The sequence below is a fragment of the Mus pahari genome, chromosome 15, assembly GCF_900095145.1.
Source record: "Mus pahari chromosome 15, PAHARI_EIJ_v1.1, whole genome shotgun sequence".
Classification (NCBI taxonomy): domain Eukaryota; kingdom Metazoa; phylum Chordata; class Mammalia; order Rodentia; family Muridae; genus Mus; species Mus pahari.
This window is the reverse complement of record NC_034604.1, coordinates 32,383,779-32,455,386: the sequence shown is the minus strand read 5'-3', so window position 1 is coordinate 32,455,386 and position 71,608 is coordinate 32,383,779. Positions and strand designations below refer to the sequence as shown.

Genomic DNA, 71,608 nt, shown 5'->3' with positions numbered 1-71,608 from the left:
CTACCTAGAAAGATATATGCATAGCCTCAACACGATACAATTTGAAGGGGGTAGATTTCAAAATATAGTTATAAAAGCAAAGAAATTATTCCTAAGAACAGTGTTTCAGATGACCATAGAAATACAAAAAAGTTCCTTATTCCCCTCTCGAATTAGTATAAGAAAATGATAAATTAAGATTGAATTGATAAAGCCGGGCCTGGTGGCGCAGGCCTTTAATCCCAGCACTCGGGAGGCAGAGGCAGGCGGATTTCTGAGTTCGAGGCCAGCCTGGTCTACCAAGTGAGTTCCAGGATAGCCAGGGCTATACAGAGAAACCCTGTCTCATAAAACCAAAAAAAAAAAAAAAGATTGAATTGATAAAATAAGAAGCTAAAATCAACAGAGAAATATATTGTCTCAAGGAACGATTATTGAATGCAAAAGGAAAAATATAAACCAAGACTCTCATTCTGATTCCATTATAGAACTGTAGGTCTTCCTGACACTGCGGTTCAGCTAGGAGTCCTGAAGGAGACTAGTAGGAATAATAGGGTTCATGAACTTGAAATCTGAGGTCCCAGAGTCATCAGTCAGACAGAACTCATAATGGTAACTCTGGGATAGGGTCCCCGCACCACTGACATCCACCAGATGGCTAGGAAAGTGTCCCTCGGGAATAGAGCAGTCACCCAGAGAAGAGTCCCTGGCCTTCTTGCACAACCTCACTCCCACAAACAACAGCACAGACAAGAGGAAAAGTGAAGACACAGAAGCTAATGCAATAACCAGATAGAGAGTGAGCATGTCTTCTTCCTGTGTGGGATTGAGCGCCACCTCTGGCAGAGGCAGGTAGGGCTGAGAGAAGCCATCCACCAGTAGCACCTGCAGCATGACACTAGCGGAGCGCGGAGGCTCTCCATTGTCCTTGACCACCAGCAGCAGCCTGTGCTTGGGTGCATCACGCTCATTCAGCATCCTGGTGGTGCGCACCTCGCCATTGTGCGCCCACACGCTGAACAGCCCGGGCTCCGTGGCCTTGAGCAGCTGGAATGACAGCCAGGCATTCTGGCCAGAGTCGCGGTCCACCGCCACCACCTTGGTAACCAGGTAGCCAGGTTCTGCCGCCCTGGGCAGCAGCTCTGTGCAGGGTGCAGAAGCATTCTGCAGTGGGTAGAGCACAAAAGGCGCATTGTCATTGTCATCCAGCACCACCACGCGCACCAGAGTCTGGCTGCTGAGCGCCGGCGAGCCTCCATCTGTGGCGCCTACATGGAACTCAAAGGCCTTCAGGGTCTCATAGTCCATCGCCCTGAGCGCGAACAGCTGCCCATTGTCTGAGTTGATGGAGATGAGCGAGGTGAGGGCCAGCTGCGGGTTGTGGGGCGGTAGCAGCGAGTAGATAATAAGGCCATTGGAGCCGGAGTCTGAGTCTGTGGCACTGATGGTGCCTATGTGCAGTGCGGGGCTGTTGTTCTCGTGAACAAACAAGGTGTAAGAGGTTTGAGTGAAGGCAGGAGCATTATCATTGATGTCGGACACCTGCACTGTTATGGTGTGCTGGGTTGTGAGCCTGGGTGTGCCCAGATCGGAGACTATGATGGTGATGTTGTACTCTGCTTTGCTTTCTCTATCCAGGGATCTCTCCGTCACTAAGGTGTAAAAGTTCTTGAATGTGGGTTTTAAAAGAAATGGAAGTTCATTCTGAATAGAACACACTATCCTTCCATTATCCCCAGAATCTGGGTCAGAGACACTGAAAACAGCAACTACAGCCTCAGGAGCATTTTCTGGGATGGAACTAGTGAGCGAAGATATGGTGAGTTTAGGGGCATTGTCGTTCACATCCAACACCTGGATAGCTACACTGCATTTTCCTGAAAGACCTCCACTGTCTGTGGCTATAATTTCCATGTTATAATATGAAGTTGCTTCAAAATCCAATGCCCCTTTAAGACGAATCTCTCCTGTGATCTCATCTATCACAAACGGTTGAGAACCTCCACCGCCTTGAAACAGAGAATAGGCTACATTGCCATGTATCCCGGCATCTAAATCTCTGGCAGAGACTGTGACAACTAAGGCATTGAGGGGGCTGTTCTCAGGGACCTCCACCGCATAGAGTGACTCTAAGAACTGGGGGGCATTATCATTGATGTCCAGGACTTCAATTCGAACTGTGGTGGTCCCAGACTTGGGCGGAGCACCTCCATCCAGAGCAGTGAGGATTAAAGTGAGCTCAGGCTGCTCCTCCCTGTCCAGGGCTCTGTCCAGCACCAGCTCTGGGTATTTCCTGCCATCTGTGCGACTGAGAGTAATGGCATGGAAATGGAGGTTGGGACTGACTGTGTAGTTCTGAACAGCGTTGCTCCCTATGTCAGAGTCCTGAGCTGCCTTCAGAGGAAACACAGTTCCTGTCTGGGCGCTTTCTTGAATTTTTAGGAGCAGTTCTGTGTCAGAGAACTCTGGAGAATGGTCATTTATATCTGTGAGCTGCAAGTCTGTTTGAAAGAACTGCACAGGATTTTCCAGTATGATCTGGAAATGTAGCACACAGGGTTCTATCGCCCCACACAGTGCTTCGCGATCTGGTTTTTCCTTCAGGAGCAAATTCCCTGTCTCTGCATCCAGCTGCAAAAGCTCTTTGTTACCATTGTGATGGATTCGTGCCCCTCTAGTGGCCAGTTCCCCAACCCTGAGCCCCAGATCTTGTCCCAGGTTTGCCACCAAGTAGCCACTCTCCGTTTCTTCTGGCATGGAATAGCTAATTGCCTCAGAACCAGCCTCCCACAAAAGCAACAACATAGCAAGGAAAATGACTTGCCTTTTCTCTGGCGTTTTTGTTAGCGCTGTCTCCATTGTTTAGATGTTATCCAGAGGGCTCTGCTTCTTCTAAATCTTGTCGGTTTCAATCACAAAGATGTTTTGGTGAAATAGTTGCTTTCAGTAGTCCCTTCTCCCTATATCTTAAGTAAATGTCTCCCTTCTGATTCCCAGGAATGGCGTCCTGGGCATCCTGGGAGCCCCTTGTTATACAAATCCTTAGACTGCAGCGCCACCGTGTGTACTACTTTAGCATTGCAATCCACTTTGTTCTCAGTTCCAGCCCTGCAGTGAAGAATCTTCTACATTGTATGTTAAGTTCCTAGCAACTGGAAATTCCAACCTTTGCTGAGCTAATTTTCAGTGAAAGGTAATTTTTTAAATTAACAAAATGGCATATTAGTTTTGAAGAAAGACTTTTTTTTTCTTTTTTATTATTATTTTCTTTATTTACATTTCAAATGCTATCCCGAAAGTTTCCCATACCCCTCCCCCCACCTCTGTTCCCCTACCCACCCACTCCCACTACTTGGCCCAGGCCTTGCCTTGTGCTAAGTCATATAGAGTTTGGAAGACCAAGGAGCCTCTATTCCCACTGATGGCCGATTAGGTCATCTTCTGCTACATATGCAGCCAGAAACACAAACCCCGGGGGTACTGGTTAGTTCCTGTTGTTGTTCCACCTACAGGGTTGCAGCCCCCTTCAGGTACTTGGGTACTTTCTCTAGTTCCTCCATTGGGGACCCTGTGTTCCATCCAATAGCTGGCTGTGAGCATCCATTTCGGTGTTGACCAGGCACTGGCATAGCCTCACAAGAGGCCGCAATATCAGGGTCCCTTCAGCAGTATCTTGCTGGCATGAGCATTAGTATCTAGGTTTGGTGGCTGATGATGGGATGGACTCCCGAATGGGGTACTCTCTGGATAGTCCATCCTTTCATCTTAGCTCTAAATTTTGTCTCTGTACCTATAACCTTTCATGAGAGTTATGTTCCTTATTCTAAGGAGGAATGAAGTATCCACAAATGGTCATCCTTCTTGATTTTCTTCTGTGAAGAAAGGCTTTTGAATACATAAATTCTGTCATAAATATCTACAAAGGCCACCAGTCTTAAGTATACAGTACAAGAGTCACCAAGGTACTATAATTCAGTAAGCAGAATCTAGATGAATAAATAGCATGTACCTAAACAAACATGTTCTCCTTGCTATTCACTAGTTTTTACTCTCTTCCTAGGAACTATGTCGTCTTTTATTAACATACAATAATTTGCCTTTCTTAGAATTTTTATGAAGTAAAAACCAGTAGCATATTTCTCTGTTATAGTATTTTCCTTTGCTATCTTTCTTGGGTAAGTTTCATCTACGGTATCCTGTTTCCATTGTTTTGTATCATTCCTCCATATGCTTGTGTTATCATTTGTTTGCATTTACTCCATATGAGGAACACTGGAGATTTCCAGGTTTGAATTGTTGAGACATGGTCTCGCTTCACAACCCTGGCTGCCCTGAAACTCTCGATATAGACCAGACTGAACTTGAACTTTCAGAGATATGCCTGCTTCTACCTCAGGAGTGCTGGAATGAAAGGTATGTGCCAATACTTTGAATTTGAATGCTACTCCTACGAAAAATCTTTCACACTTCCATATAAATATGAATTGTTCTCTGTGAGCCAAAGTGTGAAAATGCATTTAACCTTGGCAAGCACTGTGAAATAGTTTTTGAATATAGATGTTGTACAGAGCTGCCCCTGGTGGTTCACCCCTGTAATCCCATCTCTGACAATTATGACAAACTCAAGGCCTGAGTGGGATATATAGTGAGTCAATTGTAGATGCTTGCCTAGTACATTCAGTTGTAGGAGTTCCATTCCCAGCAATGTGAAAAAGTAATTCCAATAATGCCTGAGAATTCTTGTTGCTCCATGGTCCAAACCAACATTTGATGCTGTCTTTACAGTTTTAACCACTCTAGGTACTGTGGTGTCTCAGTATACATTTAATTAGCACTTCCCTGGTGATTAATGTAAGCATAAAACTTTCACATGTTTATTGACCATTCAAATTCATTCTCATGAGGATTTCTTTTATACATTTTACTATAAGACATTTGTCAGTAGCTTGTTGGTCTGTAGAAGAATCTATATTCTTAGTATATCACCCTTTGCTTATACATAGTGCAAATAATTTTCTCTATCTATGCCTTCTATTTTAACTTAATTATATTGTCTTTGTTAAACAAAGGTTACTCATTTTAATTTAATCTGTTATTCCATTTGTCTTTGAATATCAAGCAATACTGTATTCTCTTACTTCTCATAACTCTATAATAGGTTTACTGTATTCTCTTACTTCTCATAACTCTATAATAGGTTTTATTATCTTCCAGGTAAGTTTTCTTCTACAAAGATGATTTTTGAGGAACTTTAAATCCACGGGGAAAATGTAAAGGCACAGAAACCCTGCAGGACTGTGCACTACCTTCCTCAGGGCCATACCCTCCACAGCTCCAGAGTGGTACATTTCTTACTGACCTTCAACATGAACACATTTTCCCCTGATCCATCACTTTGAGTTTTTCTCTAGACACTTAAATATATATTTGTAAGTGATGTGCATCCATTTTAGAGTACAGCAAAGTAGTTCCCCTAACCCCAAGTCATGAAAATCTATTTATATTTCTCTCCCTTTCCTGAATCTTTGGAAATCACTGTTTTTACTCTCTGAAAGTTTCGGCCTTTTCAAAATGATATGTGTTTACATTTTCTCAATGCCTTTTCATGAGTTGGTAGCTCATTTTGTTTTGGTATTGAATAATATTCCATTTTTGATTAGATCATACTTTCTCAGTTTCTCACTGCCAGGCTTTTGACAAGTTATGTAATAAGTTGCAATAAACACCCCATTCCAGTTTTGTATGAATTTAATTTTTCAGCTCATTTGATAAATAAGAAAGATGATTGTGAGGTGACACAGTAAGACTTTGCTTGGTTTTGCAAGAAGCTGCCAAACTGTCTGCTAAAATGACCATACCACTTTCATTCCTGCAAACCATGAATGAGGGTTCTTGGTGCCCTATGTCCTTGGCAGCAGTTGGTGGTGTCAGAATACCGGAGTCTGGCCACTGTGCCTTATGGTTGTCTAGTGGTGTCTTATTATGTGAACTTGCTTTTCATCTAACAACAGTGATGTGGAGTCTCTTCCCATTCACTTACTTGCTATCTCTGAGTCTTGTTTGGTAAGTGCTTGGGTCTTTGGCACACTTTTTATATGATATTGTTTTCTTTCAAGACTGTTGAGTCTTGAAAGTTTTTATATATTTTGGGCAGCTGTCTTTTATGAAGCACGTCTGTCACAAGCATTTGCATTTTCTCCTGGTCTGTGACTTGTGTTTTGTTTATAGATAGATAGATAGATAGATAGATAGATAGATAGATAGATAGATAGATAGATATAGATATAGATATAGATATAGATATAGATATAGATATAGATATAGATATAGATATAGATATAGATATATAGATTCATCCCATCAAATTCACAAGGAAGAGTTTGGAGTTTTGTTTCAGATTTTATAATTTCTGCTGATTGTTTGAAAGATAATCAACATCCCAACCATGGAGTCTTTCCAAAGTGACCATTGTGGTGCGACGTTGGTGGTATAGTGGTGAGCATAGCTGCCTTCCAAAATGACCATTGCACATTCTTCAATTTATTTAGCTCTTTATATTTTTCTCAATAATGTTTGAACTTCCTGCTGTACAAGTCTCCTATTACATTTGTTTCTAGGTAGTTATGTATTTGGAAGCAATTTTAAATGCTATTTAAATTTTTCATTTCCCTTCATGTAAGCATGCTGTTGACCTTGTATCTACTGTTGTTCATGACTTCATCCATCACTTCTGATTGCAGAACCTTCATGATTTTTATCTGTGTAATTGCATCATTTAAAATATAGTTTTTATTTCTTCTGCTTTAATGGTCATGACTTTCATTTGAGAATTGTTCTTTCTAATTCTATGAAGAATTGAATTGGAATTTTGATGGGGATTGCATTGAATCTGTAGATTGCTTTTGGTAAGATGGCCATTTTTACTATGTTAATCCTGCCAGTCCTTGAGCATGGGAGATCTTTTCATCTTGTGAAATCTTCTTTGATTTCTTTCTTCGGGGATTTGAAGTTCTTGTCATACAGATCTTTCACTTGCTTGGTTAGAGTCACACGAAGATATTCTATATTATTTGGGATTATTGTGAAGTATATCTTTCCCTAATTTCTTTCTCAGCCCTTTTATCCTTTGAGTAGGGGAAGGCCACTGATTTGTTAGAGTTAAATTCATATCCAGCCACTTTGCTGGATATCAAATTATCAGCTGTAGGAACTCTCTGGTAGAATTTTTGGTGCCGCTTATGTATATTATCATATCATCTGCAAATAGTGATATGTTGACTTCTTCTTTTCCAATTTGTAACCCTTTGACATCCTCTTGTTGTATAATTGCTCTGGCTAGAACTTTGAGTACTATATTTAATAGGTAGAGAGAGAGAGTTTGTGGGCAGCCTCATCTTGTCCCAGATTTTAATGGGATTGCTTTGAGTTACTCTCTATTTAGTTTGATGTTGGCTATTGGTTTGCTGTATATTGATTTTATTATATTTGAGTATGAACCTTGAATTCCTAATCTCTCCAATACTTTTAACATGAATGGGTGTTGTATTTTGTCAAAGGCCTTTTCAGCATCTAATGGGATGTCCATGTATTTTTTTTCTTTGACATTGTTTGTATAGTGAATTACATTGATAGATTTCTGTACATTGAACCATTCCTGTATCCCTGGGATGAATTATACTTGATCGTGATGGATGATCATTTTGATGTGTTCTTGGATTTGGTTTTTGAGAATCTTATTGAGTATTTTTGTATCAATATTCATAAGAGAAGTTGTTCTGGAGTTCTCTTTCTTTATTGGGTCTTTTTGTGGTTTAGGTGTCAGTGTAACTATGGCTTCATAGAAAGAATTAGGTATTGATCCTTCTGTTTTTATAATATGTAATAGTTTGAGAAGTATTGGTATTATATCTTCATTGAAGTTCTAGTAGAATTCTGCACTAAAACCATCTGGTCCTGGGCTTTTTTTTCTTTTTCTTTTTCTTTTCTTTTCTTTTTTCTTTTTTTGGTTAGGAGACTTCTAATGACTGCTTCTACTTCTTTAGGTGTTATGGGGCCATTTAGATGGTTTACTTGATCCTGATTTAACTGATTTAACTGATCCAGATACCAGGTATCTGGTATCTGATTAAAAAAATCTTCTATTTTAACCAGGTTTTCCAGTTTTGTTGAGTATAGACTTTTATAGTAGGATATGAATTTTGAATTTCCTCTGTTTCTGTGGTTATGTCTCCATTTTCATTCCTGATTTTGTTAATTTAGATACTGTCTCTGTGCTCTCTGGTTACTCTGGCTAAGGATTTATCTATCTTGTTGATTTTCTCAAAGAACAAGCTCCTGGTTTGTTGATTCCTTGTATAGTTTTCTTTCTTTCTACTTGGTTGATTTCAGCCCTGAGTTTGATTATTTTCTGCTATCTACTCCTCTTGGGTGTTTTTGCTTCTTTTTGTTCTAGAGCTTTTAGATGTGCTGTTAAGCTACTAGTGTATGCTCTATTCAGGTTCTTTATGGAGGCACTCTGGGCTATGAGTTTTCCTATTACCACTGCTTTTATTGTGTCCCATAAGTTTGGATATATTGTCCTCCTTATTTATAATAGCCAGAAGGTGGAAACAACCCTCAACAGAAGAACGGATACAGAAAATGTTGTATATTTACACAATAGAAAACTTCTCAGCAATTAAAAACAATGACATCATGAAATTCACAGGCAAATGGATGGAACAAGAAAATATCATCCTGAGCGAGGTAACCCAGACACCAAAGAACACACATGGTATATACTCACTGATAAGTGGATATTAGTCCAAAAGATCATAGAACACATGATACAACCTACAGACCATATGGAGCTTAGAAAGAAGGAAGACCAGGGTGTGCATGCTTCAGTCCTGCATTGAGGGGGGAACAGGATGATCATGAGAGATGGAGGGAGAGGGGGACCTGGGAGGTAGAAAGGGGAGGGAGGAAATAAGGGGGACAGTATCAGAAACTGGAGATGTGAGAGAGGTACAGAGGGTCTGGAAACTGAACAAAAATATGTAGCAGGGGGACTGAGGAACTGAGGATAGCCACTGAAGGGTCTTGGACACCAGGGAAACATGAGGCTCCCAAAAACCAATGGAGATGACTTTAGCCTAAATGTGCAGGGATGGGGGAGATAGAACCTGTAGAGACTACCTCCAGTAGATAAGGAAGGCACCTGGTTAAGAGATAGGGCCACCCACCCATCTCAAAATTTTTAACCCAGAAATGTTCCTGTCCAAAGTAATAACAGAGACAAAAAATGGAACAGAGATCAAAGGAATGGCCAACTTGGAACTGCCCCACCTGGGGATCCATCATGTCTGCAGACACCAAACCCAACACTGTTGTCATGGTCAAGAGGTGCCTGCTGACAGGAACCTGGTATGGCAGTGCCTTGGGAGATCTGGCTAGCAACTGACCAGTACAGATGTTGATGCTTGGAGCCAACCATCAGACTAAGCTCAGGGAACCTGGTGGGGGAGCTGGCAGAAGGACTGGAGGAGCAGAGGGGGATTGCAACTCCATTGGAAGAATAACCTAGGCTGGCCTGATTACCCAGTTCTCCCAGAGACTAAACCACTAACCAAGGAGTATACCTGGATGGATACATGACTCCATATGCTGCTTTGCATTAGAGTAGTAATTCATTATATATCACTTACACATATCTGAATTTGATCGCCTTTTAAAAAGAAAGGGCACGTCCATGTATGTCTATAGAAGAGTTTTACCATTTCTTTCCTAAAATGTCCTTTTGAATTTTGGATAATAATCTATTCAGAGTTACTGGCATCCAGATGACTTTCAATATGTTCATTATGCTTACAAGTTTATACATTAATTTTTGTTCTCGTGTGAACATTTGTAGTAATTCAACATGTTAAATGGACTTTTATAGTACCGTTATCTAATCAATGTGATTGGTCATATTTTATATTTTTCATTTTTGAATTTTAAATGCCATTTTACAGCATTTATCAGATGCAACAATATTTTCCTTATAAAATTTTGACATTCTGTTTGTTAAATATTAGCGAGACAAAATAAATACAATGTGTGTGAGAAACATGATAGTCTAATCAAGGAGTCATGATCCACCAGTTCACATGATTCTGTCACTTTCAAATTTTATTTTTTACAATGAATTTATGAAATTCTTGGGCAAATGGATGTATCTGGAGAATATCATCCTTAGTGAGGTAACCCAATCACAAAAGAAGTCACTAGATATGCACTCAATGATAAGAGGATATTAGCCCAGAAACTTAGAATACCAAAGATACATTATGCAAAACAGAAGAAAACCAAGAAGGACGACCATTGTGTGGATACTTCATTCCTCCTTAGAATAAGGAACAAAATACTCATGAAAGGATATAGGTACAGAGACAAAATTTAGAGCTAAGATGAAAGGATGGACTATCCAGAGACTTCCCCATTCTGGAATCCATCCCATCATCAGCCACCAAACCTAGATACTAATGCTCATGCCAGCAAGATTCTGCTGAACCCTGATATTGCGGCCTCTTGTGAGGCTATGCCAGTGCCTGGCAAACACCGAAGTGGATGCTCACAGCCAGCTATTGGATGGAACACAGGGTCCCCAATGGAGGAGCTAGAGAAAGTACCCAAGGACCTGAAGGGGGCTGCAACCCTGTAGGTGGAACAACAATATGAACTAGCCGGTACCCCCGAGCTTGTGTCTCTAGCTGCATATGTAGCAGAAGATGGCCTAATTGGCCATCAGTGGGAATAGAGGCCCTTTGGTCTTGCAAACTTTATATGACCCAGCACAAGGGAAGGCCTGGGCCAAGTAGTGGGAGTGGGTGGGTAAGGGAGCAGGGGCGGGGGGGGGGCTATAGGGAACTTTCGGGATAGCATTTGAAATGTAAATAAAGAAAATAATAATAAAAAACTTTATTTTTTACCAAATATGCTGCATATACGCAACACACAAACAAATGTAACATACTTCTTGACTCTACATTTTTAGTACAAGTAAGCTAGAAATAGAGGAATGAGAAAAGAAGAAAGAACAAGAGCGAGAGTAAAGAAGGAAGACAGGAAAAGGTAGTCAAAGCAGACATTGTATATGAAAAATTCATTGGAAATAAATGATTTCCTCCTAAATTTTCTCTCTTTGCCCCAAGACTTACCAGCAAAGTGGAGGAGAGAACAGCCAAGGTTAGCAACAGTAATCCCACAACACTAAACATATGATAAACAGAAAGCAGATATAATATATGATAGTGTGACTCATCCGATAAAAGTTTGTCTGTGTTCATTTTAAAGATGTGTATGTTTGTGTGACTTCTCTATCATGAACATGTGGTAATTTCAGCGCTTTATATTTAAAAGAACCAAGGAAGAATGGAGACATAGAAACTCAATCCCATAGCAAATATAAAAATAGTGTGAGATCTTTATTTGTTAAAAGCAATAAAGCTAGAAATAAATTATCATCGAAACAAGATTTATAAACATAATTCTTAGTACTTGTACAGATTTTTGGTTAAAAGACCCGAGGTAACTTGAGATGTCATAGATAGAGATAATCTGCTGGCATAATAAAGAGAAATAAAAGTGTAAATTCACGGGGCATGTAGAATAGAATGGGAATCTCAGAAAATAAAGATTCCAGAAGAAAATAGTAAAGAGATGGAAGAAATCACAATATTCCAAAGAGGAAAGTATTTTTCTAAAAATAGACTTAATATTCACATGGGCATGCCTACTGAAACAGTATATGGAAATAAGTACTACAGTTGTATAAACAAAAAGGTATTTCAAAGAGAGAGAAAATCTTAAAAGGCTCCCACCAGACCACAAATTATCCTAGAAATGTGGCTATGAATTAATGATAGAATAAAGTAGTGATAATATTATTAGATGATTGATTTAGAAAACCATTTTTGAGACAAGGTCTCATTATGTAGCTCCTGCTGGCCATGTAGACACAGTCACTACATAGACCAGACTGGCCTCCGAATCAGTGATCCTCCTGCCTCTGCCTCCTTGGAGTGTGCCGCCAAGTCCTCAGAAGATGGAAAGCTCTTCCATCCTCATGTATTGGCAGGACTAACATAGTCAAAATGGCCATCCTGCCAAAAGCAATCTACAGATTCAATGCAATCCCCACCAAAATTCCAACCCAATTCTTCACAGAGTTAGAAAGGGCGATTTGCAAATTCATCTAGAATAATAAAAAACCTAGGATAGCAAAAACCATTCTCAACAATAAAAGAACCTCTGGTGGAATCACCATGCCTGACCATAAGCTGTACTACAGAGCAATTGTGATAAAAACCGCATGGTACTGGTACAGCGACAGACAAGTAGATCAATGGAATAGAATTGAAGATCCAGAAATGAATCCACACACCTATGGTCACTTGATTTTTGACAAGGGAGCTAAAACCATCCAGTGGAAAAAAGACAGCATTTTCAACAAATGGTGCTGGCACAACTGGTGGCTATCATGTAGAAGAATGAGAATTGATCCATTCTTATCTCCTTGTACAAAGCTCAAGTCTAAGTGGATCAAAGACCTCCACATAAAACCAGAGACACTGAAATTGATAGAGGAGAAAGTGGGGAAAAGCCTCGAAGATAAGGGCACAGGGAAAACATTTCTCAACAGAACACCAATGGCTTGTGCTGTAAAATCAAGAATTGACAAATGGGTCCTTTCATTTTTAAAAGGTTCCACACTTTCTCTCCATGTTCTATTCCTTCATTCTCTATTGCTATGCCTTTGCATCGTTGTGTTTCTTGAGCTTTAAGAAGCCACCATTCTCACTTTGCACAGTCAACTCCTGGTCATTATTTGCTTGTAATCTTTACCGTTATTTTGTACTTCTTGGTTTTCTCTTCTCTTCTTTTCTCTTCTTCTTTTCTTTTCTTTTCTTTTCTTTTCTTTTCTTTTCTTTTCTTTTCTTTTCTTTTCTTTCTTTCTTTCTTTCTTTCTTTCTTTTCTTTTTTTCTTTTTCTTTTTCTTTCTTTTTTTATTTTTGTTTTTTCGAGACAGGGTTTCTCTGTATAGCCCTGGCTGTCCTGGAACTCACTCTGTAGACCGGGCTGGCCTCAAACTCAGAAATCTGCCTGCCTCTGCCTCCCGAGTGCTGGGATTAAAGACGTGCGTCACCACCACCTGGCTTACTTTGTACTTCTTGACACAAGTCTGCAAACGCTTTTGGGATTGTTTTCCTTCTGTCTGAAACTCTTCTAAAAGTGTTTTCTCTTGGTGCCTATGTTCATTCCCTTTGCAGGCTATACTCTGGAATACTTGGGGGGGGGGTAGATTTAAAGACATTGTCTTTGATTCCAATGATTGCAGTTTAAATCAGCTCTTAGTTTTACAGATGCTCCTTTAAAAGAAATACATCATTTCATGGAGTTGCTCTAATGTTCTTTCTCCCCTGTACCTTGTGGTGAGAAATGTTCCTATGATATGTCTAAGTGTGATTTGTTTCTTACAAACCCTGATTAGGTTTCTCTGAATATTCCAAATATTCAAAGATTTGCCAGTGGCATCAAGTGTCAGTCATTATCTCTCCAGATATTTGTTAGCCCGCCCTACACCCCCAAATCTCTGCTCTCTCATTCCTTCCCTCTCCTGCCTAAGCCCCTCTTCTGACAGGTCTCCTTCCCACTTTCAGGTCTTCTATGTGTGGTTTACTGATTCTCAGGTTTATTTATTACTTTTCAAAAAACTGAATGATGACTAATCTCTACATTTCAAGACCTTAAACTGCCAGTAATTTGCCTTTTTACTGTTCCTTAGCTTTGGTGAAGGGAGTAATTTGGGTTAAAGTAAAATTATTTCACTTCATGTAGACTAATAGTTAAGATTTAAAAATGAGTGGTAGAATATAAAGAATGAGTTTTAGTTGCTCATTTTCTGACAAAAGTTCAAGAAATTTTGATATAGTATTACCTACATACTTGTAATGAGTTAGAAATCAATCAGTTCACTGGGCTTATTGAACAAAGTAGAATTACAATTACAAATCAATCAATGTGCTACTGCTCCAGTATATTAACACACAATAATATTCATTACTGCTCATTAGTTTATCTCAAATCAACTGAAGGATAGACTGAACAACAAAACAAAATGATGTAACACCAAAAGTAGTTTTTGTTGATTGATATATTCTAACCAAAGACACCAAATAATGCAAGGACAATTTTTTTGAAATATACTAATGAACAGAATTAAACAGAATACCCAAAGTTTGAGAGAATTTACTCATTTGAAAGGCCAGAGAATCACTGGAAAGCACACACACACACACACACACACACACACACACACACACACATACCACCACCACCACCACCACCACCACCACCAAGCTTGAACGTCTTTGTATGAGGAAGAAAAAAGAAAGATGTGATGCCATCAATAATCCTGAAATTTCACTTTAGAAAGATAGGACATAATTCCAATTCAGAGATTAATTATTAAAAGAGATTATGTCAAAGCAGTGATTTAAGGGCTTTATTAAATATACAGGATGACAAACTACACATATTCTTTTTAATTTTTGTCAAATAAAAATCCAAAACTAACCGTAGTACATCCAGAACATGCACAAGCAAGTAAATAGAACTACTACCATGCATGATGCTTACAAACAAAAAGGGCCACAACCTTTGTGTACATTCATGTACACCTTAAAGTTTATGACTTGGATAATCAGGGCGCTTAAACTGGTAGTGAACATGACATAGTGCTGCTTTCTATTCATGCAGAAAGATTCAGGCAACATATGTAATTTTAAACACTCTACCTTTGAAAAGAGGAAATTGCATGGAAATGGCCGGTGTCACAAATACATACAAAAATGCAAGTTTTTTTTTTTTAAGATGAGTGAAATGTCTTATGAGATCACTAAGAATTTCATTTAAAGACAGTTTATTTATGCTTATCAGAGTACTAATCACCAAAATTATTCATATGTGGAGAAAAAATATGAACTATGCTTAGGATGACTAAAGGCTAGAACTTTCATACCAATAAAAAAGAAACTGAACACTATTAATATATAATATAATATATAGTCTAGTATAATAGACTAGTGGAGGACTTCACAGAAACGAGATCATTTCATAAAAGAAAAGAATTGTACAACACTTAGGAAATGACATCACTTAGCTCACTGGTTCTCGACCCTATTGCTGGAATGCTTTAAGACAGCTCATAGTGTTGTGGTAATTTCCAATCATGAAATTACTTTCATTGCTACTTCGTAAGTGTACATTTGCTACTGTTATGTGTGTATCCTAAGAATCTGAGCTTTCTGAGGGTCTTAGGTGGCCATGGCTAGAGTCCTTCAACCCCCAAGAGGTTGTAAACCTCAGGTTGAGAACCTCTGACTTAACTAAATAGGAAGCTTTCCCTGCAGTGAAGATTTTCATTAACTTCTCTCCCAGCATCCTGAACCAACAGGTTGGGGATCATGGGTTTGAGGAATTTGAACTCACCAGTCCCAGAGTCCCCGGTCAGACACACCTCATATTGGTAGTTGTGGGACAAGGTCCCTGTGCCACTGACATCCACCATGTGGCCAGGAAAGAGTTCCTCGGGCACAGAGCAGCCACCCAGAGAGGGTTCCCTCGCCCTCCTGCACAGCTTTACCCCCACGAAGAGCACCACAGACAAGAGGAAGAGAGAAGACACAGATGCCAAGGCAATAACCAGGTACACAGTAAGCACATCCTCAACTTCCTGTGTGGTGTCAGGCGCCACCTCAGGCAGAGAGAGGTAGGGCTGGGAAAAGCCATCCACCAGCAGCACATGAAGAGTGACACTGGCAGAGCGCGGGGGATCTCCATTGTCCTTGACCAGCAGCAGCAGCCTGTGTTTGGGTGCATCACGCTCGCTCAGCATCCTGGTGGTGCGAACCTCGCCATTGTGCGCCCACACGCTGAATAGCCCGGGCTCCGTGGCTTTGAGCAGTTGGAATGACAGCCAGGAATTCTGACCAGAGTCGCGGTCCACTGCCACCACCTTGGTGACCAGGTATCCGGGCTCTGCCGCCCTGGGCAGCAGCTCTGTGCAGGGTGCAGAGGCGTTCTGCATCGGGTAGAGCACGAAGGGCACATTGTCATTGTCGTCCAGCACCACCACGCGCACCAGCGCCTGGCTGCTGAGCACTGGTGAGCCTAGGTCTGTGGCACCCACGTGGAACTCGAAGGCCTGCAGGACCTCGTAGTCCAGCGCCCTGAGCGCGAACAGTTGCCCGTTGTCAGCGTTAATGGAGATGAACGAGGAGAGTGGCAGCTCCGGATCATGGGGCAGCAGTAGCGAGTAGGTTATGTGAGCATTGGAGCCTGAGTCTGAGTCTGTGGCACTGATGGTGCCTATGTGCAGGGCAGGGCTGTTGTTCTCGCGGACAAACATGGTGTAGGAGGTTCGGGTGAAGGCGGGGGCATTGTCGTTGATGTCGGACACCTGCACTGTTATGGTGTGCCATGTCGTGAGCCTGGGTGTGCCCAGGTCGGAGACCATAATGGTGATGTTGTACTCAGCTCGGCTCTCTCTGTCCAGAGGGCTCTCTGTCACCAGAGTGTAGAAATTCTTGAAAGTGGATTTTAGAATGAATGGCAGATTCTCTGGAATAGAACAAACCACTTTGCCATTTTCTCCGGAATCCCTGTCTCCAACTCTGAAGACGCTTATGATCGTCTCAGGAGCGTTTTCTGGGACTGAGCTGGTCAGTGAAGATACGGTCAGCTCTGGGGCATTGTCGTTCACATCCAACACCTCTATTATTACCAAGCCTTTCCCAGAAAGCCCTCCCCCATCCGTGGCCTCAATTTTCACATGGTAAAATTTAATTTTTTCAAAATCCAATTCCTTTTTCAGTCGTATTTCTCCTGTGACTTTGTTTATTGAGAACGTTCTCTGGATTTCATCTGATGCTTGGAAGAAGCCATAGGAAACTCTTCCAAAGTTGCCAGTATCTGCATCCTGTGCTAAGACAGTAAGGACTGGGGAGTCTGGAGGACTGCTCTCTAGGACCTGCACCTCATAGGGGCTGTTCACAAACTCAGGAGCATTGTCATTGATGTCCATGATCAGGATTCGAACCAGGGCTGTTCCTGACCTCGGCGGAGACCCGCCATCCAGAGCTGTGAGGATTAAGTTCAGCTCTGCCTGNTCCTCTCTGTCCAGGGCTCTGTCCTGCACCAACTCTGGGTATTTCTTGCCNTNACTATTATTTCGAGTGAGGACATGAAAATGAGAGTTGGGGCTGACTGTGTATTGTTGAAGCCCATTGCTGCCCACATCCAAGTCCTGGGCTAAATTCAGTGGTAACAGAGTGCCTGGCTGGCTGTTTTCTGGTATATTCAATAGCATTTCCCCTTCTGGAAATTCTGGAGCATGATCATTTATGTCCTGGATCAATAATTCTCCTTGAAAATATTGCACTGGCTTATCAAGAGTCACCTGAAAATGCAGCACACAAGGATCCACAGTGCTACACACCTCCTCCCGGTCTACTTTCTCCCTCAGAAGCAAATCTCCAGTCTCAGGATCCAGCAGCAATCTCTGCTTGTAATCATCAGACACCACCCGTGCAGACCTGGTAGCCAGCTCCCCAGCTCCCAGACCCAGATCCTTGGTCAGATGGGCTACAAAGGAGCCACTTTCTGTTTCCTCTAAGATAGAGTATTGAATTGTTGCCTCACTGCAAACCTGAACCAAAACCATCATAAAAATAAACGTCATTACTTGCCTTTTTGGGTGAGCTTTCTTCAGCTTCTCCATGAGGGGGAAGTGAGGGCTTGCAACCAATCCTTTAGAATTTCCAAAGCTTTGAAATGTTGGACGCCGATTTCTTCTTTGGAGGAATCTTAACATTCTTAATCTTATATTAATCCAGTCTATCCTTGCCCAAATCCTTTCATAGCTCCGTAGTGTCTGCCAAGCTCTTGCCTGCGTCTTTTGTTCAGTATTGCAACAAGCGATTCCGGGTATTTTAGCACTTTTAATCGCAATCTTAGCCTGCAGCGCCACCCTGCGTCCACTTTGATAAATTCATATAGTTCTATTTTCAAGTCAAACAGAGGTATTTACGGCTTGAAAATTTCCAAATTGTCATTTTAAAAGTGTATGCAAATGTTTTTCTCTATTAATGTTGTTATTGCTTGGAATTGCATAGTCAATATAGTTATACAAAACTGTGCACCAGAGGAGTCGTGAAAATGAAGCTGGAAGACAACTAGTCTTTGCATAAATGTAGGATTTGAAAAATCAGTTAAACAAAACAAGGAAGCATTTTGAAGTACTTTTTCCATAGTGATAAACTAGCAATGATACATTGTTAATATCAAGAATTTAAGGAATTTACTATAAATTATTACAGAGGGAATTACCTTTGGAACACGATAATGCAGTTACAGTTGCATAATCTAATTCATCAGCTGACCACCTGATTGAAATAGCTACAAACCAAATGGTTTGTTGGTAAAAATAAACTAAGGTTTAAGATTGACTAACCTTCCAAGCCTAAAATATTTTAAAGTACTTTAACATTGTAAGTTTTTGATGCAATTTAAGACAATGGGTAACAAATCTCTCCTGTGTCTATTCAAATAGAAATTTGTTTCTATGCTTTGGTGCATAAGTCGTTCAAATATTTGGTTTCAAACTCTGAGTACCATATTAAAACCGGGAAATTTCATTTATTCAAATTTCTTCTTCTTTTTTTTTCAGTATTGTTTTAGCTATTCGAGAGTTCTTCCATTTTCACACGAAAAATTCAGAGACATCTTGGTAACTTCTAAGAGAAAAGCAATCTGGCAGTTTGGCGAGGGTTCCATCAAGTCATAAACGAGTCAGAGGGTAATCCTTACAACACAGAGACCTCCAGCACACATACATCCTCCTTACATAGGTCTTCTGTGATTCCCTTCAATGTTGTCTAGTGTTCTGTACGAAGTTCATCTATTTTCCCGTCTGCTTCTTTTCTAAGCATCTTGATCCCTTTGACTCCAAGGGACTTTTCCTTCACTTCAGGTTTGTCCAATGGTAGCATACAGATATAACTAATTTGGGGATAATCTTGCATTCTACACAGCTGCTGAATTTTCTCATTAGTGTTAGCATTCTTGTAGATTACTTATGATTTTGAATATGCAAAGCCACGCCATCTATAAGTATCAATAGTTCTGTGTTTTCCTTTTTCTGAATATCAGATTTTTCTAAAATGCTTTTCTATATTTATTAAGACAGTTCTGTGACTTTCCCATTCATTTTTGCCCATACATCATATTTCAATACTGATTTCTGTGTGTTGAAACAATTTTGTTCCTGCATAACTCCTTTATAGACATGGTGCACAATTTCATCTATTACTGCTGTCAGTCTATTAGTATTTTCTTGAGAATTTTCACATCAACAGTAAAAAAAAATGGCTGTATGATTTTTTCCTTTTATTATATTTGCCTGGTTTTGTCACAGTTTACTGTCACAGAATGATTTGATAAGTAGTTGCTGCTCTGATATGTTATTAGGACAGTAGTGGCAGATATACAGCTTTGTGTGGAGGGAATTATATATTGGGCCATCAAGTCAATTTCCTTCATCTCTAGAGTCTAAAACTAGCAACCACTCATTCATAATGGCAAATTTTGATTGTGTCATACTGTTGCTGAACACCATCAAAATTGTACATTTATTGCCAATATGAAGGCTAACACACTTCCCATGTGTGTGGCTTTCTTGTTGCTTTGAGATAGGGTTTCTCTGTGTAGCTCTGGCTGTTCTGGAACTCACTATGTAAATCAAGCTGACCTCAAATTCACAGAGGTCCTCCTGTTTCTGGTTGCAAAGTGCCAGGATTAAAGTCAAGCATCATCATGCCAGGTTGTCCATGTGAATTTCACTTATCAATTACTTTATAAAAATATTCTCACAGGTCTCATGCCTACCTCCATAACAGACACTGTAACAGCTATGAAGGAGACAACATCTAAGATAATTAACTTCATAAAGCAAATGCAGAATTGTAAGCCACAAGGCTGTTTGAACCCAGCACAGATACAACTTTAGGAGTGGAATAGAACTTCTACCTATGAGTGAGCCTACCCTCTTCATTAAGGCTTGGATCCCCTGAAATCTGAGGACATACTACCATGAGACCTCCAATCTCTCTTGTAAAGACCATTAAAGCCAGGACAGTATGAAGGAACTTCCAAAAGAAGGCAGATAGCTGATGAAACCTCATCACTGAGGACAAGCAAGGCCATGGAAAACAGACTAGACAGATGCAATTCTCGCCCTCTCCCCTGGGACATAGAGATTCATAACTATCTGAAAAGACTGTAAGTGAGGAAAAATCACAAGAAGGAAACGACGATCGTAAAGTAAGTAAACTTGCTACGACAATATGCCAAATGTGGTGACTAAAATAACTGTTTTCTTAAAGAAAACAAATTTATCACTTCTCTGCTTTTAGAGAAGTCAAATGTAGAAGGGAAGGGGTTCTGCAAATAAAAACTGACAAGCTGGCTGGCACCACACTTACAATCAACAGTATTTGTAGTGTGACAGAAGCACAGGGGAAAAGTTCAATGAGTGCAAAGCGAACACCTGTTTGAATGAGGCATTACATGTGCCAATTGCTCAACTAGGAATAAAAACGAAACAGCATTTTTAGATTATGTAGCATTTACTGAGGTTATTTAGTTTTAGTTTTCTCTTCAAATATTTAAATATCAGTAATATCAACTTGCACATTAGTGACCTTACCACTAGAGAATTGATAGACAAAGTCATCTCTTTTACTGACCTCAGATTTGCAGTTTGTAAAATGCTCCAAAGTGCAAGAATAGTTAGTACTGCATATATCCTACCTCCCCCGAGTTCTGTACTTAATAAAATATCCATGTAAAGAGGTCTTGGGAACCAGAAATGGTGGCACAGCCATAATTCCAGACCTCAGGAGCAGACTTGGAGGCCAGCCTGGGCTACACAGAGAGAACTTAATAATAACTTATCTCAGAAATAGATAGATGATTTCTAATTGCAGAGAAATAAAAATGAGGACTGATTGTTCATTGTCTTTAAATTCAGTCTGGCTTAACTCTCTGGCTTGGAAGTTTTCTGCCCATTTTCTCAACAACATATGAATATAAGCCATCTACAAATTAACTTACTAGTAGGATATGGAGCTGGGGATTTACCTTAGTGATAAAATGCATACCTTGTATTCACTGAACCCGAGGTCTTGAATTCTCTCTCTCTCTCTCTCTCTCTCTCTCTCTCTCTCTCTCTCTCTCTCTCTCCCTCTCCCTCTCCCACCCCCCCCCTCTCTCTCCTACTCATAGTCGTCTTAACATTTGTTTAAAAGCTGTAAATGGATCATCAGCATATAGCCCTTCCAGCTTTAATCTGATATCATATGGTATAGTACCTCTCAAAATAATCATCCTATATGAACTGCATAATGTTCATGAAAATCAACATAAGTATGAATAGTTGAAGAACTCAGTTAAAGTTTCTATACAAGGCATTTGGGCTGAACATAAAAATATTCTCTGATTATTCAGAATTTACTCTTGCTCATTTACAGAAGGTTTTGGTGCTAGGGAGCTTCAGGATGGAAGTTGCTTCTCCCACGCCCAAGAGAACTTAAGTGGCTATCGCTATACAATTGAACTTGCTGATGTTTGGAAGCAGGCCAGTCTTAAAGTGTTGTCTTTCCAGAGTTTCCCAAACTATTATAGATTCAGTTATTTTCTTTTGGACAGTAGCATTCAAATATTAGATAGATGCCTCTGGACAACAGAACATGAAAAAAAAACATTTTAAGTAAATGTAACCAAAAAGAATAATTTGCCATGTAAATTTTTAAAACTTTCATTCTGTTGTTTTGGTTGCTCCCACATATCATTTCTTGATGTAGAAGATTCAAACATTCCAAACAATAATTTTTTCCCTATAATATATTATATATTTTCACTCCATTTAATTACAATATTGTAGGTAGAATACTGCTGTAGATTGACAACTTTCATCCCCAAATATTCCTACATCATGACAGACCGAAATGGGAAGGGAGGAACCCTCAATAGAAAGACACAAAATTACTTGCCCTAAGGCACTGTATTTATGGCAAGTGAGTATTGATAATAAAATGACTAAAACACTTAAGAAACACTCACCTGCATATTCTGTTGAAAGTTTAATGTGCCCTCATTTACATCCACAATTTACAATTCAACTTTTCATCCAAACACATGCCTCACTAAATGTCTGCTCATACAAAATGAAAGAACACTACATCACTTACAGTGGCTTAAGTCACGAATGGTCATCTCTGGTATATTTTAGTAGCAATATAGGGTTGTATATAAGCAAATAAAATTTTGAAATACTAATTGTGGTGGTCAGTAAAGATAATAAATTAATTGATCTACTTCGGTTTGTGCACAACACATGTAAAATATGAAAGATACCTGTATCTTATGTTCAGACTTCATCAACTGTAGACAAAGCTGCTTCACCATTATATGTAGTAGATGTTCAGGCAAGGAAAACACACACATGCACAATGGAGTTGTTGATGCACAGGCATCAAGAAAAATGAAACGGGCGTTTTCAGGAATAAATGAAACTTTAGATCATTTAGGCGCAATTATCCCACTCTAATACAAGAAGCACATGAAGGCCAAGTGGGGCTTTTAGGGGATGGATGGGGAGGAAGCAGTGGGATTATAGAAGGTGGTAATTAGGAGAATGTTATCATGGTGTGGTAAGTGCATCTCTGAGAATGTCCCAATGAACATTGTACTTAGCACAGTTAATGCACAGCAGTGAAAGTTAAAAGTAAAACAAATAATACTTAGCAAGTTACATGCATAGCATCAACAAGATACAATTTGAAGTGGATATATTTCCAAATATAGTCATAAATGCAGAGGAAGAAATGATTCCTAAGAACAGTAATTGAAATGGCCATAGAAACAATAAAGTTAAACACAATAAAGTACTTATTTCCCTCTCAAATTAGTGAAGAAAAACATGCATTAAGATTGCATTGATAAAATACAAAGCAAAGAATAAAAAGGAAAAGGAAAAGGAAAAGGAAAGGAAAGGAAAGGAAAGGAAAGGAAAGGAAAGGAAAAAAGTTTTTTAAAAAACCCTACACCATTAGAGATTATGAGTAAAATCGACATAGTTATATATTCCAAGGAAAAATTGTTAAATACAAAGGTAAATATTAATAGTCAAGAAACTCATTCTTATTCAATTACCAAAACCTGGGTGATCCTAACACTGAAATTTAGTTAGATTCCTGAAGGACACTATTGCGAATAATGGTTCAGGAATTGGAAATCTGTTGTCCCAGAGTCTCCGCTCAGACACACCTCATACTGATAGCTCTGGGACAGAGTCCCCATACCGCTGACGTCCACTAAGTGGCCAGGAAAGTGCCCCTCAGGAACAGAGCAGGCACCCAGAGAGGTCTCCCTGGCCCTCCTGCACAGCCTCACCCCCACGAACAACAGCACAGACAGGAGGAAGAGAGAAGACACAGATGCCAAGGCAACAACCAGGTACAGTGTGAGCAAGTCTTCTTCCTGTGAAGAGTCCTGCCGCACCTCTGGCAGAGGCAGGTAGGGCAGAGAGAAGCCATCCACTAGCAGCACATGAAGAGTGACACTGACAGAACGCTGAGGCTCTCCATTATCCTTGACCAGCAACAGCAGCCTGTGCTTGGGTGCATCTCGTTCACTCAGCAGCCTGGTGGTGCGCACCTCGCCATTGTGCGCCCACACACTAAACAGTCCGGGTTCCGTGGCCTTGAGCAACTGGAATGACAACCAAGCATTCTGGCCAGAGTCAAAGTCCACTGCCACCACTTTGGTCACCAGGTAACCAGGCTCTGCCGCCCTGGGCAGCAGCTCAGTGCAGGGCACAGAGGCGTTCTGCATCGGGTAGAGCACAAAGGGTGCATTGTCATTGTCATCCAGCACCACCACACGCACCAGAGCCTGGCTGCTGAGCGCAGGTGAGCCTCCATCTGTAGCACTTACATGAAATTCAAAGGCCTGCAGGGCCTCATAGTCCATTGCCCTGAGAGCGAACAGCTGTCCGTTATCTGCATTGATGGAGACCAGTGAGGCAAGGGCCAGCTGGAGGTCGTGGGGCTGCAGCAGCGAGTAGGTGATGTGGGCATTGGTGCCAGAGTCTGAGTCTGTGGCACTGATGGTGCCTATGTGCAGGGCGGGGCTGTTGTTCTCTTGCACAAACAAGGTGTAGGAGGTTTGGGTGAAGGTAGGGGCATTGTCATTGATGTCCACCACCTGCACTGTTATGGTGTGCTGGGTTGTGAGCCTGGGTGTGCCCAGATCGGAGACTATGATGGTGATGTTGTACTCTTCTCTGTTCTCTCTGTCCAGTGGCCCTTCTGCCACTAAAGTGTAGTAATTTTCGAATGTAGGCTTCAAAAGAAATGGAAGTTCATTCTGAATAGAACACACCATCCTTCCATTATCCCCAGAATCTGGGTCAGAGACACTGAAAACAGCAACTACAGCCTCAGGAGCATTTTCTGGGATGGAACTAGTGAGTGAAGATATGATGAGTTTGGGGGCATTGTCATTCACATCCAACACCTGGATAGCTACAGTGCATTTTCCTGAAAGACCGCCACTGTCTGAGGCTACAATCTCCATGGTATAATATGAAGTTGCTTCAAAATCCAGTGCCCCTTTAAGACGAATCTCTCCTGTGATTTCATCTATTACAAATGGCTGAGGACCTCCCCCGCCTTGAAACAGAGAATAGGCTACATTGCCATGTATGCCAGCATCTAAATCTCTGGCAGAGACTGTGACAACTAAGGCATTGAGGGGGCTGTTCTCAGGGACCTCCACCGCATAGAGTGACTGTAAGAACTGGGGGGCATTATCATTGATGTCCAGGACTTCAATTCGAACTGTGGTGGTCCCAGACTTGGGCGGAGCACCCCCATCCAGAGCAGTGAGGATTAAAGTGAGCTCAGGCTGCTCCTCCCTGTCCAGGGCTCTGTCCAGCACCAGCTCTGGGTATTTCCTGCCATCTGTGCGACTGAGAGTTACGACATGAAAATGGAGGTTGGCACTGACTGTGTAGTTCTGAACAGCGTTGCTTCCTATGTCAGAGTCCTGAGCTGCCTTCAGAAGAAACACAGTTCCTGGCTGGGCAATTTCTTGAATTTTTAGGACCATTTCTGTGTCAGGGAACTCTGGAGAATGGTCGTTTATATCTGTGAGCTGCAAATCTGTTTGAAAGAACTGCACAGGGTTTTCCAGTATGATCTGGAAGTACAGCACACAGGGTTCTGTTGCCCCACACAGTGCTTCGCGATCTGGTTTTTCCTTCAGGAGCAAATTCCCTGTCTCTACATCTAGCTGCAAGAGGTCTTTGTTTCCTCTGTGATGGACTCGAGCCCCTCTAGTGGCCAGTTCCCCTACGCTGAAGCCCAGATCTTTTGCCAAGTGAGCTACCAAGTAACCACTCTCCATTTCTTCTGGCATGGAATATCTAATTGCCTCAGAACCAACCTCCCATAATAGAAACAATATAGCAAGAAAAACCACTTGCCTTTTCTCTGGCGTTTTTGCTAGGGTTGTCTCCATTGTCGAGCTATGATCCAAAGAGCAGTGCTTCTAAATCTTGTCGGTTTCAGTCACACAGATGTTTTGGTGAAATGACCTCGAATAAACCTTACTGAATTGCTTTCAGGAGTCCTTTCCCCTGGAACTTATGTAAATACCCCTCTTTTCCGTGAAACACTCAGCATTCTGATTCCAAGGAATGGCGTCTTGAGCATCCTGGGAGCCCCTTGTTATACAAATCCTTAGACTGCAGCGCCACCGTGTGTGCTATTCTAGTGTTGCACATAGTGCTCTCCACCTTATTCTCAGTTCAGCCCTGTTGTTTAAACATCTTTTAAGATACGGAAGTATCTCTCTATTCATGTTTTGTTCTTCGAAAACCTAAGTTCCAACACATTTGCTGCAGTAATTTTCAGTGAATGTAACTTTTTTTAATGAACAGAATAGCACGCTGATCGTAAAACCTTTTTGAATACATAAATTCAATGCAATGAATATCTACAAAATATTCGAATATTCCCAAGTTCCTTTACAATGAAATGTAGCATATGTATTAAAAAAAAGGACACAGATCTTAAGTGTTCAGAACAACAAAGAGTCACCAAGTTCATGTATTACAATAAGCAGGGTCTGGATGGATAAATATTGTGTGCCTAATCAAAAGTGTCCCCCTGCCCTCCACTGGTTTCTACTCTCTTGACTAAGCACAACACCAGCTCTTTATTAACATAGGATCTTTTGTCTTTCTTAGAACCTTTATAAAGTAGAGTCAATAAGTATTTCTCTGCTATAGTATTTTCCTTCATCAGCATTTTTTGGTAAGCTCATCTATGGTGTGCTGTTTTCCATGTTTTGTATCATTCCTCCGTGTGCTTGTGTTGTTTGTTTGCATATACTCCACAAAAGAAACATTTGGGGTTTCCATGGTTGAGTTTTATTTGTTTGTTTTTGAGACACAAGCTCTCTACATAGCCCTGGATGTTCTGGGAACTCATTCTGTAGAGCAGGCTGACCCGGAACTCACAAAGATCTTCCTGCTTCTGCCTCCTGAGTGCTGGAATTAAAATCATGCACCACCACACTGAGACCCAGGCTTGAATTTTTTTTTTTTTTGGTTTTTCGAGACAGGGTTTCTCTGTGTAGCACTGGCTGTCCTGGAACTCACTCTGTAGACCAGGCTGGCCTCGGACTCAGAAATCCGCCTGCCTCTGCCTCCTGAGTGCTTGGATTAAAGGCGTGCGCCACCATGCCCGGCCAGGCTTGAATTTTGACTAGAATCCCTATAAACAATCAAACATGTCCTATGTATAAAAATATACATATATCATATGTATCAGAGTTGCTTTGTATATTTCAAAGTGTGAAAATACATTTAGCTTCAGCAAATACTGTGAAATAGTTTCCAAAAGTAGATGATGTACTGAGCAGCCCATGATGGTTCACCCCCTGTAGTCCCAGGTCTGTGAAGACATGCCAGTTATCACAAGTTCAAGGCCTGAGTGGGATATATAGGGAGTCATGGTCTCAAAGAGATTTCTTTAAAAGCTGGGGATAAAAGTATAGTTCAATTGTAGAATGCTTACCTAGTGCACTCAGTGCATTGAGATCCATTCCCAGCAATGTGAAAAAGTTATTCTAGCAACACATGAGAATTCCAGTTACTCCATAATCTTGTCAACATTTGATGCTGTCTTTCCATTTTTAACCACTCGTGAGTATGGATATCATGATGGATATTTATTAGCACTTCTCTGGTAGTTAATGAAATTTTGCAAACTTTCACATGCTTATTGATCACTCAGATGCTGAGTTGTTTTATAGATTTGTCTATCTGAGGCGTTTGCCTGTTGACTTGGTCTGCAGAAGAACTTAAATTCTTAGCACAATCTCTGTTTGCATACACATATTGTAAATAATTTCCCCATGATATGCCTTCTATTTTAACCTTATTATGGTGTCTTTGTAAAACAAAAGTTAAATTAGTAACTTCTCCCTTTCTGAATCCCTTGAAATCACTGACCTTTTTACTGTCTGCATGCTTTGCACTTTTCAAAATGTTACATATTAAGAGTTTTTCAGCTTGGCTTCTGTGATGAATTTGTGTTTATATTTTGTCAATTGAAGTGGAAATTTCTGATTTGTTTTGAGCCTTAGTTGTGGCATGTGATGTTTTTCTGGAAATTGTTTTATGAGAGGATAATTTTGCTAATGTACACACTTAGTGATTTTCTGGAAGCATCCTAGAAAAAGGGCATGTGATGTTTTGCTAGAGTGGATGTTTGAGAGAACACATGATGTCTGCAAAGAGTGTAAATATAATCCAACAGAGAGTGGACAGTGCTGTCCCGGTATTGGTTCACCTTGCCACTCTTTGCTGATCATTGTTTGTCGTGACTTGGTAGAGAGAAACACATCAAAGAACTTCTTGTAGTATTCCTGCATCTTCTTGCCACTTCTGAGGACTCAGGCAGATTGGCAAAGCCTCAGAGTTTCTGTTGGATTGAACTGCCATTGTTGGTCCATGAATGGTGTTTGCAAGTGGATTGAGCTACGACTGCTGATTTCTGTGAGCTGAATTTCTGATATTATGATGACACAGATTGGATTCGCTCCAAATAACTGTTTCTAAACAGGTCCACATAATCTTTTGCCCTATTAACCTTTCCTTTCCACTACCTCTGATGGCAAGATGGGAGGTTAAAGCAGTCACATATGATTATTAAAGTACATTTTGAAAAACATAAGTCTACACTCAACACCTTTTCATGGATTGATAAATCATTCATTTTGGTATTGTCTAATATTCCATTTTGCAATTGCATCAGACTTTCTCAGGAAGGATCTTGGTCACTACCAGGTTTTTATAAGTGGTGTAAAAAGTTTGAATAAACACTCCTGTCCCAGTTTTTGTGTGAACATCAGTTTTCAGTCAATTTAAATATATACTAAGAAAACTGATTGCTTGATAACATGAGAGTACATTTTGTTTTGCTGCCAAGCTATCTTCTAAAATGGCAATACCCTTTTCATTCCCATGATTCAGGTGTGAAGATTCTTGGTCCTTCATGTCATCTGCAGCAGTTGATAGTTCAGTGTCCTGGAGTTTGGCCATCCTGCCTATGGTTGGGTGGTGGCATTTCATTATTTGAATTTGCTGATGTGAGCTTCTTCTCATGTGTGTATTTGTCATCTATATTAGTCAGGGTTCACTATAATATGACTTGTAGACTGTGGTCCAGCTCATCCAACCATGACTGCCTATAAATGGGTAAAGTACAACTACTTCATTTGCAGTGCAATGACCTTAAGATTTAATAATAAATAGAAGAATATAAAGGATATTTTTCAATTGCTTGTTTTCTGCCAAAAGTTCTAGGAATTTTGGAATAGTCTTACTTACATACATATAACCAGTTAGAAATCAACCAGGTCACCAGGCTTAGAAACACAACAGAATGTCACAATTACACATTAATAAATAGCTGTTGCTCTGACCTATTAACAGACAAAATAATATTCATTATTATTCATCAGTTTGACTCAAAATAATTGAAGGGTATGCTAAACAACAAAACAAAATTATTTAACACCGAAAATAGTATTTGTTGATTGATATACTCTACCCAGACACCTAGAAATGCAGAGTGAAAAGTTTTGAAACCTACTAATGAACAGAATCAAACAGAATTCCTAAACATTGAGAGAAATTTCCTCATTTGAAAGGTGGGAGAAAGTCTGGAAACATGCATGCGCGCGCACGCACACACACACACACACACACACACACACACACACACACTGTACCCTACTTGGACTCCTTTGTATGGGGAAGAAGGAAAGGATGCATGTGATGCCCTCAGTGACCTGAATTTTCCTTTTCAGAAGGGTAGGACATAATTCTGATTCTGATAACATTAAAAGAAATTACATTATATCCATGATTTAACAGTTTTATTTAATAAACCGCATGGGAAACTACACATTCTCTTTAATTTTGCCAAATATTATTTCAAAATTCCAGAACATGCACAACCTTGTAGTAAATAAATCTGCTAGCATGCATGATGCTCACAAACAAAAATTGTCACAACCTTTGTGTACATTGATATACACTTTAAATTTTAAGGCTTGGCTATTCAGGGGGGCTTAAACTGGCAATGACCACAACATAATGCTACTTTCTTCTTTTTTTAATTGGATTTTTTTCTTTATTTACATTTCAAATGTTATTCCCATTCCTGGTTTCCCCTCTGAAAAACACCCTCCCTCTTTCCTCTTTTCTCTCCACCTCCCCCTGCTCACCAACCCACCCACTCCTGCTTCCTGGCCCTGGCATTCCCCCACACTGGGGCATAGAGCCTTCACAGGACCAAGGGCCTCTCCTCCCATTGATGACCGACTACGCTATCCTCTGCTACATATGCGGCTGGAGCCATGAGTCCCACCAGGTGTACTCTTTGGTTGGTGGTTTAGTCCTTGGGAGCTCTGGGGTACTCGTTAGTTCATATTATTGTTCCTTTGTTACTTTCTAGTCACACAGAAAAATCCAGGCAACATAAGTGATTTTAAACAATCTACCTTTGAAAAGATGAAATTTAATGAGAAGAGCAGATGTCACAAATCCATACACAAACACAAGAGTTTAGTGAGATAGTTTTATATTCTAAATCTTATATAATTTGGATTATATATGCTTGTGGAAATGTTAATCACTAAGAGATACTCATGTGGAGAAAAGTATGAAATATTTTAGTACAACTAAAAGCCTAATATGTTCATATCAACAAGAAAGGAACTATCAGCACTGTAAGAGATATAAGTAGGTTAAACTAGTGGAAAACTTCATAGAAACAAGATCATTTCTTAAAAGAAAACATTTGTGCATCACTTGGGGAAATTATGTACTTAGCTGAATACAAAGCTATCCCTGCAGTGAAGATTTCCTGTAATTTCTCTCCCAGTATCCTGAACCATTAGGTTGGGGACCATAGGTTTGAGGAATTTGAACTCACCAGTCCCAGATTCTCCTGTTAGACACACGTCATACTGGTAGCTCTGGGACAGGGTCCCTGCATGGCTCACATCCACCAGGTGGCCAGGAAAGTGGCCCTCAGGCACAGAGCAGCCACCCAGAGAGGGTTCCCTGGCCCTCCTGCACAGCCTCACTCCCACGAACATCAGCACGGACAAAAGAAAGAGAGAAGACACAGAGGCCAAGGCAATGACAAGGTAGAGCGTGAGTATATCTGCTTCATCCTGTGCAGGTTCGCGCGCCACCTCAGGCAGTGGCAGGTAAGGTTGAGAGAAGCCATCCACCAGCAACACCTGCAGCGTGACACTAGCGGAGCGCGGAGGCTCTCCATTATCCTTGACCACCACTAGCAGCTTGTGCTTGGGCACATCTCGCTCGTTCAGCAGCCTGGTAGTGCGCACCTCACCATTGTGCGCCCACACACTGAACAGCCCGGGCTCCGTGGCCTTGAGCAGCTGGAATGACAGCCAGGCATTCTGGCCAGAGTCTCGGTCCACTGCCACCACCTTGGTGACCAGGTATCCGGGCTCTGCCGCTCTGGGCAGCAGCTCTGTGCAGGGTGCAGAGGCGTTCTGCATCGGGTAGAGCACGAAGGGTGCATTGTCATTGTCATCCAGCACCACCACGCGCACCAGAGCCTGTCTGCTGAGCGCGGGTGAGCCTCCATCTGTGGCACCCACATGGAATTCGAAGCCCTGCAGGGCCTCATAGTCTAGTGCACTGAGCACAAATAGCTGCCCATTGTCAGCGTTGATGGAGATGAGTGAGTGGAGGGCCAGCTGGTCATGGGGCGGCAGCAGTGAGTAGGTGATGTGGGCATTGGTGCCTGAGTCTGAGTCTGTGGCACTGATGGTGCCTATGTGCAGGGCAGGGCTGTTGTTCTCGCGGACAAACATGGTGTAGGAGGTTTGGGAGAAGGCAGGGGCGTTGTCGTTGATGTCAGACACCTGCACTGTTATGGTATGCTGAGTTGTGAGCCTGGGTGTGCCCAGGTCGGAGACTGTGATGGTGATGTTGTACTCAGCTCTGCTCTCTCTGTCCAGAGGGTTCTCTGTCACCAGGGTGTAAAAGTTCTTGTAAGAGGGTTTTAAAATGAATGGCACATGATCTGAAATAAAACAAATCATCTTCCCATTCTCTCCAGAATCTTTATCCCGTATTCGGATGATAGCAACCACAGTTTCTGGAGCATTTTCTGGGACTGAGCTGGTCAGTGAAGATATGGTCAGCTCTGGGGCATTGTCATTCACATCCAACACCTCTACCACCACAGAGCCCTTCCCAGAAAGGCCTCCTCCATCTGTGGCCTCAATTTCAACATTGTAGGATTCAGTTTTTTCAAAATCCAATTTCTTTTTCAGTCGTATTTCTCCAGTGAATTCGTTTATTGAGAAAGTTTTCTGGATTTCATCTGATGCTTGGAAGAAGCCATAGGAAACTCTCCCAAAGTTGCCAGTATCTGCATCTCGTGCTAAGACAGTCAGGATTGGGGAGTCTGGGGGACTGCTCTCTAGGACCTGTACCTCATAGGGGCTGTTCACAAACTCAGGAGCATTGTCATTGATGTCCATGATCAGGATTCGAACTAGAGCTGTTCCTGACCTCAGTGGAGACCCGCCATCCAGAGCTGTGAGGGTTAAGCTCAGCTCTGCCTGCTCCTCTCTGTCCAGGGCTCTGTCCTGCACCAACTCTGGGTATTTCTTGCCTTTACTATTATTTCGAGTGAGGACATGAAAATGAGAGTTGGGGCTGACTGTGTATTGTTGAAGCCCATTGCTGCCCACATCCAAGTCCTGGGCTAAATTTAGTGGTAACAGCGTGCCTGGCTGGCTGTTTTCTGGTAGTTTCAAGAGTAATTCTTTTTCTGGGAATTCTGGCGAGTTGTCATTTATATCCTGGATCAATAATTCTCCTTGAAAGAACTGCACTGGCTTTTCTAGGAACACTTGGAAATGCAGCAGACAGGGATCCACAGAGCCACACAGTTCTTCCCTGTCTAGTTTCTCCCTCAGAAGCAAATCTCCCGTCTCAGGATCCAGAATCAACTGCTGTTTGTCATGGTCAGACACCACCCGTGCAGACCTGGCAGCCAGCTCCCCAGCTCCCAGACCCAGATCCTTGGCCAGATGGGCTACAAAGGAGCCACTTTCTGTTTCCTCCAAGACAGAGTACCGAGTAGGCACCATGAGGACCTGATCCCAAAGCAGTAAAAAGAGGAAAGGAATCACTTGCCTGTTTCGATGATTTCTCTCCAGCTTCTCCATGGTGAAAACACGAGTGATTACATCCATTTGTTCAACAGCCTCTGAATACCTTGTATGCTAAATTCTATTTTCTTGGTTGGAAGAAACTTTGTTCATGTAGTATACCCCGGTCCAAACCCATTCAGGGTCGGGTATTCCTTCAGATGTTTCCTATATTTGCGTGGTGTTGATTCTGTCTTGCAACACAAAGGACCAAGAAGCTTTTAGCTGTTATTCACAAACCTTAGCCTGCAGCGCCACCCTGCGTTCATTTTGAAAAATTGACAGTATTTTCAAATCGGAAACCTTTTGAAAATTTCCAAAGGGACATTTAGAAGTGCTTGTGCTTATTATGTTTACGAGTGTTGTTCCTGCTTTAAGTTGCATAATTTGCAGTTATTTCTTCGTCGGGCATGTGCCAGAAGAATTTTTTAGGACGAAAGAAGAAAGTTAACTTAATTATCGACAATACTTTTGTATTTTGCATAAGCTAACCAAGCGAATTAAATCCTTTATTTTGAATTCACTTCATAATAGTTTGAAGTGTTTTCTTCTGAAGTAAGCACTCTTGAGCAATGTAAAAATTACCAAGTCATCTGTAGCACATTATCCCCCAAAAAAAGACATTATTTTTCTAAGTATAGTTTCTGTTTTCTACACTGGTGTGAATACTGCAGAAATCTATCTTGTGTCTTTCTTATGCACAGTTTCCTGTGCTTTTGAATCTTATTTCACTAAGTTATTGAATTGATTTGTGATTTATTTTAAATAAGCTGTTGCTAAAATATGCCGGTACTCTCTCACTCTGGAACTGGAAAACATGGATTATACTAATTATTGAACAAGCATCAGCTGAATAAACAAATGTACTGAAGTAGTCCCATTTACACCGGCGGCAGCACCTACCTCAAATACAGTGAAAATATAAAGTAAATATACAAAAGAATAAGCACCAAGGACCTGTCATTTTAAAGATGAAGGGGGGTCTCCAGAGCACAACAAGTACAAGTGTTCCTACACTGGCGTGAAAATTGCAGAAATCTAATTTAGCATTTAGAACATAGTAGGCAGGTTCCAGTTAGGTTTGAAGTGTTCAGGAAAAAACATGACTCCATTTTATTTTCCCAGTTCTACATGTTGACAATAAGTTTTTTAGATCACCTATTTCCAGGTCCTTTTGTAAATCAAAAACAAACAAAATCTCAGTATTGACTAACAATGTATGTCACCACATGGGGAAGAATTATTAACATTTTACAAATGAATTCGTTCCCTTCCCCATCAACTCTGTGAAATTCTTCTTTGCATTGTCCATGTTTTATAGATGTAGAAATTGAGATTTAGCTTAAATGATTTTCTCAATGTCACATACCATGTGAATCAGAAAAGTAGAATTTGAAGTTGTGTTGAAGTTACACAATCTCTTATATGCCCAAGTAGAATTAGACAGGCAAATAATTTGTACAAAGTTGTCAGTAAGTCTAAATTTCAGTCTTGGTTTGTGTGTTTGTGTACATACATATCAGGGGTGGCATATAATCTGTACTCCAGTTTTCAACTACTATTAGATTTTTTTAAAAAAAACTCTTTATCTGTCATCAGAAATAATCACCAGCCAGGAGGAATAGTGATCAACTTAGAAATCAGTGGTTTGTTGGTAAGACACATACAGTTAATTATTCTCAGTCTTGGTATATAAAACATCTATATATAGGTATTTTAAAATGATATTAGAGCCAATAAATGTTCCAACTTACAATTAAGCATCAAGAAAGGTTCCCTAACATATTATGCTCTGGATTATTTCTCCAAATTTATCAGAAAATATATATTTCTGGGAGTTAATATGATGTGCGTTGGGTGTTTTGTATGTCAGCTTGATACAATCTATAGTCATTCAAAGAGAAGGGAGCCTCAATTGAGAAAATGCCTCCGTAAGATCTGTCTGTAGACAAAACTTTTAGGCCTTTTCTTAATTAGTGATTGATAGGGGTAGCGCCCATTTTGGGTGATGCCACCCGTGGGATGGTGGTCCTCTGCTTTATAAGAAAGCAGTCAAAGCGAACCATGGGGAGCAGGGCAGTAAGCAGCATCCCTCCATGGCCTCTGCATCAGCTCCTGCCGACACGTTCCTGCCCTGCCTGAGTTCCTGTCCTAACTTCCTTTAATGATGAACAGTGATGTGGAGGTAAATAAACATTTTCCTGTCCAACTTGCTTTGAATCAGAATGTTTCATCACAACAATAGAAACAATAGAAACTAAGACAATAAGTATAAATCACCTAAAAATTGTTTCTCAGTTGGGTAAGATTGCTACAGTGAAAGACTTTTTATGGTCAATTACACCATAAGTGATTAAATAAAATATGATACTTGAAATATTTTTGTAATGTAAATATACAAAGAGAGATGGACTAGTATTCATGGAATTAAATGGCACTTTACCTACTCTCTAGTATTACGTATGCAAGAGCCTTAAGCATAACTGGAAAAAATATAAAGGTCTTTTAATAGTTTTATTAAATACCAGCATATGCTAGATAAAATATATTACATATATGTGTAGCAAGTCACATATTCAAATGTCTAATCCCTAAGTTAGAATGTTCTTTAAATCAGGAGTTATGACTCTTTCAACTTTGTTTCTGTATTTCAGATTCCTTTAATTTTCATATGAGTTTTAGGGTTGGCCCGGCAATTTCTGCAAAAAGTTAACTAGAATTTTGTAGTGAGTGTTGATCATTGAACATACAACCATTTGTGCAGAATTAAATCTTCCAGTCCATGAATATGTTGTAATTACTTAAACCTTTTTAAACTTCTTTCAGGAATGCCCCCCAGTGCTTGTTATGACATCTCATACTTTAGTGAAGTCTGGATTTTTTTCCATTTTGTTTTTGGATAATGATCTTTGTCCTGCAAACTTGCTGAACTTCTAAAATCTGTCTTTTGTAAATTCCCTACCATTTTGTTTAAATAAGGCAGCATGATATGCCATTATTTTTTCAGCTCTCAATGTGAATAATTTTATTCCTTTTCTTTCCTATTTGCAATGGCTAGAACTTCCAGTACAATGTTAAATCGAAGCAATTAAATCAAACATCTTTATTTTGAATTTTTTGCTGTTAAATAGGATGCTGTGTATGGGGTTTTGTACCTGCATTTTTAGCAGATGGATGAGTGTTCATTCTGCTCCCACCTCTTGGTGTGCTTTATTATCATAGAAAAGTGTTGCATTTTCTAAATTGCTTTTCTCCATATATTGAAATAGTTGTGTGGTTTTATCCATTATTTTACTAAGGTATATTGCACTGATTTAATTTGAATATGAACAGACATTTTAGTCCTAGGGTAATCTTTCTTGACCGTGATATGTAATCTTCATATATGCCAACTGAACTAATATCCTAGTCTTTATTTGAGAAGTTTTGAAGACACTCTTAAAGAAGATTGCTATTTCGTTTTCTTGTATTGTATTTGTCTATTTTTGTCACAATGGGACTACTACCATCCTCCTGAGTTGATGAGTACTTTCTGTCCCTCTACTTTATGAAAAAAATTTAAGTATTGGTGTTAATTCTTTAATATTTGGTAGATTTGTATGTGAAGATATCTTGTTCTTGGACTTCGTGAAAATCTTTTACTACTAACAAGAATTAATTATGGGTCTATTCTCACTTTCTATTTCTTCTTTAGTCAATTTTAGCAGTGTGTGTTTCTATGAATTTTCTTTTAGTTAATCTTGATTTTATAAATAGTTTCCATGAAATGTATGAGGATTTTCTTATAATCTCCCTGTTCTATGTAGGTTACAATACCCCTCTATTATTCCACATTTTGGTAAATTGAATCTTCTTTATTCCTGGGTTAACCCTGGGTAAATTTATGGGTTTTCTCGATTATGGCAATATGCTAACCTTTGCTACAGTTGATTTGTACTTCTGCCATTTTTCATTTTCTAATTCATTGATTCCATCCACTCTGATGTTCTTTTGCCATTGGTGTTTAGAATGTTCTCATTATTCAAATGTTTTCTTTTTTCCTTTATTTGAGACTGGTTCAAAAAAACCCACCTGGCTTTATACCCACCAAAAATACAGGTCTTGCCTTAAAGTAGAAGTATGACTGTACTGACTGGTTTCATGTGTCAACGTGACACAAGCTGGAGTTATCACAGAGAAAGGAGCCTCCCTTGAGGAAATACCTCCATGAGATCCACTTGTAAGGCATTTTCTCAGTTAGTGATCAAGGGTGGGAGGGCCCATTATGGGTGGTGCCTTCCCTGGACTGGTACTCATGGCTTCTATAAGAAAACAAGCTGAGCAAGCCAGTAAATAACATCCCTCCATGGTCTCTACATCAACTCCTGCTTCCTGACCTGCTTGAGTTCCAATTATGAATTCCTTTGGTGATGAACAGCAAAGTGGAAGTGTAAGCTGAATAAACCCTTTCCTCCCCTGCTTGTTTCTTGGTCATGATGTTTTATGAAGGAATAAAACCCCCGACTTAGACAAATTGGTACCAGAAGTGTGGTATTCCTGTGGTAAACTGATCATGTTTTGGGGAGGACTGTGGAAGGACTTTGGAATTTTGGGCTAAAGATCCATTCGGTGTTAAGATCTTTGTGGGATGTTCTGTAGGAGCTTGGAAGATAATGTTGAGAACAGTGCAGAAGATAGAGGCCTGGCTTATGAAATTTCAGAGGAAAGATTAAAGATTTTTATCAGTGTCATTGCTGTTTTGTTTGTGAAGATTCTGTGGTTTTCGGTTAACTGGGGCTGAAGAATCAGCTGTGACTAACAAGATACAAGAACTACTAAAGTGAAACCTTTGCATTACTGGGACTATTGATGCTGGTTGGCTGGAACTAAGAAATTAGTGGTGATTAAGAAGAGACCAGCATCACTGAGGTGAAATCTTCTGGGAAGAGTTTGCTGAGAGCACAAAGAGGCTGTGTTCCAAATATAGCCAAGGTTGTACCTCCTGCTTTGTCTGGACTTGGGAATATGTAAGTGCCACCCAGATGGTATTGGTTTTGAAGGCATGAAGTGGTCATGCAGAGAAGCTGAGGCTAGGCCCTGTGACAGGCCATGGAAGGCCATTGGTGAAGGTGCAGCCTCAGTTGCAATTGATGGTTCAGGACTGAAGGGGCCTTTGCAAAGTAGTGGAGGCTTTCCACCATAAAAAGAATCTATGAGAAGCTCTTGGTGAAGCCTAGTTGCGGCAGAAGACAGCAGTGTTTTGGAGATGCCAGTACCATGAGATGATCACCAAGAAAAGCAGCAGCAGTGGAGTACAGGCAGCTGGAGCCTAGAGGACGAGGTGTGTGCTACAAAGCTGGAGAAGTGACCCAAGCCCTTGGAGGAGCCCAGAAGATTGTGAGTGGATCCCAGGCATTGGACAGATGGGGTTTGATTTTGCTTATGATTGTGACTTGCCCAGATATTTTCCCCCCAGAAGGAAGAAAGTATTTTAGTGGAGCCCTCAGTTTAGGAACTTTGAATTGTAAAAAGACTTTGAATTTTAAAAGAGATTGGGTATTTAAAAGGTATTGAAATTTTAATATATAAGAATTTGTAAATACTGTGGGACTTTTAGAGTTATTTAGATCTTGGAGGTAAATAAGAAAGTAAGGGTTGAGGCTTAATAGTGATGTGTTTGTGTGTCAAGTTGACAAGGGTCAATTGTACTGACTGGTTTTGTGTTTCAACTTGACACAAGCTGGTGTTATCACAGAGAAAGGAGCTTCAGTTGGGGAAGTGCCTCCATGAGATCCAGCTGTGGGGCATTTTCTCAGTTGGTGATCCAGGGAAAAGGGCCAATTGTGGGTGGTGCCATACCTGGGCTGTTAATCTTGGGTTCTATAAAAGAGCAGGCTGAGCAAGCCAGGGGAAGCAAGCCAGTAAAGAACATCCCTCCATGGCCTCTGCATCAGCTCCTTCTCCTAACCTGCTTGAGTTCCAGTCCTGACTTCTTTTGGTGATGAACAACAATGTGGAAGTGTAAGCTGAATAAACCCTTCCCTCCCCAACTTGCTTCTTGATGATGATGTTTTGTGCTAGAAAACCCTGATTAAAATGGTGAATTTCTTATTCTGAGATTAAAAAAAAAAAGAAAGTGTTATTTTCTCCTATAATTTTCTTCTAAGTGTAACTTTAATTATACATCATACATTTTGGCATGTTGTATTTTCACATTTCAGTCATTTCAGGGGATTTTTTAAATCATGTCTCTTGTGATTTCTTATATGCTTGCTTTATTGACTGCTTAGAAATACATTGATTTCCTTACATTTTTGAATTTTCTTAATTTCTAACTTAATTCCATTTTTAAATTCAGTCTTGAACCTGCTCCATGGAATTGAAGGTCCCTACATGTTTATGACAATTCTTATCTCCTCAGTTAATATCTCTGTACACACCCTCACACCACACCCAAAGGCGTGCCTCATTAATGATGTAGATGGTTTTCTTACTCCAATCAAATTAATTAAATGAAATTGAATATTACTTGTGTCAAGTTTTGTTTAATTTGTTGTGATGTGTGATCTCAATTGTTAACTTGATGAAATCTGGAGTCACCTGAGGCATACACCTCTGGGCACGTCTTTAGGAAACTCTCTTGATTAGATGACGTGACATGGGAAGAATGCCCACTGTGAGTAGCACTATTCCTTTGACCAGGATCCTAGACTATATAAAAATGAGAAACTGTGGTGAACACAAACATTCATTGTTCTCTGCTTCTTGACTGTAATTGCAATGTGGCCAACTATTTCAAGCTCTAGAACATCCTTGCCATGACTGATTTTTACCCTTGAAGTGTGATCTGAAATAAATCCTTCATCCCTTAAATTGACCTGGCCAGAGTATTTTATGACAGTACCATTAAAAATCAACACATACATTTACTTTGATGTATTATATTTAGGTACATATATGTTTAGTCATTATATTTTCCCTTTATCTATAATGGCCCTCTTTAACACTGTTTTAATAATCTTAAAAATTAACTTTTTGGTTGATTTTGCTATTCTCCAACTCTCTTTCATTTACTGTCTATATGGTATCTTTTTCATCCTTTGACTTTCAACAATAGGTCTTTGAGTAATTATGAACATGTGTTCATGCATATATAATTCATGAGAATTAAATTTGTATCCTGCAGCACAAATAAGAAGAAAGTCTATAGATACATAGAAGTAAACTCTTACAAGGCATTGATAATCTGCCCTGTACTAAGATTCACTAATGTATTAATCTTAATAACTAGAGAAAGCACTAGGAGAGTAACCACCCATAGAAAGGTTCTTCTTTTGTGGTTTTGGAGATAGAACCTAAGGCCATGATCATGCTAAAAAAAAAAATGTGTTCAACAACAGATCCCCAGTCCCAGTGCGTGTAGTCTGAAGGAGAAGGGTCCCCATAGGCTCGCATATCTGAGTGCTTGGTCCCCAGTTAGTAGGACAGTTTGGGAAGGAGTAGGTGTCACCTTGTTGGTACTGGTGTGTCAGTAGCTTTGAGGTTTCAAACGCCCATGCCATTCTCATCTAGCCCCTTGCTCCTGAATCAGTATGTAAGCTTTCAGGTACTTCTCCAGCACCGTTCTTGCCTTCTGCCATATTCTCTGCCATGACAGTCATTGACGCTCACCCTCTAAAACTGTAAGGCCCCAGGGGAACTCTTAATTTTTTTGATAGAGTATTTCTAAATAGAAAGCTTTCTTCTTTCTTCTTGCCTTGTTCATGGTATTTTACCACAGCAGTAGAAAGCTAAGACATATTTCATTCAAACTGGCCATATTATTTGGAGTTGTGGATCATAATAGCTTTAACTCTTAAGTTGTAGTCAACTTAACCTTTCTCAGTGTTATTGTTCTATAATTCCAATTTTGTACATTTTTTAATTACAAAGATGGAGGGAGAATATGGATCAAAGTTATTATTCGAGCAAGATTCTGAGTAATCCTAAATCATGTCAGGTTACAATCTGAGAGAACCTCGAAGGAAGCTAAGAAAAGATTTCCTCCTAAGTTACCATATACATGGGAAATGGGTATTAGTAAGCAACAGTGCTTAACAGAACACTGTCTTTACTGTAGTACCTTAAAAATTATCCCAAGGGGTTTTACAACAACTCAAAACTTACAAGCTAAATAGGCATCTAACTATAGACTTCACCAAATAATATGAAGAAAACCTGTTCAATAGTTTAAAACATATGCTTAATTTATTCCTGTTATTTGAATATGCTTTGAACAATCTTAAAGAAAAAAAGCTTAAAAGTAATCCAATGGATTTATCAAAGTTTTTATCCGCTGGTCTATATTAAAATGAAACCTTGAATATTAATTGCTGCTGGGTGCTGTGGTGCATGACTTTAATCCCTGTACTCAGGAAGCAGAAACAGGTGGGTCTCTGTGAGGCCAAATCAGTCTACATAGTGAGTTCTAGGACAGCCAGGGCTAGTAGAGAGCCCTTGTCTCAAAATGTTAATAACAAATGTCAATAAAGAGATGGGTTGAGGCTATTGTTTCTAAAGGAGTTCAAACTATTGTACTTCTCAATGAAACATCTGTAGTTAACGTTTTACTTAACTATTGAGGAAATAGTTTAAGATTGTTGTAATGATGAATAAAGAAAATGTACTTATTTGTAAAGTGCAGTTTTGTTTTGTTTTGTTTTTTGTTTTGTCTTGTTTTTTGTTTTGAAAGACAGAGACTCATGAAACTTAGATGAGCTTAAACATGTTATATGATGCTGGCACTCAAACACAGTATACTGTGCGTGCTAAGGAAATACTCTACCAACTGAACTGTACCTACAATCCACACAATGTAATTTTACTAATCCATTAAAAAAATGAAACTACATTGTTTGCAGGAAAATTAATGGAACAATAGCCACACACAATGACAATAGAAGAACATTTTCACTTCCAGGTGATATTTAGGAACATTGTGAAACTACAGTGGGAGACTGATGATTAGGGATGAGTATGATCAAAGTACACAATCTATCTGTATGCAAGAACCACAATAAATCTACCCCATTAGTGTATGTTCTAAGAAAATCAAAATAAAAACTGTTACAGATAAATTTTGAAAATGTTTGACATTCTACATTGCTTGCCAAATATACTATATTAAATGAGATTTTAAAACTTTGAGTTATCACTAGCAGAGTAGAGATTTTACTTCCTGCTAGTGACAGAAAATATACGCTAGGACTACATTATTAAGATACAAGGCAGATGAAGCATTAATTGATTATGTAATAAGTAAAAGCACATAGAAACAAAACATAATCTCAAGGAAGTATTACTAATTACCAGAAAAATACCGACATCCAAGCAACTACTTATCCTTCTCTTGATGATTACTAAGAATTTTCTGTAATTTTAACTATTCAACATGTAATTGTCCGGAATCAGACTATTGGGAATGCTGGGCTTCAGGAACTTAAAATCTGTAGTCCCAGAGTCTCCACTCAGACACACCTCATACTGGTAACTCTGGGACAGGGTCCCCGCCCCACTGACGTCCACCAGGTGGCCAGGAAAGTGTCCCTCAGGCACAGAGCAGCCACCCAGAGAGGCCGCCTTGGCCCTCCTGCACAGCCTCACCCCCACAAACAGCAGCACAGACAAGAGGAAGAGAGAAGACACAGAGGCCAAGGCAATGACAAGATACAGCGTGAGATTATCTTCTTCGCCTGTAGGATCCAGCGCCACCTCTGGCAGAGGCAGGTAGGGCTGAGAGAAGCCATCCACCAGAAGCACATGAAGAGTAACACTGGCAGAGCTCTGAGGCTCTCCATTGTCCTTGACCAGCAGCAGCAGCCTGTGTTTGGGTGCATCTCGCTCACTCAGCAGCCTGGTGGTGCGCACCTCACCATTGTGCGCCCACACGCTGAACAGTCCGGGCTCCGTGGACTTGAGCAGCTGGAAGGACAGCCAGGCATTCTGGCCAGAGTCGCGATCCACAGCCACCACCTTGGTGACCAGGTAGCCAGGCTCTGCCGCCCTGGGCAGCAGCTCAGTACAGGACACAGAGGCGTTCTGCAGTGGGTAGAGCACGAAGGGCGCATTGTCATTGTCATCCAGGACCACCACGCGCACCAGAGTCTGGGTGCTGAGCGCGGGCGAACCTCTATCTGTGGCGCCCACGTGGAACTCGAAGGCCTGCAGGGCCTCATAATCCAATGCCTTGAGCACAAACAGCTGCCCGTTGTCAACGTTGATGGAGATGAGCGATTCGAGGGCCAGCTGTGGGTCCTGGGGCGGCAGTAGCGAGTAGGTGATGTGAGCATTTGAGCCTGAGTCTGAGTCTGTGGCACTGATGGTGCCTATGTGCAGGGCAGGGCTGTTGTTCTCGCGGACAAACATGGTGTAGGAGGTTTGGGTGAAGGTGGGGGCGTTGTCGTTGATGTCAGACACCTGTACTGTTATGGTGTGCTGGGTTGTGAGCCTGGGTGTGCCCATGTCTGAAACAGTGATGGTGATGTTGTACTCAGAGTTGCTCTCTCTATCCAGTGGCCTCTCTGTCGCTAAAGTATAATAGTTCTCAAATGTGGACTTTAAAAGAAATGGAAGTTCGTTCTGAATAGAGCACACCATCCTTCCATTGTCTCCAGAATCTGGGTCAAAAACACCAAAAACAGCAATGACAGTCTCTGGGGAGTTTTCGGGGATAGGACTTGAGAGCGTAGAGATGGTCAACTCTGGGGCGTTATCGTTCACATCCAACACCTGAACAGCCACAGTGCATTTTCCTGAAAGGCCCCCTCCATCCGTGGCTGCGATTTCCACATTATAGTATGGAGTAACCTCAAAATCCAACTTTTTGCTTAGACGGATTTCTCCTGTGATTTCATTAATTACAAATGGTTGGGAGTCTCCATCACCTTGAAACAGAGAGTAGGCTATATTGCCATATATCCCAGCATCTAAATCCCTGGCAGAGACCGTGACAAGTAAGGCATCAAGGGGGAAATTCTCAGGAACCTGCACCTCATAGAGCGATTGTACAAACTGGGGAGCATTGTCATTGATGTCCATGATTTTAATATGAACTGTAGTCATCCCAGACCTGCGTGGAGTGCCCCCATCCAGAGCAGTGAGGATTAAAGTGAGCTCTGGCTGCTCCTCCCTATCCAGGGCTCTGTCCAGCACCAGCTCTGGGTATTTCCTGCCATCTGTGCGACTGACAGTAATGACATGGAAATGGCGGTTGGGACTGACTGTGTAGTTCTGAACAGCGTTGCTCCCCATGTCAGGGTCCTGAGCTGCCTTCAGAGGAAACACAGTCCCTGGATTGGCGCTCTCAGGGATTGTTAGGAGCATTTCCGTGTCAAGGAACTCCGGAGAGTGGTCATTTATATCTGTGAGCTGCAGTTCAGTTTGAAAGAACTGCACAGGGTTTTTCAGTATGATCTGGAAGTGCAGCACACAGGGTTCTGTCGCCCCACACAGAACCTCACGGTCTAATGTTTCCTTCAAGAACAGATTTCCCGTCTCTGCATCCAGCTGCAAGAGGTCTTTGTTTCCTCTGTGATGGACTCGTGCCTCTCTAGCTGCCAGTTCCCCAACCCTGATCCCCAGATCTTTTGCTAGGTTAGCCACCAAGTAGCCACTCTCTGTTTCTTCTGGCATGGAATATTTAATTGCCTCTGAACCAGACACCCACAAAAGCAACAAGATAGGAAGAAAAACAACTTGCCTTTGCTGTGACGTTTTTGCTAGCACTGTCTCCATTGTTCACAGGGGATCCAGATCTGTGCAGTGTCTTTAAAGTGTTAGAATCCACACACGTGCTTTAATGAAATAGCAGAACTAAAATCGACTCCCTGGCTTCCCGTTGGAGCTATGCCTTCTCTGGAGATCGCTTCATTAGATCCAAAGTGAATGCTACCTTCTTTTAGGGAGTGGTGTAAGTTCTGATTCGCTAATGGCTTCCAGGGCATCAGCAGAGCCCATTATTCATACGCTTAGCCTGCAGCGCCACCAAGCGTCCTTATTCACTATTGCATGTACCCGTTTTCATTGTTTTCCTTTTTTGCTCCCTTGATAAAATCTATTTATTTCAGTTTTTATTTTAACAGCTGATATTCAAAGTGTTAGAGACCTGCCTGAAAAAGTACTAAAACTTCCCACTTGGGGGTTCCACTTACAAAGAACATACAAATGTTTCAAAGTTATTGTGACTGTTACCTTAAATTGGACTACAACTCTCCTGACTTTTCAAAAATTACTGTACTATTTTTGTTACTTTAAAATATAAATTTACTCTGTAACATGTCTGTGTCTAACTGACAAATTGATTCATTTTCATCAGCAACCATCAGTAACAGGTCGATGCACTTACAACAAAATGTGAATTACACAAAATGTTATGTGAATTACAAGAATAGCATAGATGTTCCCAACTGCTTGTTGCAGGAAAGATTTTTTGTTTTGTTTTTTGAAGTTGTTTCCTCAATGGAAATGAAAAAGGACTTTAAAGCATTCTGAAACAGTAAGAGTAACAGGACAGCAAATGAACTGTCCTGGGCTTGTTCTCTGTCTTGATTATTTTGGTGAGATAACTACCAGACTTATATTTCTTTCAAAAGATTTGTTTGTTTTTGTTTGTTTGAGACAGGAGTTTTCTCTGTAGCCCTAGATGTCCTGGAACTCACTATGTAGACCAGGCTGGCCTCAAACTCAAACTCAAAAAAAAAAAAAATCTGGGAGTCTTTGATGCTGAGTACTGGGAACTGAAGACATGCATTGCACCCAGCCAGAAGGTCTCTTATGTTGCTAGAACTGGAATTATTCATGAATTAGATTGCTGAGAGAAGACAATCAGTACAAATAGGACAACCACTAATCTCGAGAGCTCTGGCTTCTGCAGGAGAGGACAGTCAAGCTTTGATTGAACAAAGTGCCTTGTTACCAAGATCACATCTGGGAAGTCCATGTTCCCATCTTCTTGTTCTCTGTGTACTGATACATGTACAATTAACTTCTCTGTGGGTTCATCTGTCTCATTACGTTGGCGATTTGATATTCTTCCAGTTTTCTAGTATCATTTTTTTTGGCCGGATGCACCAGAAACTGAAACTCATTCAGATCCCTTTTTGTGAATTTTACCTATTTCCTTTTCAGTCTGTTCCTTTGTAAAAGCCACGGCGCTTGCATTGTGTCTCCTTACTTTCTGGCACGTTTTGGTCTTCTCCATGCTTTTAGTTTATTTCAGCAGCTGATTTGAGATGCAAAGCATCACATTGGGCATGGTACATGTATACAGGGTCTTGGTGCCTTTGAACTGGCTGCTGTTTGTTTTCTTGAACAGATAATCCTTACCAGTTTAACTTTTTCTTTAAATCAGTGAGAAAGTAGTTTTATACAGTTTGGTGCAGCAGCTTCCTTTTGTGGGCAGAACTAGGGCTTCTTTTCTAGATGCATATGGAAGAGACTTTCAGGGATGTTGGCCTTACAAACAGGACAAGTCACTGTAGTGTCCAGTTTCAGGTTAGATACAAAAAGTAGCACAGAATGGTTTGTATCTAAGGAACCAGGAGCCACCTTTCCTACAAAACATGTTTCTTTAGCCTCTGCAGAAGTTCTTGGCTCTGTTTTAGGATTGGATTCCCTGTTATTTTACTTTACCAGCAACTCTGGGGAAGACCCTTGACAAGAAATGTGTCCATTTAACCTGTTCCTTGTTTGACAGGAAGAATGTTTGATGACTTCAGCAGCATGTTCAGGTGGTGACTCTAAAACTGCCTAAGGCGAATCTGTGCAACATGCATGCTTTTCACTGGTCTATAAAGTGACTATTTCTCAAGTCTGGTTCTGTGACTTCCATACAACAGGTCATTGCCTTTCTATCTAATGCATTACGCAAAAACAAAAAACAAAAACAAAACAAAAAACAAAAAGAACAAAAAACCCATCTCTTTTGGTGCTGATTAATATTACTTAATTCTCTGTTGAAAAACATTCTTGAAAGATGTGTGTACTGATGATATAATTCTACTTTTAAAACAACCTATAAGACTTTAAAGACATTGCCTTTAGTTTCAGTGCTTAAAAACAGCTGTCCATTTCATAGAATCTCTTTTAAAATAATTTTATCATATTCATGTAGTTGCTTTAAGATATTTTCCCTATTTGACTTAGCGTCTAACAACTTTCCTGTGACATAACTGCTTGCTTTGTCTTTTGTTTATTCTGTGTTTCACCAAGCTTCTCCAATAGTGCAGGACTTTTTACCAGTTTAGTAATTGTTGCTCACTGTCCTTTTTTAAAAAAATTATCTTGCCTCTTCTAGAATTACTGTTGTAGGATTACGTTTAGAGGACTTCATTAGATCCCAAGTGTTACCAGTGTTATTTTCTATATTTTAACTATGTTTTCTCTCTATTTCTATTTGGACGTTTCATCTGGAGTCATCTTGCATCCACTTTCTCTACATTTTTATAGCTATTACATCCAACAACTTAGTTCTATGTCTTTTTTTTCAGCTGCAGAATTTACAGTTTAAGATTTTGATTTGATGGTAAATTTTCCTTATATCTATTTTATAGATATTTATATATCTATTTTATGTATAAATTTCTTATTTTAACATATTAGGTATACATTAAAAACTATTTGACAGTTTAATTTCTACTATCTGAATTTTTTGGCCATATGTTTTTATTTTTGTTTTGGATTTTTGTTTTGTGGACATAAGCCTTGGATTTTCTATGGAATTTTGTGTAATTATATAAAAGCTATCTAAGAACATGATGCTATTGTCTTTTTCTAAGAGAGAAAGATAGCTTGATAATATTTTTAAATGAGTATTAGTTTATAAGGAAGGTTTTAAATGGTCATTTTTTTTCAGTCAAAAATATCCGATGGCATTTTATAGTCAGAACAAAATAAGTCTAGTTATAAATTACATGGCAGCTTTACTAGGCTTGCAGAGCATGACAAGCAAACATCTATTATTCAGACAAGTGCGATATGTTTCTGGGGTATTCATGCTCAAAATAATATATACTTCATACAAATAAAACTTTCTTAATCTAAAAACTTAAAAACTTAATCTAAAAACCGAAAGCTACATTAGGCAACAAAAGCAAAATTAAACACCAAAATATAATTTTAATGATCAAAAAACTTCCCATCACTATCAAGTATTATAAAGTAAAAACCTGAGATTAGCCAACAATCAGTATCAAACATAAGAGCCACACATCAGAAGAAATTTCCTCTTTTGAAAGTTAGAGGAACCAAAGAGATCCCCAGAAAATATAGCCTGTCGTCATACTTAGACTTCCACCCCCGTGGTAAAGGATGGAAGGAAGGAGAAGGAGAAAGTTGATACCCTCAAGAGTCCTCAGCTAACTTACAGGAAGTTGCTTCATAATTCTGTTTCTGATAATACTTTTTAAAAGGATTGTGTCAAACCCGTGGTTTAACGGACTGGCTTCACAAAAAAAGAAGATCAAGCATATGATATTTTCTCCTTAATTTTTATTGTATAATTCTTTGAGACATTTAATCTTACTACCTATGGCATGCCTTTGAACAAATGAACATAACAATTTTTTGGATACACGGTGCTCACAACAGAACAGGACACAACTTCTGTGTACTGATGGTTTTCAGGAAGCATGCGTTTATGTACAGTTTAGGAGAAAGAAGTATGCTAGATTTTACAGCTCTCAGACTGCTTAACCTAAAAAGGCCAAGAACTCAATGAACTCAAAACAATGTAGCCTAAAATTACATAAAGTTATATGGTAAAGATATGTGCCACAAATACATACAATTTTAATTTTTCTTAAGTGCATTGAAAAGTTCCATACTGTTGTAAAGACATTCATTTCATTAACTGTTAGATAATCATTGCTCAGACATGCCTAAATAGAAAATGAATAGGCACAACTACAAAATCCTAAGAAAAATCAGTATTAATAAGAACATAACAAGTTTAAAGCTATTTGGGATACCATGGGTTGAATTACTGGTAAAGAAAAAGATTGGTAGTACAACTTCTTAAAAGAATAATCAGAATAAGAAGTTTACCAGGACCGACAGAGGTTGAATCATTTACAATCCTTAGCTGACTACAAAGCTACAGTGGGGACTTCCCTTAACTTCTCTCAGATTCTTCCAGAAACAGGTTTGGTATCACCGGATTCAGGAATTTGAACTCACCAGTCCCAGCATCTCCTGTCAGACACACCTCATACTGGTAGCTCTGGGACAGGGTCCCCATACCGCTGACGTCCACAAGGTGTCCAGGAAAGTGTCCCTCAGGCATGGAGCAGCCCCCCAGAGAGGCCGTCCTGGCCCTCCTGAACAGCCTCACCCCCACAAACAGCAGCACAGACAGGAGGAAGAGAGAAGACACAGATGCCAAGGCGATGACTAAGTACAACGTGAGCAAGTCCTCGTCGTTTTGGACAGAGTCGCGCGCCACCTCAGGCAAAGGCAGGTAGGGTTGAGAAAAGCCATCCACTAGCAGCACATTCAGGGTGACACTTGCAGACCGCTGGGGATCTCCATTGTCCTTGACCAGTAGCAGCAGCTTTTGCTTGAGCATATCGCGCTCGCTCAGCAGCCTGGCGGTGCGCACCTCGCCATTGTGTGCCCACACGCTGAACAATCCGGGCTCCGTGGACTTGAGCAGCTGGAATGACAGCCAGGCATTCTGTCCAGAGTCGCGGTCCACTGCCACCACCTTGGTGACCAGGTATCCGGGCTCTGCCGCCCTGGGCAGCAGCTCAGTGCAGGGTGCAGAGGCATTCTGCATCGGGTAGAGCACGAAGGGCGCATTGTCATTGTCATCCAGCACCACCACGCGCACCAGAGCCTGGCTACTGAGCGCGGGTGAGCCTTGGTCTGTGGCGCCCACGTGGAACTCGAAGGCCTGCAGGTCCTCGTAGTCCAGCGCCCTGAGCACGAACAGCTGCCCGTTGTCTGCACTGATGGAGATGAACGAGTCCAGGGCCAGCTGTGGGTCCTGGAGCGGCAGCAACGAGTAGGTGATATGGGCATTGGAGCCTGAGTCTGAGTCTGTGGCGCTGATGGTGCCTATGTGCAGGGCGGGGCTGTTGTTCTCACGGACGGACACGGTGTAGGAAGTTTGGGTGAAGGCGGGGGCATTGTCGTTGATGTCAGACACCTGCACTGTTATGGTGTGCTGGGTTGTGAGCCTGGGTGTGCCCATGTCTGAGACAGTGATGGTGATGTTGTACTCAGCTCTGCTCTCTCTGTCCAAAGCCCCTTCGGACGCTATAGTATAGAAGTTCTCTACAGATGGTTTCAAGATGAAGGGGAGATCGTTCTGGATGGAACATGTCACTTTTCCGTTATCTCCAGAGTCTAAATCAGAAACGCTAAAAACAGCCACCACAGTCTCTGCTGAATTCTCCGGGATAAGACTGTTAACTGATGACAGGGTTAGTTCTGGTGGGTTATCGTTCACATCAAGTACCTGAACTATGACTGTGCATTTCCCTGAAAGGCCTCCACCATCCTTAGCCTCTACATCAAGCTCATAAGTATTAATTGTTTCATAATCCAAACCCTTAAGTAGTTGTATATTACCAGTACTGGAGTTCAGTTGAAAAGTTTCGAGAATTTCTTCAGAAGCATGAAAAAATACATATGATATTGCACCAAAATTTCCCGTATCTAAGTCAGAGGCAGAGACAGTGGTAATGACAGAGCCAATAGGGCTTTTCTCTAAAATTTGAACCTCATAGAGTGACTGTGTAAATTCTGGGGCATTATCATTTGTGTCTAAGACCAGGATATGGACCTGGGTAGTTCCAGAACGAGGCGGGGATCCCCCATCCAGGGCTGTGAGAGTTAAACTGAGCTCTGACTGCTCTTCCCGATCCAGAGCTCTGTCTAGAACTAGTTCTGGATACTTCCTTCCATCCCTGCGACGGCGGGTGTGAACATGAAAATGGGACGTGGGAGAGACCGTGTAGTTCTGGAGTCCATTTCTTCCCACATCCAGGTCCACGGCATTTCCCAAAGGAATTACTGTCCCAGGCACGGAGTTTTCCAGGACTTTCAGCTGCATTGCATTTTCAAAGAACTCCGGGGCATGGTCATTTACATCTATGACCTCGAGTTCATTTGTAATAAACTGCAAAGGATCATGCAGCAATACCTGAAAGTGCAGCACACAAGGCTCTGTCGAGCCGCACAGCTCTTCCCGGTCCAATTTCTCACCCAAGAGCAAATCTCCGGTCTGATGACTGAGCTGAAAATACTGTATGTTCCCTTTGGAGATAGCTTGAGCTCTCCTTTCAGCCAGTTCTTCTACACTAAGCCCCAGATCCTTCGCTAGATTGGCTATTACGAAGCCCCTCTCTTTTTCCTCCACCACAGAATAGCGCCTAGACCCGGACCCAGCAAGAGACCCACCCAGAAAAACAAAGAGAAGCAAGACTTGCCTTTGTTTAAGAAAGCGTTCCTCTCTGGCCTCCATTGTATTTCTGCGGTGTATTTCCAAGGGATTGTCACCAAGAGGGGCCTTATATCTCTCGATGAGAAGCAAGGTCTTTTAGAGACAGACTAACAACTAATGTTTTCCAGAGATTCAGATTTCCGTGCTTAAAAATCTATCCAGGTTCACAGAAACCGTGGTTTTACATCATCGGAGTCTGTGAGTACTGAGTGCACAACGTCTTAGTCAACAGCGCCACCATGCGTTCGTTCTCAGTATTAAATTCTGCTTTTGTCACTGGTTTTGATCTATGTCGTTTATTTCCCTTATCAAATCTCTTGACCCTACTGAAGGAGTTTCTTGTGCCACACAAGTTAAACGTAAACTAGGAAAGTATAATGCACTAAATGGAATTACCTGTCTCTAAAAGAGCCCTTATTTCCATGATTTACAGGTGCACACCTGATAGGGTACTACCCTCATCTGTAATTACTACCTACAAGTTTTAAAATAATTTAAGTCATAACTTACTTATCTCTCCTTTTGTGGTTTTCTTTATTTTGCAATATTTGTAAAATGTGTGAGTTGCAGTAATAGTAGGAGAAACATTATGAAAAGTGAAGGTGGTTAAGATATGACAGCTTATATCAATGGCTGAAAATGCATAATTGCGTCCATATTTTCATGCCCAGGGAATACTTAAGAACGTTTCCTCTTCTTCCACAGTAATATAATAATTATTTTCTTAACCTGTATTAAATAATTACCAGATAGATGTTTAATTTGTAGAAGTTATGTATATAATGATAGCAAGATCAGGTCTATACATTTTAACAGGATGTACACATTTTAAACGTGCTCAAGCAGTGTGAAATGTATGACATAGGAAATGTTCTGTGCACCAAACTTAATGGGGAGTAGTTATGAAAATTCTCCCCATTAAGGCAAGAAGATTCTTGCCTTTAATGTGGACTGTGAAGGATCAGAAATATAACAGGTGACCCAGCCATGTGAAGAGCCTTTGAGAGTAAGTATAGGTAATTTAGATAATAAAGGACAGTCTACCAGAGTGTAGTGTTTCAAGAGCTACAGAGATCTGTAAAGTAAAACCCAGGATAAATAAGTACTTGTATTTTATTCTAAGCAAAGAGAAGCTATTGTAAGGCTGTAGGCAGGCAAAATAATTGAAGCAATGCAGATATGATGTGTTCAGTCTAGCTCTCTACATGAGTATCATGAGTACAATGCACAGACTCATTACTGAGTTACTCCTAATATGAATAACACTAAAACAAATAGCATGATATTTCTATAATGCTGTGTCATGTTATTTGACTTGATAGAAACAGCAAGATAGTTAATGATCATTGAAACAGTTGATGTCACTAGAGGTCACTTAACCAAGATCCTACATGTGATGAAGTGATTAGAGACTTTTGATACTAAGATGGTCCTTTCTGTCACTGCCAATCTCAAAATGAGATATTCAAATTCCATAAGCTTAATAGTATATCTCAGCCAAATATGCATAAAATCATGTAAAAATTAATAATATGTTGGAAAACATTAAGAATTAAATTTTCTATATCAGATGTGTCAAAAATTCAACTGCAAGAAGTGAAGGAAGTTGGGAGAGTAACTTGGGAAACATAGAAGCATATTCAAATTATAAAATTAAATACCAGAAATTCTGCATTCATTAAGCCAGTGGATAAGAGAGGAAACTTGAATTAAGCACTAAGAGAGAAAAAGGAAAGATATGCTGAAAAACAGTGATAACTGAATAATTTCAATTAACTATAGCAAGATCAGGTTACTCGGTGTATGTCAGAGTATTTGGTTCCAGCAATAGTTCTGTTAATTCAGCATTTTGCCATGTTTAATTATCAGTATGTCACAACTAAACAACTCTTCTTTCAATCAAGTAGTCAAAAATATTAAGAACTTACAATACCCTGGTGTCTGTGCTAATCATGAAATAAGTGGGAGCCACCCATAAACACAACTCAAAAACGTGTGTGTGTGTGTGTGTGTGTGTGTGTGTGTGTGTGTGTGTTGAAATCAGAGCACAGCTTTGAGGAATTGGTTTTATATTTCCATAATGTGGGTCTGGGGATGAAACTCAGTTTTCTGGTTTGTTGACCAGCTCATTTGGCCAATTACAACCTTTTGAAAAAAACCATTGAAAAGTCTATGGTAAAAAAGAGAAGAAAATAGAACAAGTTGGTCCAGAAAATTAATAAAAATGATAATGGTCACCACTTGTGGACTTATGGATACACACCCATTGTTCGTGGACTTATGGATCCACATACCTTTCTCATGGACTTATGCCCAGTTGAATCTTTAATCCACTCCACCCCCATTTTTGAGAGTGGAATGCGTAGCTACATACAAATTTTCTAAGTTGTTAAAAGATAAAAGCATAGGCTCTTGTCTATTGTCTATTGTTCACTTATAATAAAGTTCCCAGTAGGTTAGCTAACTAGGAATGCTGGTGCAATGCCTGTGATCCCAACACTCTGGATGTGGGAGAAACCTGTTACAAGTTCAAGACCATGATGAGATCTCGTCTCAAAAATATCTTTAAGAAGTACTGAGTCTCAGCAGAAGAATTTTGAAACATTATTTGAGATAAAACATTAAAAAATCACCATACCCTTGATAATCACTATGAATGTTTTCATTAACTACCCTTTCAATAGCCGCATATGATTTTGTTTAAATTTGTTTTGTATTTATAATTTCAGCACTTTATTAAATCCAGCCATTGAGATTTCCAGAATTTTTAAAAGAACATGAGTTTTTGCATGCTGATTCTTTAAAATATGCATGCCGATAAACATGGGACTAGTGCTATGCTCTTCACACTCAAGTGAAGGGTTTACCATCAGCTCACAAGATACAGGTTACATTATTAAGAGAAGAAATAAACATAAATAGTCTAAGCTGCAAAACATTACAACTTGGATAATGAGATGAATTATGTTTAGACAGCATTTAAGAATAATCCAGAACTGGAGAAGTTAAAGCGAGGAGAAGATACCCATAGCCAGACAGTGGTGGCGCACGCCTTTAATCCCAGCACTTGGGAGGCAGAGGCAGGCAGATTTCTAAATTTGAGACCAGCCTGGTCTACAGAGTGAGTTGCAGGACAGCCAGGGCTACACAGAGAAACCCTGTCCCCCCCCCAAAAAAAAAAGTTAGAAGAAGGTGCTCTAACTTATTTTTGCAGGGCATAGTGCCAGCAAAATTCAGCCCTCTGGAAGTAGAGGCAAGGGGATCTTTGTGAGTTCGAGACCAGCCTGGTCTGCATAGTGAGTTCCAGGATGGCCAGGGATACAAAGTGAGGACCCCTACCCATTTTTTTTCTGAAAATAAAACTTGCACTTTCACATTGTAAGGCAAATAAAAATACAAGACTAAAATTGGAATAAAAGCAAAATTTAGATTCCTTCTTCCACATACCTTACTTTTTTTAGAAATACCGGGGACATGCAAATGATTGGATAGTCTTACGATAGTCGCTTTCAAAGAAGAGACAACTTCTGTTGACAAAGCAGTAAATCAGGCCAGGTTTTAGCTAAGACTAGACTCACCAATATTTAACTGAATTCAAAACTATTCCTGTAACTAGGGTTTGTATCATTCTCTGTCTCTGAACTCTGAAGGAGGAAACTGGGGATGATTGGTTTCAAGAACTTGAAATCTGGGGTCCCAGTATCTCCACTCAGGCACACCTCATATTGGTAACTCTGGGATAGGGTCCCCGCTCCGCCAACATCTATCAGGTGGCCAGAAAAGTGGCCTTCGGGCATAGAGCAGCCACCCAGCGAGGTGGCTTTGGCTCTCCTGCACAGCTTCACTCCCACGAACAGCAGTACAGAGAGTAGGAAGAGAGAAGACACAGAGGCCAAGGCAATGACCAGGTAGAGTGTTAGCATGTCCTCATCTTGTGCAGGGTCACGGGCCACCTCTGGCAGAGGCAGGTAGGGTTGTGAGAAGCCATCCACCACTAGCACCTGCAATGTGACGCTGGCAGAGCGCGGAGACTCTCCATTGTCCTTCACCAGCAGGAGCAGCCTGTGCTTGGGAACATCGCGCTCATTCAGCAGCCTCGTGGTGCGCACCTCACCATTGTGCGCCCACACGCTGAACAGCCCAGGCTCCGTGGCCTTGAGCAGCTGAAACGATAACCAGGCATTCTGTCCAGAGTCAAGGTCCACAGCCACCACCTTGGTGACCAGGTAGCCAGGCTCCGCCGCCCTGGGCAGTAGCTCAGTGCAGGGCGCAGAAAAGTTCTGCAGTGGGTAGAGCACGAAGGGCGCATTGTCATTGTCATCCAGCACCACCACGCGCACCAGAGTCTGGCTGCTGAGTGCCGGCGATCCTCCATCTGTAGCGCCCACATGGAACTTGAAGGTCTGCTGGTCCTCGTAGTCCAGCGCCCTGAGCGCGAACAGCTGCCCGTTGTCAGCATTAATGGAGATGAGCGAATCGAGGGCCAGCTGTGGGTCCTGGGGCGGCAGCAGCGAGTAGGTGATGTGGGCATTGGAGCCTGAGTCTGAGTCTGTGGCACTGATGGTGCCTATGTGCAGGGCGTGGCTGTTGTTTTCTCGGACAAATATGGTGTAGGAGGTTTGGGTGAAAGCGGGGGCGTTGTCGTTGATGTCAGACACCTGTACTGTTATAGTGTGCTGAGCTGTTAGCTTGGGTGTGCCCAGGTCTGAGACCGTGATGGTGATGTTGTACTGTGATCTGGTCTCTCGATCCAGGGCTGTGTTTGTCATAAGAGTGTAAAAGTTCTCAAATGAGGGTTTTAGAATAAAAGGAAGATCTTCTTGGATGGAGCAAACCATTTTCCCATTGTCTCCAGCGTCAGGATCTGCAACACTGAACACAGCAATTACAGTTTCCGGGGCGTTTTCTGGGATGTGATTGGTAAATGTGGACATAGTCAGTTCTGGAGGGTTGTCATTCAAATCCATTACTTGAACAAACACCACACTGCTTCCAGAAAGTCCCCCACCATCTGTAGCCTGAACACATATTGTATATGCCTGGATGGATTCAAAATCCAGTGTCTTTACTAAAAGGATTTCTCCGGATGTTGCATTCATTTGAAACGTTTTCCGAATGTCTTCAGAGGCTTGGGAAAAGGTGTAAGCTATTTGTCCATAGTCCCCAGTGTCTAAATCCCTAGCAGAGACAGTAGCAACCTGGGATCCAACAGGACTGTTCTCTGGGACCTGAACCTCATAACGAAGCTTTGAAAACACGGGGGCATTGTCATTGATGTCTAAAACTTCAATAAGGATTTGGACGGTGCCAGACCTGGGTGGATTCCCACCATCTAGAGCTGTGAGTATTAATCTGATTCCAGATCGTTCCTCCCGATCAAGCACTTTGTCCAGAACCAGTTGTGGCAATACTGTGCCATCAGGACTGTCTTGTAGATTAAGATGAAAATAGAAATTGGGGCTGATTGTGTAAGTTTGGAGACCATTGCTTCCTACATCTAAGTCTTGAGCACGTTCCATTAGGAAAGTGGTACCGGAAGCAGTACTTTCTGAAATTTTCAAAATTATTTCTTTGTCCAGAAAAACGGGAGAATGATCATTTATGTCCCTAATCTGTAGCTCAGCCTGAAAAATCTGCAAAGGATTTCCCAGTAACACCTGGAAAGGTACCACACAGGGTTCAGCAGATCCGCACAGCTCCTCCCGGTCCAGTTTCTCCCTTAACAACAAATCTCCTGTTCGCCTATTGAATTCTAAGTTCAATTTTTTCCCTTTGGAAATGACTCGCGGTCCCCGTGCAGCGAGTTTCTCTACCTCCAGCCCCAGGTCCTTTAACAAATTTGCCACAAAAACACCGTTCTCTGCTTCCTCCTCCACCGAATAGCGCCTAATTGTGGACCCAGCCTGAGCTATGCCCAGCAAAACAAAGAACAGCAGGACTTGCCTTTTTTTCAGGATTTGCTCCATTTCCTCTCCAGCCTCCATCACTTTCTGCTCTCCCAGTCGTGGTTCACGTTGTTACTGACTCGCTCTGCAAATATCTTGTAGACAGTGGGACAAGATCAAAATCCCCAGGCCCAAGACTTTCCGGAACGAATGCCTTAGGTTTCCTCTCCCCAACTCCTCCCTTTATTTGGTCTGGCTTCTGGAAGAAAGGCTGCTCGCCGGTTCCTTCTATTTCTGAGGCTGCAGCGCCACCCTGCGTTCTTTTCAAGCATTGCTTTCTCCAAAGCATTAACAATTCATGTTCATATTTAATGGCTATCTAAGTAGCAGATTTTCAATATATTAATGTCTTGTACGTGTTTTAAAGGCTTTCATTGCTTCTACAATTGTATGTAAGGCGTGGACAAGGTACTTCAGTTTTTTTCATAGATTTAGGAGGATTTGAGGGAAATTAACTTTATGAGAGGGTGTCTAGGGTACCATAGATTTTAAAACTAGGAAGTTCCCCAGTATTTATTCAGAACTTGGATATGTCCACATTTGATAATGGTTAGGTTACTACTCTCACATCAAACTCAACTGAAAATACTCAACGGAAGACCAAGAAAAGCACAGATCTTAATGAGAATGTCCTAGTGAGCATAGTCGTGCCCTTGCTTATGCTTCCTCTGTGCATTGTTTGAGACCCACATTTCCCTGAAATGGGACGTGACTGAGTCTCATAAAAATTTCCATGATCAGCTCATTTCTGATTGTCAGTGTCTGTGTTTTCATTTTCCTTTCTAACAGATAATAAGACTCTTATATCTCTACAATCAAAGTGCTGCATCTGTTAAAGTTAATAAGCTCATAATAACAAATGCATAGTAGATATTTAAAAGTCCTTAATTATCTTTTTAAAAGTCTTTAAGGGGCAGTTTATTAAATCAGAATTCAAAGTACATAGGTTGAAACTTATTGCTAAGTTTAAAAGTTATCTTAAAAGAAAAAAAAAGCTCAGTAGAAAGAAATGAGCATTTTGGCACGAATTGGAAAAGGGTCATGAGTCCCCATCCCTGAGAAGCTGTGGGCAACTGATGGCTTCTGGGGAGGGAGAGTCACTTTTCTTTAAGAGTATAGCTGCTGGTAGCCAGATCATGCTCCAGTGAATGGACCACAAGCATGTGTGTAGGTGCAACACAGATTGGAGTGTATAAGTTATTGAATAGGAAAAACAGTGTGCAAAGTTGGGGGTGGATCTGGAAGAAGTTATGGAGAGTAGTGAGGGTTAATATGATAAAAATACACTGCATGAAATTCTCAAAAGAATTAATAAACATTTTTTAACAGAAAGACAATATTGCTGTAACTTCATAATGTTCTAGCCAAGCAAAGTTATAAAGACTATGAAAAGATGCTGGTTACCAGGAAAAGAGAAAAATGAGTATAAACAACTAAAACAGAGGATTGTTCAGACAATGAAAATTTCATTAATTATACTATAATGGTAGACACATGACAGTATGCATTTGTAAAAAATAATAGACTTGTACAACAAAAGTCAATCCAAATGTGAACTTTGCATGTTAGTGAACAAGAATGTATCAATATTTGTACAGCAGTGTTGCCAAATGTGCTATGCTGAGGTATGATATTAATAATGGGGGATGTGATGGAAGAGAGAAGGTAGACGGGAATGCTAGATACTGTAAGACCCAAATTTGCTCTGAAAACAAAGTTTATTACAGTAATTACAGTAATCTTTGCTTTAGTCATGCAAATACATATAACAGGAAATTAGAAGTCTAGAGAAGAAAGGAGTAGAAGGAAATAATAATATCAAAAGTAAAAGGAAAGAATTTGAATGAAGATATGGGAGAATATGCTTGAAATGCATTATATTATGTATTAAAATTGTCTTTGTGAAACCCACTATCATACCAGGCAGTGGTGGTGCACACACCTTTAATCCCTGTACTTGGGAGGCAGAGGCAGAGGGATCTTTATGAATCAAAGCCAGCCTGGTCTACAGCATGAGTTCTGGGATATCCAAGTTCACATAAAAAACCTGTCTCAAAAAAAGAAAGGAGAAAAGAGAGAAAGAAGGAAGGAAGGAAGGAAAGAAGGAAGGAAGGAAGAAAGGAAGGAAGGAAGGAAGGAAGGAAGGAAGGAAGGAAGGAAGGAAGGAAGGAAGGAAGAAAGAGAGGAAAAGAGAGGGAAAGAGAGGGAAAGAGAGAAAGAAAGGAAGAAACCCACTACGGTGTACAGTGACTACATTGTAGAAAAAAGAGAAACTACTTATGGAAAGAAAATATTTGTGTGTGAAAAGTTAAAAGAAATACACAATAATCACAACTTTATCTTCTCTACCTTCCACCAAAACAAAATAGCTATTTTCATGTGACCGTTATATACACATTGTCCTGGTTAGTTTTATGTCAACTTGGCACAAGCCAGAGTCCTTTAGGAAGAGGGAACCTCAACTGAGACTTACCAGAATCACTTACCAGAATCAAGTAAAGTCTAAGCATGGAGAAAATTAGGTGGCATCTCAGTGCCCTAATTGATAATCATAACCTTATCTAAATTATCATCTCTAGCAAAAATTGTTTATTCTGAAATTCTCCTGTCTATAGATAACATGCTTTATAAACAGGCTAAATCAAATCCTTGAGTACCTGATAGAACATGAAGGCCTTTAAAAGCCTGATCCCCTCCCACAGTAATATTCCTTTCTGCGTCAGATATAGTAGGAAGGATGGATTACTATAATCAAAAATCAGCACTCATGCCAATACCACGCCACTTTTCTCAGTGCCGTGGCTCCCTGTTTTGTTCACATGGAACTGGACATTTATTTGGTAGTCTTTCAACTCATGGATTTAAGGACAAGCACATTCTTTGTTAGTTTTGACGGGAGTCTTTGCATCTGTTGGGACACAAGTGTTGAGTACATTACTTAAACAGTTCCCCAAGTCTCTGTCCATAGCAGTATAGTATGTGTACCCTGAAGCTACCTTCTCATTAGGGATAAACAGAAGATAATTTGGTGAGAGTGAAGACATGGTTACATCATGTTTCATTTACATCTTGGAGAGACTCCAGATTGTTTTCACTGTGGTGATAGTATGTTTAGCTCAAAATTGTCTATTTCAACAAAAATTTTAAAAGATTTGGTACTATGAAAACCATTATTATACTAGCTAGTTTTTTGGTCAGTTTGATACAAAGTATGGTCACTTGGGAAGAGGGAACCTCAGTTGAGAAAATGTCTTCATTGTTCTGTTCCAGAGGCAATTATATAAGAGCATTTCTTGGATTATTGATTGATGTTCGAGGGTGCTGATGGACCTAACCCACTTCAGGTAGTGATATCCTTGGGCAAGTAGTTCTGGGCTGTATTTTACAAAAAGCAAACTGAGCAATCCAGGAATAGCCAGTCAGTAAGAAACATTCCTCAATGGCCTATGGTCCAGTTGATGTCTTAAGGTTTTATTTATGACTTCCCTTTATGAGGGACTGTAAACTGTAAGCTGAAATAAGTCCCTCCATCCCCAAGTTACTTTTGTTTGTGCTGTTTTACAAGATAAAAAAGCAAACTAAAATAACAGTGGAGCAAGCAGTTTTGCTTACCATATGCTCCCATAATAGAATTCAGCCTCCCTTCAAGATCACAACAAAGAGGCCAGCTAATCATGAACCAAAATTTCTGAAACCAAGAGCTTAATGAATCCCTTCCTTCTGTAAATTAAGCCAGTCATCTGGTCACAGTAACGAATGAAGTGGAAATTTCTGGTTGTATCGTGTGCTGAAGACTTATATAATGTTTTGCTGAAGCAGACTCGTGATGTTTTGCTAAAGCCCAATCCATGAGAGGACTCAATAGACAGTGACAGTGTGCTTGCAGAGCTACCTTTGCAATCCTTCATTGGTCTTGCATCTTTGCTGATCTTCACTTCATTGAGAGAGGCACAGCAGAGAACTCCTGGCATTCCAGTTGGTCCTGATCACTACCATCGACTCTTGACTATTTGGTGGAAGCCTGGCAGTTTCTACTGGATCATGCTGTTGCTGATTCATGTTTGGCTACACTTTTGAACTAGACTATTGGTGTCCTGACACTACTGAACTGGACTACTAGTAATTTAAGAATGGATATTTGGATTTCCACCAAAGAACTACATCTAAACAGGTCTACATTACCTTGTCCTATTTATCATCTTTTTCCCTTACCTTTGAACAGTAGCGTAGAAGGGGTTCAAAGCAATTGAGAACCTTTATTAAAATATGTTTTGAAAAATCTAAGCCTGCAGGTGGTGCCTAATATGGCTTAGGCAAAATGAGTAATTCTGCTTTGAATATGGTAGAGTAAATGTCAGGTTATGAGGGGTTAGCAATGTTCTTTAAGGAGGGTGGCAAAATAGCAGATACAGCTGCTAGATGGTTTCCTACCTTGTTCCCAGAAGGGGTTTTGTTTTTGTTTGGTGGCTTTCATGTACACTCTTTTGTAAAAGATTGGAGATAAAACTGACAAGTCTCTTTTGTTAGAGAAGATTACTGAGTTGGCTAAGCATGTAGACAGTTTGTGAATAGAGGTAGAAGTGCTTAGGAAGCAATAAGAGCCAATGGTAGGAGAACACTGGGGATCAGGCCAGATGTCTGAGACCAGGAATGTACTGCATGATGAAAAAGGGAAGCACAATAGGCTGGAAGGTTAACTGCTACCTTGCCCTGTCCCATGCACTTTTACTGCTAGACACCCAAAGTACCTCTGTGAAGCTACGGGCTGGGAAGAGCATCAAATAGTACAGGTTGGATCAGATAGTGTTTATTTGAGTGCATCACCAGAGGATTTGCTTGGGCCTACACAGGCATCTTCAGCTTTCCCAGTCTTTGTGCAGCATATGCCTGCTAATGATGGTGGTCCTACCTATAATGAGTTGACTTTGAGTCTGATAGAAATGCTAATTCTAACGTATTTTAAAGAGGCTATTGTATTGTATGACTTGCACTCTCCATTTGTTAAAGAAATGGTAAATACATAGGCTGCACAGAATTGGACAGCAAATAGAAAACAAGGAGTGATAAGTTCCTGGGGAAAGTATTGATAATGGACAAAACTCTGTCTATTGCCCAAACACAGAACATCGCAGGTATTGAATTTCCAAATTTATAAAGGGGCCACTTATGACATACCAACAGCCTTACCCCCCAAATGGTTATCAAACAGACCTGTATGGCAAGAGTACTGAGAACAATTGCAGGCACTTGAGCAACTGGTAAGGGAGCAGCTGGAGGCTCAACATGAAGAGTCTACCTGTCCATGGAATTCCCCTGAGTTTGATGTAAAAAAGAAATAAGAAAAAAAAATGAATGGTAATATATTTAAGAGCACTTAACAAAGAAATTCAACCAATGGAACCTTACAGCCTGGATTTCCTTTACCAAACCAAAAGCATGCCCTATAATAATAATTGACTTGAAAGATTGCTTTTTCATAACACCCTTGCATGAGCAGGATAGGGAAAGGTTTGCTTTCTTAGTACCTATTCTGAATACTGTCCATCTACTAAAGAGATACCACTGGGAATGTTAAATAGCCCAACTTTATATCAGTACTTTGTGCAACAACCATTAGAAATCATTTGACAGCAATTGCCTTAATCTATCACTTATCCTTATATTAATGACATTTTGTTGGTTGAGTCTGACAAAAACGTTTAGAGAACATGTTTAAAGTAATACAAAGAACTCTACCCATACTAGGAGTTGCAGATTGCTCCAGAAAAAAAAGTACAAAAAAGAGATTCACTGAGATATTTGGGTTATAAAATCAATCAACAAAAAAATCAACCAAAAAAAGGTACAGATACAATTGTCAGATTACACCAATTGTCAGAAACAGATCAGTCCAAAATTGTAGTACCTCTTACAAATGCTAAATTATGTCATTATGGGTGATCAATTAAGATTGGAAAATAGCTTGTAGTAATTATTTGTTAAAATTAATAACAAATTAAAAACAAAAAGCAAACATATAGAGTTTATACAAAGAATTAACCGGATTCTTCCTCATATTATAAAGAGAACACAAATTCCAGAGGCATCAAAGTTCTACACAAATGCAAATAAGATGAGAATGGCAGGTTCTAAATCAGATAAAATAAAATGCTCAAAAGTCCATATACCTCAATTCAAAAGTCAGAATTATACTCAATCTTTATGGTATATTAGATTATACTGAATCTTTTAACATAATCACTGATTCTTTATATGTAGAAAGAGTTGTTTTCCACATAAAGACTGTGGAATTTGTACCTGATACATCAGAATTAATTTTATTATTTATACCATTGCAACAGGCCATCAGAAATAGAAGCCATTCGTTATATATTACTCATGATATATTACTCATGTTCATTCTCATACATGTTTTCCAGGTTCATTAGCTCAAGAGAACGGTGAAATTGACTAATTACTAATAGGAAATGTGTTAGAAGCCTCGAAATTTCACCAAAAAGGCATATTAATGGAAAAGGTTTAAGGAAAAAATTACATCTATTGATAACAAGCCAAAGGAAAAAATGTACTATGTGTTCTCTAAACAACCAAATTCAATTACCTGCTGGTAGTAACCCTAGTGGTACCAAAAGAAATTATATCTGGCAGATGAATATTTTCCATTTTGCAGAATTTGGAAAACAAAGGTGTATATACCATACTATTGTTATATTTGTGTATGTACATGTACTCAAGATTTCAATGCTTTAAAGTTCTGAACTTTAAAACAACTGCTTTAAGTTCTGAAAAGGCTGATAGTGTAATTACTCATTTAATGGAAATAAAAGCAATTATGGGGATTCTTGCACATCTTAAAACTGATAATACTCCTGCATATGTATCCAATAAGACGAAGCAATTCTTTACTTATTACAATATAAAGCATGTTACTAGTATACCACACAATCCCATAGGACAAACAGTTATAGAAAGATCCATTTGTACCTTTAAAAAGATGCTTTTTAAATAAAAATGGATAATAACCCCCCCAAGGACAAACTGAATAATGCTTTGTTATTCTGAATTTTCTTAATGTTGGTGAAAAGGGAACAGCAGCTGAGAGACATTGGGTTTTTGAAAAAACTGAGGAACTAGGCAAATCAATATACTGTAAGGATGTGTTGTCATTAGAATGGAAACTTGCAATAGTTTTAAAATGGGAATGTGGTTATACTAATGTATCTACAGGAAATGAAAAAATATGATTACCAAAAAAACTTACAAAGATTAGATCTGACCATGGAAAACCTTTTATCAGCTAAGACATGCATGTCTTCACAAAGTAAATATCGAGGTGGTTCACTCTCACAGACTGTCTCAAGTACTGATTTCTCCAAAATATTCATGTAAACTAACTTCAGAAGGGTTAGTCCAAATGATCTATCACACAAAAAGACTGGATAGACAACACACAGAGACTTGACAGACAACACAGAGACTAGAAAACAAATACTACAGGTGTTTTTTTTTTCAGGATAATCATATTTTCCCCTTGGGTCTCAAACAAGAATTATTCACCCCAATTCAGCAGGAAACAATTATAGGAGGATCATCATCCCGATCCCTTGAACTGGGGTGGATGGCTTTGGTTGTTTGATGTGTTATGGTTGTTATCATCTAGGGTGGTAGGTTGTTTTGTTTAGTTGTTGTACACTGATAGGAATTTAACATTACTTTTATTGTATATCAATACAATTTTATTATATATTGATTATTATCAATAACTTAAGGTTGTTTGGTTTGAATTATTGTATATTAATAAAAATTAGCTGGGCAGTGGTGGTGCACGCCTTTAATCCCAGCACTTGGGAGACAGAGGCATGGAGATCTGTGTTCGAGGTCAGCCTGGTCTACAAAGTGAGTTCCAGGACAACCATGGCTATACAGAGAAACCCTGTCTTGAAATACAAGAATGAAAGAAAGAAAGAAAGAAAGAAAGAAAGAAAGAAAGAAAGAAAGAAAGAAAGAAAGAAAGAAAGAAAGAAATTAAAGGTTATTTTGTTAGACTATATTGTAGATAAACTGTTTATTTAAAATATGATGTAAAGTTCTCGTTTTATGGTTCTTATAATTATTTTTATTGTATTAGATTATTAATCTTAGAGGAAAAGATAATTTTTAAACTAAAAGGGGGATATGAAGTAGAAATTTCTTGTTGTGTCATGTGATGCAGATCCACATGATATTTTGCTGAAGCAGACTTGTGTGATGTTTTGCTGAAGCAAGGCCCATGAGCAGACATGTGATGTTTGTAGAGAGTATAAATAGACTCAACAGATAGTGATAGGGTACTTGTGTAGACAGCTGTGCAACATTTCCTTGGTCTTACATCTTCTCTAATCTTTACTTCATTGAGAACACAGCAGAGAACTTCTTAAGGCATTTCAGCTGGTCCTGATTGCTCCTGTTGACTCATGTCTATTTGGCAGAGGCCTGGTGGTTTCTTCTGGATCATACCCCACTGCTGATTCATGTTTTATATCCAGACACTACTAAACTGAACTATTGATATCCTGACACTATTGAACTGAAATTCTGGTGTCCTGACAATGGAAATTGGAATTACCTCAAAGAACTACTTCTAAACAGGTCTACATCCCCTTGTCCTATTTACCATCTTTTCTCTCCTACCTTTGGACAGTGGGCTAGAAGTGGAGTCAAAGCACTTGAGAACCCTTATTAAATTAGGTTTTGAAAAAATCTAAACCTAAGAATGAAAATCTTACTAGACAAAGATGGAGAAATGTTCTCACAGGCTCTTATATGGGAGGAGTGGTCCTCAGTTGGTGGCAGTTTGGGGAGGTGCTTCAAATTTTATTTGGTGGATCCTAACTAGATTTAGTAGACCACCAGAGGGTATATATTTGGGAGTTATATCTTGCCCTGGACCTTTCCCTTTACTTCTTAGCCACAAAGAGATTAGCAGTTCTGACCTACTATATTGCACCTTCCCCCCAATGGTCTCCTTCACCCCAGAACCCAGGCAATTAAACCAACCAACCATGAATGGAAACCTGCGACTCTTATCCAAAATAAATCTTTCTTTCCTTAAACTTTCCCCTGGGTATTTGTCACAGGTAATGAAAAGTCTCCTACAAGAGCACACATCTGGATGTATATAGCAACTAGTCATTTAATATTGTCAATTCCAGTTCAGGCTATTTCCTTTTACCACTGTTCTGGCATGTAGAAGAGTTAAACATAAAATTAAGATTTAAACTATATTTATGTAAGTCTGTATAAAGTTTAGTCCTCACAAGAATGTTATATTGAATTCCTTAGAGTGTTCTTGGATCCAGAAATACACCAGTAGGTAATTATTTATATTTATATTTCTTCTTTTTTAAATTTATTATTCTCGCATATATTAGATCCTAAATGCAGGTTCCCCTCCCTCCATTCCTTCCAGACCCTCCCCTGCCCACCTACCCACTCCTCCAGATCTACTCTTCATCCATTTACCTTCAGAAAAGAGAAAGCCTCCCAGGGATATTAGGAATAATACAGCATAACAAATTTGCAAAAGTACTGGGCGCATACCCTTATATCAAGGCTAGATGAGACAACCCAGTAGGAGAAAAAGGCTCCCAAGAATAGTCAAAAGATTCAAGGACACCCCTACTCCCACTGTTTGGAGTCTCACAAGGACACCAAACTACACAACCATACATATATGTAAGGACCTAGCAGGCTCCATAATTGTCGTTCTGTCTCTGTAAGTCCTTATAAACCCTGCTTAGTTGATTTTGTAGACCATGTTCTTATGGAGTTTTCAAATTCTCTGGCTCCTATAATTAATTCTTCCTTCCCCTCTTGTGTGGGGTTCCCTGAGTTCCACCTAATTTTTGGTTGTATATCTCTCTTTATCTTCTCCTATACATTTCAACTCAACTTGGTAAAGTACAATCTATTTTCCCAATAACACTGCAAATGCTGTACCAGTGTCCTACCAGATCTGTCTCTAGATCCAATTTCTAGCTAACATGAAACTCTGAGCCCGGGGATCTTTATAAATATTGATTGCCATTCAGCGTGACATCCTTAGGCCCTAAATCTCTGCTAAAAATATCAAGGAAGAAACCAAACTCATAGTTCTTATAAAACAAAATCTCCTCAGTATCCTGGATGGTATATGCTTATCAAAAGAGAAAAACAGACTCTGCCTTACATTGAGTTAAGCATCATATTATTACTTCTGACACCGATTAGGAAACACATTTCTGCACAAATTGTGGTCACACTAACATTTCTGTTATCTAAGGCACCAGGATCTCAGACTTTGAGTGCAGCTCTTTTTAAAAGAGTGATGTAGGGCTGGAGAGATGGCTCAGTGGGTAAGAGCACCCGACTGCTCTTCCGAAGGTTCAGAGTTCAAATCCCAGCAACCACATGGTGGCTCACAACCATCAGTAACAAGATCTGACGCCCTCTTCTGGAGTGTGTGAAGACAGCTACAGTGTACTTACATATAATAAATAAATAAATCTTTAAAAAAAATAAAAAAATAAAAGAGCGATGTAATATGTAACATAACAATTTTGCAATCTTCTTTAACAAGTCCTTACATGATATTTTTCTTTCAGTGTATGAGAGATGCTATTGTGGTAGTTGGTAAAGAACTGTTTTTTCTGCTCAGTGAAAAATGAAACAGAAATTGTCAAACACAAATTTAGCATTCTTTTTTTTCCTACTTATCTATGTAGCAATTCCTTGGGTTTATCACTTAAATGATGAAAGAAAAATGTATTTCTACACTTTTCCCCAGAGATGGGTGGGTCTCACTATGTTGTCCAGGATGGCCATGAGCTTTATCTCTGTTTTCCTTGTCTTCTGGAGTGCTGAGACTATAGGCATGTACAACCAGGTTTAGCTCTAAAATTTCATTTTCCTATCAAAATCATCAAATGACTTTGTTTTTAATAAAATGTCAAAATTATACAGCATCAAGTAATACACAGTTGAAGGAGATGTGTATGTTAAAGGTGGACTTATTGGAGACCCAAGATTATTGCTTATAAAATGCATAATTAGCTTTTTATTTAAAGTATCTAATTTCTCAAAGAGTCGATCTTTCTTTATTAAAAATAGAACATACAGTTTTATAAGCCAATCAGATGAAAAGCATATAAAGGCATTCCTGAAGTTTTTCTTTAATTTCAAAACTTTCATCTATCTCACCATTTAGGAAGAGGAGAAAGGAGGTTTCATCTCCAAAGTCTAAAAGGAAGATCTTTACGTTTCTGAATACCAGAAGTAAAATTATTTTGGATATTTCTTCACACCACCTCTGTGTGTGCATCAAGTTTGTTGTATTCTTTCTCTAAATTGTTATGGTGAATTATTCTATTTATATTCATAACTGTAGTTACAATACCCTCACACAGGGTATTTTTCTTTGGTTAAAAATTGTTCTTGTGTACATGTGTATGGATACATGGGTGCATGCATGCAGTTCTAGGAATCTAGCTCTGTGAAAGCAGTAATCTAATAAATCAAAGCAACATATTCATCCTGCTGAGATCACTACAGTGATTCCTCATTGCTTTGCTTTGTTTGTTTGTTTGTTTGTTTGTTTGAGATATGATCAGAGTGTGTAGCTCAAGATTGTCTCAAAGTCAAGATTGTCTTGCTTTTCCTTTGGAATGCAGGTATTACAGACATGTACCACACCTCAGATGCCATTGCTTCTGTCTACTTTTGTAGATTAAGTTTAGCACTTCTTATTAAATGGCTTCTATTCACACTAAACTTCTCGTTAGTCTTCAAGGCTTTCTGAATTTCTTCTGGTTCAGATGTAGTTGTTTTGTTGTTTTTACATAGCTATATTTTCATGTTATCATCTCTTGCTTTCCCTTGAATTCTAGTTTGAGTACTCATTTCCCACTAAAATGTTACATTAAGTACAACACACACACACACACACACACACACACACACACACACACACAGAGATTGATATATTGCCTTTCCAGGATAATGTAAATGGGTACTGTGATATTCTCCTAATTCATATACCCATAATTCAGTCTCAGAAAGTTTTAGAAAAAAGTAACTATATTTATTTACAGAAATCTGGGTCACAGAGATCAGACTGACACCTCTCTATATACACTGAATTATTTCCAAATTCACTTTTAACCTGCAAATTTTGCAGTAATCTGTAACCCTTGCCCTTTGAAGTATCAGTATTTTCTAGTATTCATTTGTTTAACAAACTTATTGAGAGATTCCTCCACATAAGAAACTGAGGAAGCCTCTGGGGAGAAGAAATTATAAAGAAATCAAATAGTGTCCCATCCTCAGTAGTTGGGAGTAAGAAGAAAAAAATTAATAATACTTCTTCGAATTGGTGAAGTATCATAGAAGTTTGTCGAAATGCTACAAGGAAATAATCCAATGGCTCTTTGACTGCAAAAAAAAAAAAAATGGATTGTGGAGGCTGGAAAGATGGCTTCATGATTAAGAATACTGAGGACCCTGTTTCAGTACCCAGCACCCACATGGCAGTTCCCAACTGTCAGTAAGTGTGGTTCCAAGAGATTCAAGGCACTCTCTGATCTCTGCTAGGGCACCTGCACCCATGTGCTGCACATAAACTCATGCAGGCGCACACACATACACACAAATAAGAAAAATCATAAAAACTGGGGTTTACCTAGTTACAGTAGTTAGGGAAGACTTCTCTGAATAAAATGTAAGGATACACTGGCAAAGAAAGAACAAACAGCAATTATTAGTATGCACTGTGTTATGTTTTTATTGGATATTTACTTTATTTGCATTTCAAATGTTATCCCTTTTCCTGGTCGTCCCCCAAAACCTCCATCCCATCCCCCATTTCCCCTCCCCCTGCTTCTATGAGGTTGTTCCCCCAATACATTATTTTTTAAATACAGGATGTTTTATATATATATATATATATATATATATATATATATATATATATACATATATATATATATATGACATACATATCATTCTCTCTCCTCCTCTCTCCCTTCTTCCCTCCCTGCCTGCCTGCCTGCCTGCCTTCCCCTTCCCTTTTTTTCCTCCTTCCCCCTCCCTAGTTTTTCCCCTAAGGGTTATATTTGTTCATAATTCTCCTAGGCAAGAGAATAGTACTTAGGGTAATACAGCCATAGGATATAATTATTTATAAATAAATATAGAAATATCTATATATTTATTTTATTATGTATATAAAAATAAAATAAATATTAATTATTGCGATCATTTATTTCTTAATTTTGGAAACAAGTGTCTAGGACAAGTAACTCCTTGCAATGTTATTTATTTACTTTAGAAACAGTGTCTCACTTTGCAATTACACCAACACCGGCCTTGCTAAATTCCGTCCTCTAAAAATTACATGATTTAAGTCACTCCTGCAGACAGGAACTCCCGAATCCTCCGCAGTCTACTAGCTTCACTTCCGCTTTCTACCGGTAGGACCGATTTTACTGACGGTCCCGGAAGTGTTCGCCACAGCTACTTCCTGTTCGCTCGATTCTTATTCCCGTTTGGCGACTTTGCCCCATTTTTTTTTTTTTTTTAACAGATCACAAGAACCAAACAAACAGCTTACGCCTAAATTAAGTTGAACTTTTAATCGAACTGAAATTGATTTGCGCAATTGCCGCTACAGAAGGTGTTTTCGTAATGGACCGGACATTTACCGTCCGAGTTTCGCAAGAAGTCGGAATTATTTTTAAGTCAGCAAACCGGAACTTTAAGGAAACGGAACTGGGAAAAGGAGCTTGTAAAGATTGTGCGATTTACCGACTTTAGGATTGAATTTTGCTTTGGGATTTCTAGCAGGTTCCCAGGATGGAATCGCTACATCGCCTTTTCTAGTGTTCTCTGGCTTTGATTGCTTTTATTTAAACAATTTTTTTTTTAATTGTCTGACCTCAGTGGGAGAGGATGTGCCTTGTCCTACAGTGATTTGACAGGGGGTGGGGGTGGGGATGGGGGCCAGGGGCAGACCCAGGGAAGCTCTCCCTTCTCAGAGGAGAAGAGGAAAGGGGAGTAAGGGGAGGTTCTGGGTACTGGGAGGAGGGGGCTGATATTGGGATGTGAGGTGAATAAGTAAATATACAAATTTAAAAGAATAGACTGGGAGAGACTGGCATCAAACACTAAAGAGGTATGAAAAGAAGTACAGTGATAGAGGCAGATACTGACTTTCAGTTTGGGTGTAATACCAGCAGGGTGGGTCAAGTATTAACAATGCATTACCACTTAGAGGTTTTTAAAGGGAACA

The 71,608-nt window shown here is 40.0% G+C and overlaps 7 protein-coding genes across 8 annotated transcripts; all 7 read right to left on the bottom strand.

The window, feature by feature from the left end:
• Window positions 1-498: 498 nt before the first annotated feature.
• Window positions 499-3,539, bottom strand: LOC110333183 (protocadherin beta-8). Of its 2 annotated transcripts, XM_029546766.1 has the most exons (2): window positions 3,522-3,539; window positions 499-2,808 (listed from the first exon to the last, which is right to left on the bottom strand). In XM_029546766.1, exons 1-2 carry the CDS (start codon window positions 3,537-3,539, stop codon window positions 499-501), a joined length of 2,328 nt encoding a protein of 775 aa, XP_029402626.1. The 2 variants fall into 2 exon arrangements, with proteins under 2 accessions (XP_029402626.1, XP_021070357.1); XM_021214698.2 differs by lacking the exon at window positions 3,522-3,539 and having other exon boundaries at window positions 499-2,924.
• Window positions 3,540-14,493: 10,954 nt separating this feature from the next.
• Window positions 14,494-18,403, bottom strand: LOC110333165 (protocadherin beta-4-like). Its single transcript, XM_021214680.2, has one exon. The coding sequence runs from the start codon at window positions 17,873-17,875 to the stop codon at window positions 15,386-15,388; it is 2,490 nt and encodes an 829-aa protein (XP_021070339.1). The 5' UTR covers window positions 17,876-18,403; the 3' UTR covers window positions 14,494-15,385.
• Window positions 18,404-23,280: 4,877 nt separating this feature from the next.
• On the bottom strand, window positions 23,281-25,800 carry LOC110333185 (protocadherin beta-6). The gene is given in 2 exon segments (XM_021214700.2): window positions 23,281-23,340; window positions 23,342-25,800. Coding segments are annotated over 2 exon segments (2,340 nt in total). The 5' UTR covers window positions 25,645-25,800; the 3' UTR covers window positions 23,281-23,303.
• Window positions 25,801-29,561: 3,761 nt separating this feature from the next.
• Window positions 29,562-33,102, bottom strand: LOC110333177 (protocadherin beta-4-like). The gene has a single exon (XM_021214691.1). The coding sequence runs from the start codon at window positions 32,944-32,946 to the stop codon at window positions 30,529-30,531; it is 2,418 nt and encodes an 805-aa protein (XP_021070350.1). The 5' UTR covers window positions 32,947-33,102; the 3' UTR covers window positions 29,562-30,528.
• An 8,003-nt stretch (window positions 33,103-41,105) lies between these two features.
• LOC110333181 (protocadherin beta-6-like) lies at window positions 41,106-44,830 on the bottom strand. Its single transcript, XM_021214696.2, has one exon. The coding sequence runs from the start codon at window positions 44,650-44,652 to the stop codon at window positions 42,298-42,300; it is 2,355 nt and encodes a 784-aa protein (XP_021070355.1). The 5' UTR covers window positions 44,653-44,830; the 3' UTR covers window positions 41,106-42,297.
• A 2,945-nt stretch (window positions 44,831-47,775) lies between these two features.
• Window positions 47,776-54,443, bottom strand: LOC110333182 (protocadherin beta-3-like). The gene has a single exon (XM_021214697.2). The coding sequence runs from the start codon at window positions 51,380-51,382 to the stop codon at window positions 49,028-49,030; it is 2,355 nt and encodes a 784-aa protein (XP_021070356.1). The 5' UTR covers window positions 51,383-54,443; the 3' UTR covers window positions 47,776-49,027.
• Window positions 54,444-54,712: 269 nt separating this feature from the next.
• Window positions 54,713-57,475, bottom strand: LOC110333168 (protocadherin beta-2). The gene has a single exon (XM_021214684.2). The coding sequence runs from the start codon at window positions 57,343-57,345 to the stop codon at window positions 54,946-54,948; it is 2,400 nt and encodes a 799-aa protein (XP_021070343.1). The 5' UTR covers window positions 57,346-57,475; the 3' UTR covers window positions 54,713-54,945.
• Window positions 57,476-71,608: the final 14,133 nt, after the last annotated feature.

Coding starts and splice junctions, on each gene's coding strand:
- LOC110333168 (XM_021214684.2), bottom strand. CDS start 57,345: ATGGAGGCTGGAGAGGAAATGGAGCAAATCCTGAAAAAAAGGCAAGTC.
- LOC110333183 (XM_021214698.2), bottom strand. CDS start 2,838: ATGGAGACAGCGCTAACAAAAACGCCAGAGAAAAGGCAAGTCATTTTC.
- LOC110333182 (XM_021214697.2), bottom strand. CDS start 51,382: ATGGAGGCCAGAGAGGAACGCTTTCTTAAACAAAGGCAAGTCTTGCTT.
- LOC110333177 (XM_021214691.1), bottom strand. CDS start 32,946: ATGGATGTAATCACTCGTGTTTTCACCATGGAGAAGCTGGAGAGAAAT.
- LOC110333181 (XM_021214696.2), bottom strand. CDS start 44,652: ATGGAGACAGTGCTAGCAAAAACGTCACAGCAAAGGCAAGTTGTTTTT.